The 72,089-nt window shown below is 38.3% G+C and overlaps 2 protein-coding genes across 2 annotated transcripts; both read left to right on the forward strand.

Moving 5' to 3' along the window:
• The first annotated feature begins 35,717 nt into the window (after positions 1 to 35,717).
• LOC129767837 (cytochrome P450 6a2-like) lies at positions 35,718 to 38,171 on the forward strand. Its single transcript, XM_055769075.1, has 2 exons — positions 35,718 to 36,825; positions 36,882 to 38,171. Exons 1-2 carry the CDS (start codon positions 35,766 to 35,768, stop codon positions 37,295 to 37,297), a joined length of 1,476 nt encoding a protein of 491 aa, XP_055625050.1. The 5' UTR covers positions 35,718 to 35,765; the 3' UTR covers positions 37,298 to 38,171.
• Positions 38,172 to 41,742: 3,571 nt separating this feature from the next.
• Positions 41,743 to 44,648, forward strand: LOC129765552 (uncharacterized). Its single transcript, XM_055765957.1, has 3 exons — positions 41,743 to 42,577; positions 42,694 to 43,211; positions 43,410 to 44,648. Exons 1-3 carry the CDS (start codon positions 41,743 to 41,745, stop codon positions 44,646 to 44,648), a joined length of 2,592 nt encoding a protein of 863 aa, XP_055621932.1.
• Positions 44,649 to 72,089: the final 27,441 nt, after the last annotated feature.

Here is a 72,089-nt window from a genome sequence, read left to right on the forward strand (position 1 = left end):
TTTCGTCCTCGAAAAAATGAACAAAATAATAAAATTTCCAAATTTCTTTGAATCGCGTACTCTCGAACTGGCTACTCAGAACACATTCAATCATCTTCTTCATAGAAGGAAATGAAGATATCATGAGAATTGAATAACAGTTTGTCATCATTTGCTAAATGTGTAGTTCAATGGAGTTTGGCATATAAGACTCCTTAAACAGATGTTTGTTCATAAAAATCCAAATAACTTTTTTTTTTTCAGAATATTAGTTTGAAAATAGTCTGTGTAAATTTTTATGTCGAAGCGATAACTCAACTTTGCGGCCTCAATTTGAATATATAAGTGCTTCCCCAGAAAATTTTAGCTTACTGTAAAACATAAACATTCAAATTATAGTTGAACATAGAAATAGCATTCAGAACACAAAATCAATCGACAGGTGTCGTAAATTTTATTGGTATAAGTAAAAGTTTCACAGACCTTGAATTGGTTACATGGTACACAAATTGACCACTGGTTTGATTAAAATCACCCAAACCAAGCAAAGCAACCGAGCAACGGATCAAAACGCCGAAATTTCTGGCCAAACATAACCCAATGTGCTCCCACTAGGGGTGGGAGAGCTAGAATTACCCGAGACGTAATCCATCTAATCTGTTGCCCCCCGTGTAATATTGCTGCTCATCAAAGGGACTAATTAATTAGGGACCGTATGCCTTCGCATATTCCCCAAAACCGGAACGAGTAGGCAGAACATCGTCCATGAACCTCCTCATATCGCTTGCCCCTCCTATCCCCGACGCAGCCTCCCACCGGTCGTGACCATTATCGTTATGAATCCGTATAATCGGAAGCAAAGGCTGGGAATTATTCATGCTTCGGATCCTGTTGAGTAAAAAGTTAAATATTTGACTAAAAATTAATTTCAATTTGGTGCCCCGTTCCTTCGCACGAATCGGATGTTGTTTCCCACATTGAGTAAAACGTTTCGCGAGCCGAAAATATTTCCCTCCGAGCGTGGAGATCTCTCGCTGAAAGCGGCGATGAAGAACGCCGAATTCTAGGGAACCCTTGCGAAGGACAGTCTTCCGGCGTAGGCCTCTAAGTTAATTATAGTTAGCAGTAACTTTCCCGATGCTCCCGAAGTGACGAAGCGCTTGAAATTGAGTTTTAATTTCGTGTGGGTTATCGTCGCTCGCGGGAAACCGCGATGTTTCGGCTTCGAAAGTCGTCATTAAAATGAAATTACTTTAAATTATAGCCACATTTGCTACATTCACGCGCCCTGCTTCCTGTGTGCTGTTGTTGTCCACAAATATGTTTCGCCTGAGGACCCCCTTCCGGTGGTCCTAAGAACTATGTTTTGCCGCGGTATCGTCGCGTCCGGCTCTGCCTAATGATGAGTGGTGTGAAGTAATTTCGTTTTAATGTCGGGTTATTAATTTATTTGGAAGAGTTAATATGCTATTAACAGTGCCCTCCGAACGGGTCTAATGTGTTGGCACGGTCTCTATGAGTTTGAGCTCCGACAGTCAACTTCAACCGGTCTAGGTCCCTATTGTGCTGGTGGCCCATTTGTAGGCTTCCGAGCGAGCTTCTTCCGCTCCATCGGTCTGGGTTATACGATTCTATCCCGTAATGAACTGACCCTAAGCAGAGAACCTCATACTGTTTATAATGAACGGGAAATAGCAGTGGATGGGATAAACGACCATTCATCATACTTTTAGAGGGGATCACCCGAGTATAACATATTTTTCAATAACATGAAGGTGAACGAATGAAGCCGTGATCAGTGGCTCAAGTAAACAAAGACACTCTCACAGTTTCCGTTTCATTCCAAGTGTCAACATTTTGGTGTTCAATAAAAACAACCACAACATGGGCATTAATGTTCACATTGCAACCATTTGTATTAACACCGACCGTCATTTATCACGTCCAAAAATTCCGAAACGCCACTAAATCTGTTTGTCCACATGCCACGCATTTTTCAGCGTGACATCTTAATTGATGCAATCTAATTTTAGCTTTTTCGTCGCCAACATGAAAAAAGAATTCATCTCGGCCTTCCAACATTGGTGCAACATCGGGAGTAGAGAAAAATTCGATGGAAAAGATCAAACCTGTTCATCGAACACATGTAAAATAACTTCCTCCCATTTTTTCCCGACATACTCCAGCATAAATACCGTCATTATGAATAATTATCCACGCCGTACGGTTCAAAGTGAACATCGTCGCTCTCGTCAAACGCTGCTTTTTGGCCTTCGGCGCTGGAAAAACTTCCACCCGGGGCGGGGAGGGAGGAAAAACTTTGATACAACACGACACGTGTTGCCTCGGCTAATGATCCGATCTGAAGTTTTGACAAAAAATAGCACCTTTGAGACAAAGAACGAAACCCGAAAACGAAAAGGGGGAAAAGCCCGGTCTGGGGAAGATTAAACTCCAGATTTTACAAAAACACACACACAGCTTATTGGATCCAGGCGGCGGTTCCACTGGCAGATGAAAGCGTGGCCGCGTGGGTGAATGCTGGAAGATAATGTATGGGAAAACAAATTCTAATGACAGCATTACAAGTTTACCATTTCCGGCCTCGACGATATGGTGAGATCCCTGCCACCAGCTGACAGTAATGAAATTGTGCGCAATGATGTGATCAACCTTTCGTTCCGCTGAACATCAAGTGGCTGTGGAGGGGTACAGAGTGATTATGTTGAACTGTGATAGCTTAGCTGTCAGCGAAGTTGAAGGTGCTCCAGCTCTAGCATGTGTTATCAATCATAGAAACGTGTTATCGTTTATACGGCGGATATTATCGTCAGTTAATTATGTACAGGATACTATTGTAATTTATATGAAGAACGAAGAATATGGATTAATTTATGAAAAATTAAAATGAGACAAATTGATGTTAATGTATTTACAATGTTCGATATGAAAATCACAAAAAAATATCCGCATTTCTATGTTCTTTTCATGAAATTGAAATAAAGTGTAGCACCGATGATTATGGTATATTTTTGAAAACATTTTTATATTATAACTAGCTGACCCGGTGAACTTCGTCCCGCCCAAATTTGAATTTTTATATGAATACTTTCGAACATTCATGTTTTCTTACTAAGCGAACGTTCGTGGGTCCAATCGCAAAACTTTTCATTTATTGATTCTCTTTGGCCCTTTACAATTTCCTTTTTACTATAAATTTCCTAGCACCAAAACAACAAAATTATATTTTTTACACAATTCTCGTTCATGATACTTCAATCCCTTGAAAATAACATGTTTGTACATTACATCGAATACATGCTTGATACAGAAAATATAATAAAATGAAGACAGCTCAAATCGGACGATTCCTTCCTCGAGTTTTGTGCTGACCAAAAATTTTGGCGAATAATAATCCAATTTTAGTTTCATTTACTCTGTTAATTCTCGAGTTATGCAGAGTTACTTGTGTTTTGTTTATACCGCAGTTCGTCATCTCAGAGGAGGGAGGTATATGAAACCATCATAGGAATTTCGTACCCAAAAACCATCACATGCCAAATTTGACTCCATTTGTTTACTTTTTTGTTGATTTGTTTATTTGTTCGCATAATAGCATAAGATAATACAACTTTTAAATTGCTATTCAGGGAGTGTATGTTACTACTAGTCATTTACGTACTATCTAACATCAAAAATGTTCACTATATAAATTAATTCATTTAATTAAAGTACTCTTTGCATTGCTTCTTAAATGTTAAAAATGATTTTTGATTTCTTAGATTGCCTGGTAAAAAATTCCAGAGACAAACACCTCTCACAAATATAATTTTGGCATAAAAAGATGTAGAATGCACCGGTAAAACATTACTTTTAAGAGGTATCAGCTTTTCATGTAGATATGTGGGGCATTTTGTTGTAATTTTATGAAGTATTAAGCAAGAGCGGGATTTTATAAAGTTATGGAAAGAGTAACCTAAACATTTACTCTGTAAATGCGAAACACTGTCCAGACGACCAAGATTGAATACAAACTGAACACAAGCAATAAGTGCGATTTTTAACCTGTCTAAAGTCTGTATGCTCACTGAAAGCAGTAGAAAGTTACACGTCACGAAATATGGTAAAATGAAGCTTTTGAATATCTTCAGCTTAGTTTTCTGGTTCAAGAAATATCCTTTCAACTGGAAACATCGTAGAGTTCCGTATATCTTGCCTATGGCCCAATATGAATTTATCCCACTGGAAGTTATGCTGGATAGTGAAACCTAGACTAGTGGCACTTTCTACAAACTGAATTGTGTCATTTCCGATAGTCAAATTCAAATGGTTAACATTATTACCCTGTGCAATATGAAAAGCTTTTGATTTTTGTGCATTAAGCTTCAAACTATTAGCCTCTGCCTAAGTTTTTTATAGAATTTCAATCATCGTTCACTAATCTACAAATAGTCAAAGCGTTCACTTTATTGTAGTTTGCGTAAAGCAGGACATCATCCGCAAAAATATGCACAGAACAATGTTTTACAATTCCTGATAGATCGTTGATGTAAAGAGTGAACAAAATTGGACCTAGTACTGATCCTTGGGGCACTCCCGATGTGACTGGAAGAAAATCTGAAAGCACGTCATTTATATAAACTGCTTGTTTGCGATCATTTAAATAAGAATCGATGAGGTTTACCGCAGAAGCACTAAAACAAAATTTCGAGTTCAGTTTTCCACATAACTGAGCATGGGAAATAGTATCGAATGCTTTCGAGAAATCCAATAGAATCAAGATTACTTTGTCACCACTATCGATAGCATATCCGACATCATCATACACTTTCATCATTGTTGTTTTGGTACTATGACCTGCTCGATAACCAGACTGGAATGATGTGACCAAATGATTTTCTTGTAAAATAGAGCACATCTGATCTTTAAGTATTCGTTCGAAGCTTTTAGATAGAGCGCATAAAATACTTATGGGTCGTAAATTATCCAGAGTGTCTAGATTGTTCTTCTTTCTGAGTGGTATTACCTTAGAACATTTCCAAGCAAGAGGATATTTACCAGACACAATAACGCAATTGAACATGTAGGTAATTGGATCGATTAGAATTGGTAAAATGAGTTTTAAAAATTTCATGGGAAGTTCGTCTAGGCCCACAGCATTTGATGTGACCATATGAATGGAATTGATTACATCGTAATCTTGAATACATCGAAAACGGAAATGGTGCTCTGAATCGGAAATGGATATATGATGAATGTGATGAGAAGTTCCAGAGGAAATTTTTTTATGAAAGTTACTATTTATTTCATTAGCATCGAAATTAATCTCGTTCTGCGCCGATCGCTTTGAAACCCAAACTCTCGAAATTTTGTCCAAAACTCATTGGGAGCCGTACTAGAAGATAAGTGAGTATTGTAATAATCTCTTTTCACCTGGTTTACTGAACGATTAATCAAATTTCTCAAGTGTTTAAAAGATGAGAAGTCATTTGAATCATGTGTATTTTTCAATCTTTTATATGCAAGATCACGGACAATCATAGCTTTTTGAATTTGTACATTAAACCAAGGGATGTGTCGATTTTTATTCCTAAATTTACTAATAGGGACACAACTATCATACAAAGTTTTGACAAAACAATTGAATAAGTCAACTAATGTTTCAGGATCATCAGATGAGAAGAAAACGTTCCAGTCGAGTCTGTTGAATTGTGTTAAAATCATATCAGAATCAACATGTTTGTAGTCACGGTAATAGACCTCCTTGTTGACTATATTTTTATCGAAATTCAGAAAAGCGAAAATGAGGTCATGTTGTGATATATTTGGAACATCCATTTGTCCAAATCTTAATATTTTGCTTGGCTCGTTGGTTATGATCAAATCAAGCTGCGAGGAATGGAAAAAAAGTCGGTTCTTTTTTTTTATATATCTGTATTATAGTGACTTTCAACACTTTTGGCTGGTTCGTCACTTTTTACTTCCAATTTTGGAAGAATGTTGGGAGTGAGAATTGAACTCGTGATCTTCAGCGAAAGTCGGTTCTTTGCCAACTATGCTCAATGACAGTGAACTAAGGAAATTAATGAAACGCTCAGATTTAGAACTCGTACGAAGAACATTTGTGTTGAAATCACCAAGAAGCAAAACGTTACTATACCGCGTTCTATACTGCGTAACTTTCTCGAAAATAAGCTCTTAACAATCAAGTGATGGGTGATTATAGATTAGTCCAACTAATATCTTTTCAGAATTTACCATAATTTCAACGAAGATAAACTCAATTGGGTGATTGTGTCGTTCAATAAAAGAAGATTCAATAATTTTGAAATTGTAACATTTTTTTATATATATCAATTAACCACCTCCAACGTTTCCAATCCTGTCATTTCTTACAGTATTATAACCGACAATCTCAATTAAACTTGAAGGCTTGCTGTCATTCAGCCAGGTTTCGCATACACAGACTATATCCACACTAGCAATGCTCATTATTTGACGTAGCTCATCCATTTTAACCATATTTCTTGCACATATGCTCCGCATATTCAAACTGCAAACCGACAATTTATTGGGTATTGAGGCTGACTTCATGACTATTCCTGGAATATTCATATTTGAAGAGGTGTTTGAAGAATGTATTTCAGCCATAATCTCGATTATGTACACTTAAGAAGCAATGCTGCACTTTTAGCAAAAATAAACATGAATTCATTGAAAAAATAAAATATGGAATATGTAAATAATAACAAAGACGCAAACTACCCTTAAAAAGTTCATCGTAAAAAAACACAGTGTAAAAGATTATTCTAGAATCATTGAATATGACATATTCTCCAAATTGCTCAAGCCCAGTTTAATATAGGTAATTCTACACCCAGCATCCAACATCCAGGATCCATTCAGCATCCATCATCTTCTCAGCATTAGCATCCAGCAACCATCCAGCATCCAGCAATTGTCGGTATGACAACTATCCAAAAGACGCAGCGTACTCAGCAATGGTAGCAGCAATTTGCTTGATTAGCTATCGAGTTATGGAGACATGTGTGCTTCATTTGTATGATAGCCTTCCCCGGCCCCAAAAATCCCTACATACAAAGCTTAGCGCCAATCGGTTCGGTAATTTCCAAGTCCATAAGCAAAGTACAGACAGACAGACAGACAGAAATCCATTTATATATACAGATGATACAATTACAATAAGCATTCGCTTGGCACAACGTTATGAAATATTGTTAACTTAAGAGAGGACCCCTGCAGGGGGATCGCCAAATCCTTTTTTTTTCATTGTATTTCTCGTAAACTCATCACCTCAGAAACAATGCCCTAGAAGGATTTTTCGATATTTGATTTCGTTGGAAAGTTGCAGCTTGAAATATGAGGTCACTTCAAGGGATATAGTATTGCTGTACGAATTCTCAAACGCGTTTTTTCCATGTTTTTTCAGCTGGTGGCAACGATATCTCAGGATCTGCTCGACCGACTTGGTGAAATTTTATGAATTATCTAAAGCGTTACATAGCCGTTTCGTGATATCTAATTTTTTCTCATTTTTTTAGCTTCTAAACAGATTTTCATGAAAAATTATTCATTTTTAACGACATTTTGGGCATTTTTAGAAGTTCTAGAAACCTCTATTGAACGCTTTAGGTATTGTCCTGAAGTTTCAAAAAAATTATTGGAATCCGTTCTGCGACACTCCGTTGCTTCAGAACCGACACCACCAGCAAGGTACCGATTTTCAGACAGCATCTACGCATCCAGCTGTCAACAGCGTTATACTTATTATACGTGCACTTTAAAAATGGAAAATACATCTTCAAATTTACCTTAAACAATAAGCAAAATACCCAAACACTTCACTTTATTCCTAAAATAAAAAAAATTATAGGAGTTTGTGTCCAAAATACGACCGCCTTGTTGACGTAGATCTACGCTGTTATTTTATATAAGTCGTTTGTTTATACCTTCGGATATTATTCTAAAGGGTGTGTCACATCAAATTGCATCACGGAAAAAACGCTGTAGAAATTCGCCCAGTAGACCGATCCTTTTGAAAATTTTAGACAGTAAAATAAAAACTATTAAACAACTTTTGGCATTTTCTTTTTATTCATACTTCGAGCCCAAGCCCGTATGCTCGCACCTTCCTCTTTATCCCGTCCATAAGGTTCTGTAGAACGTCAGGTTGTAGTTTTTTTTGAACAGAAATCCATTTTCTCTTGAAGTCCGCCTCCGATTTGACAAATTTTGGGTTCTTCCGGAGGGCCTGCTTCATAATCGCCCAATATTTCTCTATTGGGCGAAGCTCCGGCGCGTTGGGCGGGTCCATTTCCTTTGGCACGAAGGTGACCCCGTTGGCTTCGTACCACTCCAACACGTCCTTTGAATAGTGGCACGAAGCGAGATCCGGCCAGAAGATGGTCGGGCCCTCGTGCTGCTTCAATAGTGGTAGTAAGCGCTTCTGTAGGCATTCCTTAAGGTAAACCTGCCCGTTTACCGTGCCGGTCATCACGAAGGGGGCGCTCCGCTTTCCGCAAGAGCAGATCGCTTGCCACACCATGTACTTTTTGGCAAACTTGCATAGTTTCTGCTTGCGAATCTCCTCCGGAACGCTGAATTTGTCCTCTGCGGAGAAGAACAACAGGCCCGACAGCTGACGAAAGTCCGCTTTGATGTAGGTTTCGTCGTCCATTACCAGGCAATGCGGCTTCGTCAGCATTTCGGTGTACAGCTTCCGGGCTCGCGTCTTCCCCACCATGTTTTGCCTTTCGTCGCGGTTAGGAGCCTTCTGAACCTTGTATGTACGCAGGCCCTCCCGCTGCTTGGTCCGCTGGACGAATGAACTTGACAAATTCAGCTTATTGGTGACATCCCGGATCGAACTTCTCGGATCACGTCTAAACTGCTTAACTACGCGCTAGTGATCTTATTCACTGACGGAGCATCCATTTTTGCCGTTCTTCACCTTCCGGTCGATGGTTAGCTTCTCGAAGTATCGATTTAGTACTCTGCTGACCGTGGATTGGACGATTCCCAGCATCTTACCGATGTCCCGATGTGACAACTCCGGATTCTCGAAATGAGTGCACAGGATTAATTCACGACGCTCTTTTTCGTTCAACGACATTTTTCCAAATTTACTAAAAATTTACAGTGAAGCATGGCCAACGTGATCTATACACTCTTATCTGATTATAAGCGAAAGCTGAAGATATAATTCCTAAAAATTAAATTTCTACAGCGTTTTTTCCGTGATGCAATTTGATGTGACACACCCTTTATAATGCTGTGAAATTAGTAGAATAATCTCTGAAATGGTTTTTTCATTGCAGAATCAGTTGACGATAATTGATTGATGATTAATTCTTGCCCTCGCAAAACAATACACTGATCGTATGTCTCAATGTCAATGCATTGAAAATTTACTTCGAACGCTATTCCGCTGGCCTTTTTCGCAATTGATATAGACTCGGCTACAGTCGATTATATACATGTTGCACCAGCACCATTATTCCACATCTCATAACTGCATCAATATATCGTTGGCACCGCATGGAAACAACAACAATGACAACACTTGCAAGTATCAAATATCATGCTACATGTTATTTAGTATTGCCACAGTGGAATCACACCTCTAGGCATCGTTCGTACAACGTAAACAAAGCGCCAAACAAGCGTTCACCATAGCATGCATACAAAGTCATTACATTGGTGGCTTGAAACTACTAGGAATATAAACACTTCTCATCATTTTGAGCTATTCTCAAAAGAAACTGGCCTTGAAAAAAGTTGCATTACTTTCTCATGCTCGAGAGAAGCGCAGCTGTCCCCCTTAGTGGAGGAAGTTTTGCTACTGGTAAGCGAAACCTTATCACATACAAAATTACAGAATGACATTTACATTCTTGGTGACTAAACAAGCAAAATAACTTTTTTTTTTGTTAATAACAACCTCGAAAACATTAGCAATGTTTCATTATGATCAATATTAGCGCAAATGCAATCCTAGTTGAAGGCAGTTTTGCGACTGGCACGCGAACCCAATTATAGCATTCCAGTAAGACATTCAAGATGCTTGGTATTCCCCAAATATTTTTTTTGGCGCACAACCTTAACACGCCTGCTTCGCCATAACTTCACCGACAGCGCTTTATGGACAGTTTAATGCATTGATGCATTCTCAAGGGCACCAACGAAGCCCTTCTGATGACGGAATACAAACAATGTTAACTGCTTGGAAAAGACTGAATTAGCGCACACAGCTTGTACTCTGCTATAACACCCATCGATGCAAATTCGATGATGAGTTTGTCAAGAGCGACCACCTTCACCACGCTTTTCACTGCACCAACTGCGCGTGCATCATTAAATGACGCTTGTCTCGAAATTTTATTGCCCCTGGCAATGCGTTCGTTTTTTGTAGAGCTCGAGAATGCCTTCCTCTTTTTCTTGCTCATCACACACTACGCGAAGCGTCCAATTTATGACGCGAAAGAAAAACACACGATACGAATAACGCGAAAAACGAGCAGAAAAACCAAACGACGATATCCAAGTTGGATTACCACTGGTGGGGTCCAATCTTAGATCGAAGCGCAGCGAAAGCAAAGTGAACTGGATTACTCAACAGTCCGATGCCGAATGAAAGTTTGCCTCAGCGAGATCCACTGTTTATACTCTAGGTAAGTATTCCCCTTCATTCTTCTTTTTTTTTGCTTTGTACACGGAGACTTTAAAACCTACGATTTCCCCTCCTTTGGTCGTCGATAAGTTGCTCGTTATTGACAGCTCTGTTCGGGAAAGCACTCAAATGGATAGAACAAATGTATGGGAAAATGGAAACGCCTAAAGTTTTCATGAATTTTAACCATCTTCAAATTAGAGGATTCTAATGTATAGCATATTACACAAATCTTACGGAATTTCCGAAACGGTTTCACGGCAAAAATAGTTATTAACGTTAACTTTATTTCATAAAAACGTGATCTGTTTTCTGATTTGGCACCCTTAATGAAAGAAGTAGTTCTACGAAAATTCATTATGTTTCAACCTTCTAGATAGGGGTCTCTTCTTCACCACATAATCGGTGAAAAACCCTAACGCCCTTTCAAAAAACCTCTTTCAGACATGGTCGGATAATCGTTAAATTGGATTAGGTGGAGTAAAATCGGAAAACCTACCTATTTTATTCGTTACATTGTTTACTTGTTTTACTATTTCCGTTATACGAGGTATGGCTATTAAACAACGCGACTGGTTACGAAAAAGGGTTATATTTAAAAAATCATGGCACAACGATATACCTCCTTCAGTATACTCCCATTGGCTCTTCACACACCTTTCCATACGTTTTTTCCATTGTTCGAAGCAGTACTGAAACTCTTCTTTTGTGATGGTGTTCAAAAGCCGCGTCGCTTTTCCCTTCGCTTTTTCTACGAACTGAAATCGGGTACCTTTCAACACAGATTTGATCTTGAGGAATATAAAAAAGTCGCATGTGGCTAGATCTGCCGAGTACGGCGCATTTTCGAGCACTGAAATGCCCTTATCGGCTAAAAATTGCTTCACCGACAGCGCTTTATGGACAGGTGCGTTGTTGTTCGTATTTTTCGTCACACATGATTTCCGACGCGCACTACAAACCACGTTCCATTCAAACCATTGCTGCTCGCAAACTACTATGGTGACAAAAACGTGTTTTCTTACGTTTTGCCAAGTGTATGCTATACTTCAAGCTAAGGTGGAAGGAAAAACGCACTATTCGTTTTTCCCTCCACCCCTCTAGGGCGTTTCCAGGCGCGCAGTTTCGTTATTTAATAGCCATACCTCGTATATGTCTGGTCCCCAAGGCCTAGTGGTAAGCGTTGCGCTTGCCAAGATGGGGACTTCGGGTTTGATTCCCGTTCGGGTCAGAAATTCTACCGTCATAGATCGTTTTTCTGGCTTGCACTGGTTCAGGGGAACTGTCTAGGGTGTGGTGGGTTGAGCATTGGGCATCCCCAAGAAAAGCCACAAAAGCCCGGAAACAGCTTCTCTAAGCGAGTTGACGCCGCTATAAGCGTCTTTGCCCAGTCCTGTTGGTACTCGGGACGTAAAGCAACAGTATCACGATGGTCTTCATGCGAGATAGTGGCGTTTATCGCAGGCCTTGCAAGCCGCACCACTAAAACACACCGCAACGAACGATACACAAGATGATTTGAACCGGACTAATCGACACAGACCCAAGCGACGAAAACGGACTAACGATTGTAAACTCGGGACGTGGAATTCTCGATCTCTGAATTTCATCGGAAGTACTCATGTGCTTTCCGAACTATTGAAAAAACGCAAGTTTGACATCGTAGCGCTGCAGGAAGTGTGTAGGAGAGGATCTACAGTACGAACATTTTGCGATGGTCATACCATCTACCAGAGTTGCGGCAACACTAACGAGCTAGGTACAGCTTTCATCGTGATGGGCAATATGCAGAAGTGAGTGATTGGTTGGTGGCCAATCAACCCGAGAATGTGCAGATTGAGGATTGAAGGGCGATTCTTTAACATCAGCATCATTAACGTGCACAGCCCTCACCTTGCAAGTCCCGATGATGACAAAAACGAATTCTACTCGCAGCTGAAACGCGAATACGAACGTTGCCCAAAACATGACATCAAGATCATCATCGGAGATTTCAATGCCCAGATCGGTAAAGAAGGGGAATTCAAACTTGTAATTGGTATACACAGCGCACATCAGTTAACAAAAGAAAACGGCCTAAGACTAATCGATTTCGCCACCTCTAAGAATGTGGCCGTACGCAGTACCTTCTTTCAACACGAATTCCTCCACTTGGAGGTCATCTGGAGGTCATCAAATCAAACAGAAACACAGATCGACCATGTTCTGATAGACGGCCGGCATTTCTCGCACATAACTGAAGTCAGAACCTATCGAGGCGCTAGCATCGATTCGGACCACTACCTAGTGATGGTTAAGATGCGCCCAAAAATCTCCCTTGTGAACAACATTCGGTACCGATGCCCGCGACGGTACAATCTTACGCGATTGATACAAGGAGATGTTTGGAATGGAACATGTTAGCAAATTAACAAATTAACAAATTAACGAGGCTCCTCTTGAGGACTGTTGGAACATGATTAAAACAGCCATAAACAGCGTGGCCGAGAACATCCTAGGACAAGTGGAACGAAGACGACGGTGCGAGTGGTTCGATGATGTTCAGCAAGTGTTACACGAGAAGAACGTTGCGCGGGAGCTCATGCTGTGTCAAGCTTCCCGTCAGAACGTGGAACGATATAGACAGAAGCGGAGACAGCAAACCTAACTCTTCCGGAGAATGAAGCGCCGCCAGGAAGAGTAGAAGTGTGAAAAACTCGAACAGCTGCATCGTTCTCATGAGACACGAAAGTTCTACCAGAAACTCAATGCATCCCGAAAAGGCTTCGTGCCACGAGCAGAAATGTGTCGGAATAAGGATGGGAGTATACTGACGAACGAACGTGATGTGACCGAAAGGAGGAGGCAGCAATTCGATGAACCAGAATGGCGTGCAGGCAGAGGACCAAAATGACGATGGAAGCGATTACGTTGGTGCAGTAAATAATGAACGCCCCAACGATAGGCGAAGTTAGGAATAGTTACCTGCATCGGCTGATTGTCAGAATTTGGGAAACAGAACAACTATCGCAGGAGTGGAAAGATGGGGTTATTCGCTCAATCTTCAAGAAAGGGGACAAACTAGACTGTGAAAACTTTCGTGCAATCACCGTCCTGAATGCCGCCTACAAAGTGCTTTCCCAAATAATCTTCCGTCGTCTATCGCCACTGACAAACAGATTCGTGGGAGGTTATCAGGCCGGCTTCATCGAAGGTCGGTCTACTACAGACCAAATCTTCACCTTGCAGCAGATCCCCCAGAAATGCCGTGAGTACCTACGCATCATCTATTCATCGACTTCAAAGCCGCATACGATTCAATGACACGAAAAGAGCTATGGAGAATCATGGACGAAAACAGCTTCCCCGTGAATATAGTGGTGGATTGCGAATATCGGATGGATTATCTGATTCATTCGAGTCCCACAGGGGGCTTCGACAAGGTGATGGTCTCTCTTGTCTACTGTTCAACATTGCGCTAGAGGGTGTTATGAGACCAGCGGCGTTTAACTTGCGTGGTACTATTTTCAATAGATCCAGTCAATTCATCTGCTTCGCTCATGACGTAGATATTGTCGGCAAAACATTTGGGACTGTAGCTGAACATTACACCAGACTTAAACACGAAGCAGAGAGAATTGGGATGAAAATCAATGCGTCTAAAACCAAATACACGCGGGCTTCCGGATCCAATTATTTTTATTTAGATGACGTTTATAGCTTTGAATTACGAAACAATTACGTTTCTTGAAAATTCAACAGTAGAAGAACGAATATTGAAAATTAAAAAAAAAAGTGAAAGCTGCACAAAGTCATACACAACTATCTATCATTGGACGAGAGAAAATTTCAATTCCTTTCCATCGTCGAATGGCTCGAACGGCGAATGTCTCATTCATCATTCATCAATCTCAAAGAAATACTATTTATTCAAAACTTACTCAATATTGGACCATATTGGATCATTATCGACCAGCTATTCGGAAATATAAAATAAAATGAATTTGAAAATAAAGCAGCATTAGCACATTAACCCCTTAGTCTACGATTTAATTTTGAAAACAGCGAACCAATGCAGTAAGACTCGATGTTGTATTTTCTGGCGCAGTTATTTCAAATCGACTCTATGTTGTGGGTGAAAGAGTTAATGTTCGAGTTCTGAGTTTTGTTCGAAAAAACGAACAGCGACTTTGACAATTTTTCATGTCTTTGAAAAGCAACCATATGGTTATGTTTTCCACCAAATGATAACTTAATTTATTAGCTATAGCTTGCCATCAATTTCATTTTGTATAACTTTATCGGGCACTAAATTCGGTTTAAGGCCATGTGCGGAAGATGACTAACCAAACATAACTTAACAAATAATAAAACCTAATAAAATACAAAAATATGTAAACTTTTTAACAGTATAACTTTTAAATAAAACACACATTATAATTTAGGAAAAAACAAGAAGTGGGATATATCTGTGATATAACCGCAACGTGGACGTAGGACCACCGTTGGCTCGGTAATCATTTATTTGAAATTGCATCTGATTCAATTCTTATTGAATGAGTGAATGAATATTTTGAAAGATTGCTGAAAGTGTTTCTTGTTGGTTGGATGAGTATAAGTATGGAATTGTTATTAACATAAAATTAAACTCTTTCGAACTTGTTGGTGGTCCCGAAACGAACAGATGGAATTTGGGTGGCCTTGTAAAAGCAACTGAAGATGTTTGATATGAATCATTTTTGTTTTCGTGAGAATAACACGAGATTTTTCATGATCACTCCATGCGCAGAATAGAAACTGAGGGCGCCACTTCACGGTGAAAACGAAATAAAGTCTATATAACCTTGCATAAAATTCATTTCGTTTTTATCGTGATTTGGCAATTTTTCGTGATTATTCCATGCGAAAGCAGAATAGAAACTAATGCTATTGAACTGCATCACGGGAACACCAAGTCGAATGCGTAAATGGGTGCGAATATTCCTTCGCTCGAACGCATTCACACGCAAACAATTTTTCACGACTGTTTCATGCGAAAGCAGAACAGAAACTGATGCTATTGACGAATTTACGTTAGATTTACAACCAGATGGTGCAGCGAGTAAAGTGATGATGTTTTGTTTTTTCGATGTGAAATTCGTTTAAATTTGTTAGAAAAATCCAAATTTTCCTTCAAATTTCCCAGATTCAAGTATTCTTTCCACGCTGAAAAGGTTAGAAAATCATCATTTTACAATGTGCGATGTATATTATGAAGAATGGCATGGTATCAGTGGTGTAACTTTATTTTATTTTCAACTAGATAAACGATGAGTAGCATGTGTTGCGCTAAAAATACTGCAAATCCTTCTCGAATGGGCCCCTACATAATCAATGATATTAGCCAACTTTATATGGTATCGATTTCGTCGTCGTTATTCACAGTATTCATAACCAGTATGCATTAACAAAGTTGAAGTTTTCAAAGATTATGTACGACTTTGGTCAAATCGCGTGTTGAAACCATCGTAAATAAAAACAACGGTTTAATTGTGATTAAACATAATAATGTAGTAAAAGCTAGAGAATAATAAGGCAAAAATCAGTGAGCAGTTATCACACCTCTCCTTCATTAGTCTAGGGCATTGATAAGACTAAAATAAAATCGTGGGACATGTGATGAAGTCGCTATCTGTGGATAATGGAAATCCAACGTGCCCCACGATTTTTTTTTAGTCTAATCAATGCCCTAGACTAATGAAGGAGAGGTGTGATAACTGCAGACTGCTACTTGCCTAATTATTTTCTATCTTTTAGTACATTATTATGTTTGATCACAATTAAACCGTTTTACTTAAAAAGTTTTTTTTACTTATTTCATTTTCTAGTTTTTAGTATTTCTCTATAATAGAACCATTGTACTGTATTCTATCAGTCAAAAAATTCCATTTGATGCCGACATTGAGTGGATTGCAGAAAATTCATAATGTGTTCTCCAAGTCAAATTCGTTTGTTTGATACACATATCTCAATAAACCTTTATTTTTGAGATGATATGGAATCAGCTATTTTGTAGCGGCAGCCAAATTTTATTTTTCAAGTTAAACAGTTTTAAAATGACAGCAGAGATAAAGGTATTTTATAAATTTAGTGAGTTCCTATTGGTCAAATTTCTATTAATGTGGGACAACCCTACAGACATACGAACAGTTCAAGCTAAATAAAACCGTTTAATAAAGTAACTTGCTATTTTGTGGTTGCGGCCATCTTGGATTTGGATTTTTCATGATCTACTGTGATCTACTATTCAAGCCCTTTCATTTGATACCCATATTAAAAGGGTTTTGACACAATATGTAGTTCGCCATTTGGTAGGATTTTGATGGATTTGCATTTTTTAAATAAATAACCGTGTTCTACTAGTCAAGCCCTCTCATTTGGTACCCATAATAATGGGTTTTGAGAAAATATGTAGTCCGCCATTTCTTAGTGGCAGCCATCTTTGATTTGTATTTTTCATGAATAACGGTGTTCTACTAGTGAAGCCCTTTCATTTGATACCCATATCGATAGGTTTTTGGAAAAACCCATATTGATAAGGTTTTCAGAAAATATGTAATCCGCCATTTTGTAGCGGCCGCCATCTTGGATTTTCAAGATCATGAAATACGCAGTTTTATAATATCTACAGAGATAAAGGTGTGTTCCAAATTTCTGATCAATCGGCCAACAAGAAGGGTTTCAAATTCCTATTGATGTGGCAAAAGCGTTACAGACAAACATGTTACAAACATTCAAACATACAAACATACAAACATACAAACATACAAACATACAAACATACAAACATACAAACATACAAACATACAAACATACAAACATACAAACATACAAACATACAAACATACAAACATACAAACATACAAACATACAAACATACAAACATACAAACATACAAACATACAAACATACAAACATACAAACATACAAACATACAAACATACAAACATACAAACATACAAACATACAAACATACAAACATACAAACATACAAACATACAAACATACAAACATACAAACATACAAACATACAAACATACAAACATACAAACATACAAACATACAAACATACAAACATACAAACATACAAACATACAAACATACAAACATACAAACATACAAACATACAAACATACAAACATACAAACATACAAACATACAAACATACAAACATACAAACATACAAACATACAAACATACAAACATACAAACATACAAACATACAAACATACAAACATACAAACAGATTACAGGACAAGCTAAATATAACCGTTTAATAAAATGATTAATTACGACCGAATCTTGACTTTCAGTGCGAGGAACAAACAAACATCATCACTTTTGTGGTTCTGAACCCTTATAAAGGTTTCGCATGAGTCGATTCAGCTTTGCGTAAATTCGTCAATTGGGAACACCAAGTCGAATGTGTAAATGAGTGCGAATATTCCTTCGCTCGGACGCATCCACATGCAAACAATTTTTTACGACTGCTCCATGCAAAAGCAGAACAGAAACTAATGCGAGTAAAAGTACTCACGCCTTGCATGTGTCCGCTATGGTTTCCCAAACACTAATGCAAGCGAGCAAAAGAAGTCACAGCTTGCAGGTATTCGCTATGACGGTTTCTCCAGGTACCTAGATTTTGCGTCCGTGTTCGGGAACACATTGCGATCACCAATCATCATCAATGAGCAATGATAATTTCAATAGCTTGCTTTCAAAGCAATTTTTAAGCTATTGAAACGATTTTTTGGACCATTAAGTGACAATCATATAACTCGTTGACATTTTATCATTCGGATGACGGACCACTCCATTCAGCCGGTAAAGTGGTATTAACGTGCAAAACCTTGCACTCCAGCGTTACTCTTTCGTTTTCGAAACTTTGAACTTACACCCTGGTACAGAAATTAAAGACGTAGTCCTACGTCAAAAAAAAACATTCAATTGAACTTTCCAAAAAAAATGCAGATTCGCCAATGTTCGATTTCCGTCATTTTCAGAAAAATGAAAGTTTGTGAAAAAATTGGTGTTTCTTTAGCGCCAATAATCAAAACTGCCAATGACTTTCGCTGAAAGATATGTTTTTTACAACTTGTTTGTTAATGGGCTATTCGAATCGTCCAGAAGTCACGAATTGGAGTATTGTTCTTTTGAACCTATATTTCCATTTAAGCTGAATCTATTTTATGCACAAAATCGCATAGATATGGAAATGATGTTAAAATGTAGATAAGTTGGTAATCGAATAAATTACCAGGTCCACAACACGCGCTCATTCGTCTTTTCACCGATACTCCGCCACGCAAGCTCGTCTGATATTCACAGATATGACCTGACGCGCATTGGAAATAACAAACATGTCCACAAACTTGATTTATGTCCGATTGCTAATGGATTCTGTGCTTCAACACAGAATTGCACATATTGGGATTTGCTGGTTGGTTTTCCGATCCTTTCCGATCGGTGGTCTGCTTTGTGTGTGTTTAGTTACAAATGGACTTTGTCCTCATCATCATTACCGAGGATGCTTTCAGTGCATCAGCCAGCATCCAGAGCATAAATGACCAACATCGCCATCAACAGCATTTGTGATATGGAAGCGTGGACTGTTCGGACGCCTTCCTGAAGTTATTGATAGGCTATTATTCTTGCTGTCGCTTCTGGAGGCATTTGCTGATTTGTGCTGACGTTACTCTCGTTGGTGCACTGGAATTACGTTTTGTCCAATTTAGATGGTGTTTAAGTTTGATAATAACCTCTCGTCGCGTGTTCACGACGATCCGAATTTTTTTTCGGTAGCGTTACGAGCAGTCAAATACTTTGTTTGCCTTTGTCTGACTCCGAGCATCAAAGACGTTTCGGAAGGACCCAAGCTAAACCAACAAAAAAAGATAAATAATGGTCGGCCTTCCATGTAATCCATCTAAAAATCCCTGTACGACCGAATGTCACAACATTCCATTGTTTTTCTTTCCTACTTGGAGGAATTCAATTTAGACCGAATTGTATTCTCAGCAAAAGCCCAATGTCGCCTTTCCATCGACCGTGGGAGACAACCACTATCATCTTGGTGATTCCTTCTTCGCAGCCTCCCACTCAAATGGTTGTGAAAAGGCTTGCCACCGTCGTCTGGGCCAACACGAGCGCCCACAAAAGCGCCGTTTTCTCACTCGTAGGTGTGTTTTCCCATGTCTTTGCTTGTAGGACATGTTCCAAACAGAAAGAATTTTTACTCCGGCATTTTCTACTGTTGTTATTACATTTGCGGGTCCTCTTTCACGATAACGGCAAACTCTTGCCTATTTTATGCAGTGGGAACCACCGCTGGTGGAAATTCTGATCTTCAGTGCTGTATTTGTACCCAACTCTTTAATTTGGTACACATTTAAAAACTTGCCCATTGGGAAATGTTTCTGAATGAGCTAAATTTGGAACATCAACGGTCTGAATTTCACGCCGAATCGGAGATCAGCAATTAAGATCACTTACCTTCTGAGTGTATATCTCCAAAGCCTGGGAATATCTCAATGCTCGCCATGTACGTATAAACGTTTCTAATTCAACCGTTTGAATCCATTTCAACGGCGCGGCACATTGTTTGTGGAACAAAGCGAAGTAAAATAGTAAGTTTATAGAGACAAATTGTTATTGCCGCTTGACGCCTCCGCTCGCCCCAAAATGAAATTTTATGAATTTTATGACAGCGAACGGAGCGCGGGGAGCCCAGCCGGAGTCTGACTAATTTATGATCCGACAAAACGATGACGGGCAATCAAGTGTCTACTCATCGCAAGTAACAATTAGGTGGCATAGATTTAAGGGTCGCCAAATCTTCCATTTCCACTGACTGATCAAAACGAGAGCTGCAATTCTTTTCTTCATCCTGCGTTTGTTTTTGAAGCTTTTCCGATGAAGAAAAAAACATCCACGGCTATAAAATATAATAGTGAATTTGAGTGGTGCAAAAAATCAACTTTTCAAACGGCTATTTGGCACATTGCTTCACCGAATTCTTCCCATGGTCAGAGGAACCGTTCACCGGCGTCCGGCGTGTGAATTTTAGGTACTGGCTAATATTTCATCAAATTAATATCACGCTGAGTGGGTCCAGGTCCGTGCTCATCAAGCGCAGAAGAGTTTAGGAGTTAAGCGTCAGTCAGACACATCACCCCCACTCGGATTTCACGCGAGGTGAACCATGCGATAGCCGCTCATAATTTGCGGAAATTGCTTTGGATTGATGGAGTGTTTGCGTTATAAAATGGTTACAGCATACAAACTGTGCAGCGGGTAGGGTAATGGTACCCTCCGTGGTCAGCTCATTAGAACTGAACCTGCCGTTGTTGGCTGTTGGCCGCTGCTAACGGTTTTCGTGGATTGGAGGAGAGAGAGTTTTCGCCGTGGGTGGTTGGCGATTGTATTTTGGAAGCGAGAACAAGCTTTTTGAATGGTTTCTTGTCCGAGCGGATTTGCTTTTGGGTATTTGAGATGGGGCATCCAGCTCCGTGCTCGAAGATTTGTTTCGGATTTGCTGTAGAGATACATTGTTAAGCTTAAAGTTAAAAAGTGTTGTACTGTGGTTGAATTAAAGGGTGTGTCACATCAAATTGCATCACGGAAAAAACGCTGTAGAAATTCGCCCAGTAGACCGATCCTTTTGAAAATTTTAGACAGTAAAATACAAACTATTAAACAACTTTTGGCATTTTCCATTTTTCATACTTCGAGCCCAAGCCCGTATGCTCGTACCTTCCTCTTTACCCCGTCCATAAGGTTCTGTACAACGTCAGGTTATAGTTTTTTTTAACAGAAATCCATTTTCTCTTGAAGTCTGCCTCCGATTTGACAACTTTTGAGTTCTTCCGGAGGGCCTGCTTCATAATCGCCCAATATTTCTCTATTGGGCCAAGCTCCGACGCGTTGGGTGGGTTCATTTCCTTTGGCACGAAGGTGACCCCGTTGGCTTTGTACCACTCCAACACGTCCTTTGAATAGTGGCACGAAGCGAGATCTGGCCAGAAGATGGTCGGGCCCTCGTGCTGCTTCAATAGTGGTAGTAAGCGCTTCTGTAGGCACTCCTTAAGTTAACCTGCCCGTTTACCGTGCCGGTCATCACGAAGGGGGCGCTCCGCTTTCCGCAAGAGCAGATCGCTTACCACACCATGTACTTTTTGGCAAACTTGGATAGTTTCTGCTTGCGAATCTCCTCCGGAACGCTGAATTTGTCCTCCGCGGAGAAGAACAACAGGCCCGGCAGCTGACGAAAGTCCGCTTTGACGTAGGTTTCGTCGTCCATTACCAGGCAATGCGGCTTCGTCAGCATTTCGGTGTACAGCTTCCGGGCTCGCGTCTTGCCCACCATTTTTTGCCTTTCGTCGCGGTTAGGAGCCTTCTGAACCTTGTATGTACGCAGGCCCTCCCGCTGCTTGGTCCGCTGGACGAATGAACTTGACAAATTCAGCTTATTGGCGACATCCCGGACCGAACTTCTCGGATCACGTCTAAATTGCTTAACTACGCTCTTGTGATCTTTTTCACTGACGGAGCATCCATTTTTGCCGTTCTTCACCTTCCGGTCGATGGTTAGGTTCTCGAAGTATCGTTTTAGTACTCTGCTGACCGTGGATTGGACGATTCCCAGCATCTTACCGATGTCCCGATGTGACAACTCCGGATTCTCGAAATGAGTGCACAGGATTAATTCACGACGCTCTTTTTCGTTCGACGACATTTTTCCAAATTTACGAAAAATTGACAGTGAAGCATGGCCAACTAGATCTATACACTCTTATCTGATTTTAAAGCGAAAGCTGAAGATATAATTCCTAAAAATTAAATTTCTACAGCATTTTTTCCGTGATGCAATTTGATGTGACACACCCTTTATAGGGGAATCAAGAGGGTGATATGAGACATATCAGTTCATTATGACGAAATGAACAGATTTTTTTAGGTCGAGATACATGAGTTTGTTTGTTCTTTATCATTTAAAATCTTTGCAATTCATTTATCTTGTATTTGTAAGTATCTTTCCTCCTCTCTCTTAGAGTGTCCCCATAGTATGTGGACAGCCCTTTACTGATTTGATACTATTGTGAGTTTTCATCTTTTTTTCGCAAAATGGACTGGTTTTACCCATGTTTCCATTCAATTCACCTATAACACCCATTTTTATATTCTAACGAAGAAATGTAGGAGTTCTTGGAAATATATTAAAAAATTTAGGATATCGGTTATATCCTGAATTCCCCCATAAACATTTTATATTTATTACTAGCTGTACCCTGCCACGCTTTGCTGTGGCACATTGTTGTTGCATGGTTAAGTTGAATTTTTCAATTTTGTATGCTGTAACAGCAATCCTAGATGTGTTTGGTAGTTTAGTATTTTGTATCATAGTTTGAGCTCAACCGATTTCGTACTTGTAGAGTTTTTGACGCGTACACAAACGAACAGAATATATATATATATATATATATATATATATATATAAACATTTCAAAAATCTCTACATGGACATTATTTTTGCGTTAACACTTCCTCTGAATTCGACAAGATATGGGGACAGTCCCGTGTCCCGTGTGTGCAAAGCAAATATTAGATCGTACAGCATATAAATTAAAATCGTATAAAACAACAATTGAAGAATGCATCATGTGTGTCAAAAATCGTATGAAATGGAAAATCATTATAGTAAAACCTGTTCTTTTGCGAATTTTTTTTGTGCGATTTTCTGTTCTTGTGCGATCTTTTTGTGCAATTTTTTTTTACGATTTTTTTGTGCGATTTTTTCTGTGCGATTTTTTTTGTGCGGTGTATGAAAAGAAGCATATTTGACGAAGTTATCGTCCATTTAGTTTTTTTTCGTTGGTTTATATACATTTCAGTGCGAAAAAAGCACATTTGCGTCCCAATCATCCATTTCTGAAATCATTCCCTCCTCTCATCAAATGCTCTAAGTTTTTCCAAGTTTTTGCATGACATGATTTCTAACAGCAACACGTTTCGACATGCAACTAAAAGCACAAAACAGCCACGCGAAACCGAAAAGGCAAAGCGTCCCTTCGCAAAGCAGGGAAACAAAAGGAAATTGCACTTGCCAGGAACGGCTCAAACTCACCATTCACTGGTCCAGTACCATTCTGTGGACTCTCCGACTGTGTGTTGAAAAGCGAGCTGAAAAAATGGGAAGACCGGGAAGTGACAGCCAATTGGATGGCTGCAAAACTTAAACAGGCGAAAAAAATTATTACGCCGAGTATTAAAATTACTCAACAGCAGCTAAGCCTTAATAAGAAAGACTGAAGCACATTCACTGCCCAGGTAACCAATAAGCATTAAGAGCTGCATTTGAATAGCAATACATGCGCTTCAAATGCAGGTACAGTAATGCTAATAAGCATTTAATGCGCCCCCAGTGCTATTTAAAAACATCTTTTGGCAAAATATACGGCCGCTTTACTGCTAGGTGACCTTAACGAGACGCTGCCAATGTCAATAAGGTGGCGAGAATTGGTAGCAAAGATTGGTAACGTTAGCATTGAAACGGTTGTATCATTGCTGATTTAACGCTTTTTTTAATTGAATAAAAAAAAGATTTTGGTTTTGTTTATTTTTTTAACTCATCTCACCAGGTATCAGAGAGGTTATTATTATGTGCATATCTTATCCCCATTAGCTGATATATTTCCGATTTGTTGCTATATGATATGTATAATTTGAATATCATTTTTATCTGTTTGCCCCATTCCCAATGTTGAACGCCATTATTTCTTAGCAATTTTATATATTACCTGAACGGGATTCGAACCTTGAACTACTCTGATTAGTCGATAAAACCACTCTCCTATGCGTTGCCCCTATCCAATGACCTGTGGATGACATGAAGGAAGGAGTGATATTTACCCTTCATAAACTCCATCTCCTTGCGGCATTATATTTCTCTCATTTCCTCTCTGAGCGAGCGACACTTCGTTACCACATATACCACTTTGGCTAGAGCGATTTGTGATGAGATGTATCGTTTTCTTCTATTCTCCCACACGCCGACACAAAAACGATTTTGATGTCTATGTAGCGATGTAGCGCGTTAGTGAAGGACACTATAATGTTATTTCCATATCCCTGTCTTAATCACAGTACACGGGATGTCAAACATATTTCTGCTAACAGTGAATCGATGTGGTGGATCATTTAATTTCTGCGTGTTTATTTTGCAGTGCAAATAACTTTCAGCCGGTAAGTTTCTATTATATTTTTCTTGCATGTAAATATAAATAAATAATATGTCTGCAGGCGCAATGGCGAAACGAAATGCCACAAAGAAGCTCTCAGCAGCAGCGTTGTTCGAGGCTCTACAAAATGAAAACGAGAAAATGTTCTCTGATGCAACTACACAGACTATCCAGGAAATGCTCATTTCGGAATCAAAACTGAATAAATCTTTGGAATTATTGGCACATGCAAATGCTATATGAGAAGCTTTGGGTACCACCGCATCTTTACAGTGCAACCACGTAGCACAACCAGTGGTTATTAGTAAGATTAACCTGGAGCAAGTGAAGAATGTTAAAGATATGAAAGATTTGGAGGAAAATGCAAGGGCGACATATTTGTGGAATCGGTTTTTGCTTCAATCGGTCAGTTTTGCGGCCGTATACGATATACAGGAAAAGGTGTCAGTGTTTGTCTCCAAATCGTGGATAATTCTTTTGATCGTAATTTTCTCCTTCAATGCTATTGGACTGGAACAGGACGCAAATCTGATGACCATGAGCAAATTCCGCGGAAGATCCCGTTTTGCAAATTTGAGAAAGCGATCGATTTGTTCTTTCCATGTTCCATGTTTGTTCTCCATTTGGATTCTGATTTTTCATTTGCTGAATGTAAGGAGTATTTGCACCGAGGATTGAGAAATCGGTGGTACAAGGAAGCCAACAGCAGCTTAGCGCAAACCTCAGGATTCAGGATCAAGAAATACAAAATCTAATATTGAGGAAAAAGAAACTAAAAAGAATCGAAATTCAATTATTATTGAATGATTCTCAGCTTTGATTCAGTTTATTGTTTGAATGAATGTAATAAAAGATTGACATGAATCGATCTAATAATAGATCTCGAAATGTTATATTCATATGAATTAAAAAAGACGGGTGGGTAATGTCGGGGACATAACCGGAGTGACGTAGGACTATGCAAAGGGGACAGCTTTTGTTAAATATATATTTTAAATATATTGTTTTATTTTCTTCACCTACGTGAATATCTACCTATCTACCTGAAAAATGGATTAGTTTACTGTTTACTCTTTAAGAATATGTTGATGGTTCTGAAAAGAACCTTTGGTGTTGTGTTTTTGTTATCACTCGATATTCCCATCTTGTTCGGCTAAACCTTCCTGTTTAGCGATTTGTTGTCACTCGCCACAGCTTTCACAGTTGGAAAATTTCTTCCCATCCAGCTTGTGACATATTTTACAGTAAATTACATTCAATGGCACGTCGCATTACCACTACTCAGTGCCGGATTGGAGGTAATTTTAACCTGTAATTGAACATTTGCGATGACAGTGGTACAGTGTCGACTTTCAATGTGGGGTCATAATTTGGACCCCGAACTCTATGTTTACAAAAATGTCCAACTAAATAAGTCGCATTACATGTCCGTCCAATTAGCTAAATGTCGAACTAATTGTAGATTACTGTACTTTAAATCTGGAAACAATTTAAGAATTGGTGAAAATTGAATAATCAGGAAAGTCCCCAACTATCAATAAGCTCAGAACAACTGCCAAATTCACATACTCATCAAATCCTGGCAAACAAATTATGAAAACATCAATTTGTGTTTTATTATTATTTTGGATAATGTTTTAGAAAGCATTGAACTTTATTTCCTAAACTCTTTTTTGGAAGGTTTAATGGCCCTGAAAAGCGCCTTGTTTTATGGAATGGTTCCAATTTAGAAAACTTAGTACTCGTGGTTTTGAAAAAAACCATTTCGAACGCCCTCGAAGCCGGCTTGTTCTGGATTTGCCACCAAAGCAGTTTGTATAAAGAACAAACTTTTTTCTTCTGCTACCTGATGCCGTTTTGCGATTGCGTTTGCCACTCGCCACTCGCTGCAACTGCCTGTTGTCTTGATGTCCACCGAACCGAATGTGTTCTGTTCCGAATGCAGGTTTTCTTATCGTCGCGAGCAGCTTTGCCAGCTAACTCGATCACTTCGGCGGCCGAAGCTATATAACGCCGGCTAGGTGGACTGGTACACTGGTACTAACGCGCTCGGCCTAGCTACCCTTGCGGGGAACTCCAGATCAACACGAGCGGGAACTCCAGATCAAGGTTCGAGCGGGATTTTGCCTTTCCCTTCACTTTTCCTCCTTTGCCATATCCAACCATGGCTGCTTGTGTTGGTTTGTTGATGTGAAGTGATGCGAAACGATGTGGTGTACGGTTCGGATGAGAATGATCGTTACGGCAGCGGAGAGGGGATTTTTAAGCTGACTGGCTGGCTCGAGAATTACGCATGTGTGAGACTGCGACCAATGTTTCCCTCATTTTTTTCTTTTTCCTTTCCAATCGTGCTTCATTCTATTTCGCTGCTGCTCTGGTTGCCCGTTTTGGTCGGTACGATTTGAGGAGCACAAAATGGACCAATCAAAAATGGGCACATAGTGTATTTGGACAATGCTTGATATTTCACAATTATTCAATTATTTATCTCAAGAAAAATGAAATGTTATTCGTTATGATAGATGCGTAGATATATTTCCTATCAATTGATGCAAAAACCTTTGCGATCTATTGAGAAATGCTCGAGTTATAAGCGTTCCAAATCTTGCATTTTTTCCTACTAGTTCAGTGCCTTGATTTCCATTTCACCCCCTATATATTCCGGTTAGACGTAGTCCTACGTCAAAAAAATGTAATGTGTTTATGTATGCTTATTTATTTATTTATTATTATCTCAGTTATTTGTTGTTGGGAGCGTGTGATGAAGGGGTATAAATACAGTTTTTTTTTCATTAACAGGGATGGCTATCAGTATCAGAAAGATTTCCAATAGTGCATATATTTTCGAACTTGGTTTACAGATATTTTAAAGTATGTTGTTTTAGGTATGGAGTTTAAACTAATTTCTAATGAAAATGAAACGTCGATCTATAGGTGTAATTTGACAAAGGTGATATATCTACCTTATCATTGCTTATGTGCTATTAGTGATGTAACTACTAGTGGAGGCGATCTGGCGTAGTGGTGACATCCATGCCTCTCACGCTAAAGGTCGCGAGTTCAATTCTCACTCCCGACATTCTTCCAAAAATGGAAGTAAAAGTGACGAACCAGCCAAATGAGTTGAAAGTCACTATAATACAGATAATAAAATAAATATAGTAACTACTAATGCATATACACTAGTAGCGCGTTGGTTTTCGAACATAGAAAGATATATATAATGGATGGTGGAGACCATTTCAGTTTCCATTTTCCCCACACTTGATTTTGAACACTCAAAATTTTTAAGTCATACAATAGCATTTCCGTGGCATTTAAGAAGCACTATTCTCGGAATACTTGAGAGCATTCACAATGCTTATTCACGGCCATTGTGCAGTCAGAATGCTGTTTAATCACAAGGGGTATTAAAACAGTATTGTATATGCTGATTTGCAACAGCTATGCTTAAAAAATGTTCATTTACAGCAGCAAGCAGTTCGAATGCTTATAAAGAATTGATTTACTGCTAATACTAATGCTTGGTAGACCACCCAGAGTCTTGTTACAGGACACTGCCCGAGTAAATACCACCTTAAGAACATAGATTTAGCACATGATGATATATGTCGCTTTTGTAATGCCGAAAGCGAAACCTCGGAACATTTGCTCTGTAACTGCGGAGCTCTAACTAGACGCAGACTTCAATACCTTGATAAAGCTATTCTGGAGCCCAAGGAAATTTGGTCTGCGTGGCCGATCAGGATTATAAATTTTATCAAACAGATTATTCCTGATTGGCACCTATCACGCTATAGCTTTCAGTCTACTCCTTCATCAATAAGTAGTAGATAAGCTTAAAGTGTAATATAAAAAAGGGTATACCACAATAGTTCAAAATAATGGACGCAGTGGTTCACACCCAATAGGGGAAAAAAAGGTGTAACGAACACGATTTTTTAAGCTGCTGGTGAAGTTTTGCACGATTTTCTTATGCAACTTTTTTTGTGCGGTCCCTATCCCCCGCACAAAAAAAAGGTTTGCCTGTATACCATTATTGTTTTAGGTCGTATATCGGTTTCAAGAGCATCGTAATACCTAATATGCGGCATTATATACTTAATTTGTATAAATACTTTGAAGCCACATTGCATAATGGTCCAGGAGATGCAATTAAGTGGAAATTAGCATTTAGAGCTCGACAGTTATTCTCTAGACAAAAACTGCCTTCGACAAAGTTGTTATATATGATAGAGCACGCATTTTAATGTTGTCAAAAATAGGGTGACCAAAATTTTCGATGAAATAAAAAATCTAATTTTATTATCTCTATAGATAGATGTAAACACAGTTCGACAATGTTGTAGTCCCAGTTGATTGAAACATCTTTGTACAACAAAGTTTTTTCTAACTCTTGAAATAACCGATATAATGCTTTTTTCTAAGTTGCGTTAGGGTCACCATTAAAAAAAAACTGTGTTTTTGCTCTAACTTTTATATTCAAAATTCTACATACAAACTGTCTTCGAAAACATTTAGAACATACTGATACAAACATTTCGCAATGCAGAAATTGTCAATATCACTACTTCACTCAAAGTTATTCATATTTTTTCCAAAAAAATACGCTCTCTGCAATTGTTTGTAATTTTTTCTGGGGCAAACATAATCAAAGTTTATTGACGACATTTGAAAGAACCGAGTTCACTCTACATAATGTGTGATTTTCAAAACTATGTTATTTTTCGTGTTTTAGTAAATTTAAATTGAAATCATGAGTTTTAGGTGAATAACCATCAACAACTTTAAGTAGGATTCAGATATTGACAAGTTCTGCACCTTAAAAATGTTGGTCTTGATAAGCTCTAAAAGTCATACGAAGACTGCTTTGATGTAGAATTTGAAATATAAATGTTAGAGAAAAAAAACCGCTATTACATGGTCACCCTAATGCAACATAGGAAAAAGCGCTAAATCGATTATATTAAATGAGAGAAAAAAAAACTTTGTTCTACAAAGTTGATTAAAATAATTGGGGCTACAATATTGTTGAACTATGTTCATATCTATCTATGAAGATAAGAAAGTTATAAGAAAGATAAGAATTGTCGAACTATGTTTACCTTTGTCTATAGAGATAAGAAAGTTAGATTTTTTATTTCATCGAAAATGTTGGTCACCGTATTCTTGATAACATGAAAATGAGCGCTCTATCATATGTAACAACTTTGTCGAAGACATTTTTTGTCTAGAGAATAACTGTCGAGCTCTAAATGCTAATTTCCACTTAAATGCATCTCCTGGACCATTGTGCATTGGTAACGCGTCCACTCACTAAGCGAACTCAGGACTCTCAATTGACCATTTTCGTGTGTTATAGCTACACCAACGCAACACTAATCAACCGACGAATATCCTGCCTCCCTCGGTTTACACACGCTCTGATGAATGTGTGGAGGAAACTCATTGAATACACAACTGATGTTTCAGTATCTCTTAGCAGTGAAACAATTTATCACCTTTATATTTTAACCGAAGAACACAGCTCTCACGACAGTAAAATAGCTTCTGCAAATCCTGCTAGTCATCAATAAACCCGAAAGCACTCCTATATTCAGAGACGTTCTCCTCCGAAAATAAATCAAAATAAGGCTATATAAACAAAAATGGAGTTCCGAATGTGTTGCTAAGCGTAAAACCCGAAGAAGGAATGGTCCGATTTGAGCCATCTTTATTTTGTCGTTCCCGTCTCTACCCATAGATCAATATTGTGGAGAGAAAAATCGGAAAATTTTGGGAAAACTCAGAAGGAAGGTCGAACAATTCGGAAAATTGAATTCTCATATGTTCGAAAATTACATCATCATAAGCGTTGTTAGTCTGTTCGATGTTAGCACTAACGAAATTTATTTTTGTGCAGAAATGGAATTTCAGGCTGAACAACGCACTCCTATATCTTGTATGGTTATAAATAAAAAAGGAAGGCCAAATATGTTGGTAAGCACAAAACCCGAGGAATGAATGGTCCGATTTGAGCAGTCTATATTTTGTTGTGTTCGTCTCTTCCCGTAGATCAATATAGCGGAGAAAAAAAATAAATCGGAAAATATTCTGAAATTCAGAAGAAAGGTCGGAAGAATCGGAGAATTGAATTCCCATATGTTTTACAATTACATCATGATAAGGGTGCTTGGTCCAGTTTGCGACAACGAGCTTTGAGAAATGCCGTTATAAGACAACTTATCTTAAACTCTCGGACTTGAGAAAGCCCACTTTGAACATCAGCGCCACCATCGCCAACTGAATGCTAGCTGAATGACTTACAAGTTGCAATTGCTGCTAAAAATTGAAACCACAAAACAAAAAAAAATGCCTCTCGTTTGATGCAGCGGGACATGTGCGGAATCGACTCTCGAATCTGCAGAGAGAAATAGCAACCATATTCCATAGTACATTCCATTATTTTCAACAAACGCATACTCACGTAGAACTATGTCTAACCGGAATATATGGGGGGTAAAATAAAAATTTAACCCCTGAACATGTAGAAACAAATAAAAACAAATTGGAACTTGAGCATTTATTAATAGTTCGGAAAAAACCTTACCTTACTGAATAGTTTTGAAATGTAACAAACTTCAAAACGAAGGGGAAGTCGACATTGCAAATACATGTCGGTGGCTCTTCTGTTCCCTATGCGTATAGGGGAAGGGAAGTCGACATTGCAAATACATGTCGGTGGCTCTTCTGTTCCCTATGCGTATATACATACCGAAATGAATGTATTTGATGTACAGTGGAACCTCGATTATCCGCGAAAGCGAGTTCAACAGTATTTGCATAGAGCTTCCCGAAATTTGTCAGTGAGAGGTGGCCACTTGCTATTTTGTTTTGGTCATGGTTTTCATATTATCTGACCACTGGTGTACACGACCTTACAGATGGAGAGTTGAATGATTTCTGTATTGATAAAACATAGTTTTCATGCTGAAATATCTTTATTTTGTATTTGCACCTCATTTTTAGTCCTTTATCGCATTATCCGCGATTTTCGTTATGCGCGGTGGCCTAGCCAGACTATTTCGCGGATAATCGGGGTTCTACTGTATTTCCCTAACATGGACTATTCAAATACATGCAAGTTGCGGGTACGCTTGTTTTCGTACCACAAAACTAAGGAGCTCAGGAAAACCGTTATTACAGATGTTAAAGAATTTTCATTTTCAACTAAAAATTACATTAATCACATTTGTCTCAAATTCCGAACACCATTTATGTCACTAATTCATATTCCGAACACTTTTGTCTCAAATTCCGAACAGCCAAAATGCATTTGTTTAAAAAATTCATAACTTTTGAACTACTGGACCGATTCAGATGATCGATGTATCAAATTAAAGCGAATAAGCTAGTCTTTTGTGGAAAAATATTTTACTCGCAAGAAAACTTGATTTAGTTTTCGTAATTATCGATTATGTTCGTTTTTTCTAGTTTACATGGTTTCGGGACCAAGGGCGCTATATATTTTTATATTTTTTCTTGAAAGCTGAGGAGTTTTTACATAACATATCCAATAATCAGAGGTGTGTTTTTTTATCGTTTTTGAGTTATTATATTTCAAAGTTAACATGATTTAGTCTTCGTTCGATATTCCTATGCGACTAGACGATCTATGCGAAAAGGATTTTTTTTTTTTGCAAAATTGAATATTTTTTTCAAAGAAGACTAGCTCATTGACTTAAATTTAAAATGTCGATTATCCAGATCTGTTAGGTAGTTCAAAAGTTATACATTTTTGAAAAACGTCATTTTTGGAAAAACAGGGACACATGAGTTTTGGATCAACGATTAACTTTGAAAAATTATAATTCAAAAACAAAAAACAACACATTTATGATTTTTGGATATGTTATATAAAAATGTAATTCACCCCGTTACTTCAGGACCCCGGATTTGTTATTGTGGTTTTAGCTGAAGACTTGGCTAAGAAAATAAATTTTACTCTCGTTGGTTTGCACCTGCGACCTGCGTTTTGCAAGGAAAGAGTTTGTATGAGTTTGTTAATAAATGTTATTTTTATACTGTTGCACCAGAATTGGATTGTCCTTGTACCCTAATTTGTGTACCACCGCTGTATTTGCCGGAAAATACTGTTCAAACATTTTCTTTCGGAATTCGAATCATGCGTCGAAACTTGATTCAAATAACGAACACTATTTTAACGTTGATTTTAATAAAGATTTCTTCATAAAAGATTTTTTTAACAATTTAAAGTAGATTCGTAACGAGATTTTCACCAAACGAACATATAAACAGGAATTAAAATACAAAAATCGAAAAATTCACAATGCCTGTTTTCGACGGTATTTCCTAATGCAAACATTTTATCATTGGTTTTCGATAGTCACTTTTTTAGTAAATGTTTAATATTATAAATTATAGGCAGTGTCTATACCTGTAAAGGATTTTTAAAATGAACCCTACAAACCAAAGAATGTTAGGGTTTTCATTATGGAATTATTTATAACATTAAAGTTCAGAAAATTCTCATTTGAAAATTATGTGTTCGGGATTTGAATCATACGTCGAAACACGATTCAAATTTCGAACACTACTTCAATACTAATTTTAATGAATATTTTTGCATAAAATATAATTTTTTCATCCATTTATTGTAAATTCTTACCTTTTCTAGCACTTAACATGAAAAAAGCAAATAAAGAAATTGAGAGAACTACAAAAACTAAAAAATTAACGATGCTTGTTTTTTACGCAATTTGCTAACGCAATCACGCAATAACGCAATTTTTCTTCAGAGTTTTCGGAAAATTTTCAATTGTCATGTTTGGAGGGGTGTCATACCATCATAGAAACATTTCTCATACCCAAAAACCCTCCCATCCTAAATTGTGCTTGTTTAGTTCTCGAGTTATGTAGAAGTTTGTGTTTCGTTTGTATGGCTGCCCCCCTTAGAGAGGGGGGATGAGTGTATTTACCATAAAAACGTTTTGTGCCCCGTAAAACCTTCACATGCCAAATTGTTTTGATTAGTTTTCGAGTTATGAAGAAATTTGTATTTCATTTGTATGACAGCCCACCCTTAGAGAGCGGGGGGAGTGTCTCACCACCGTAAAAACATTTATTGCACCCTAAAACCTTCACATGCCAGATTTGATTTCATTAATGGACAGCTGTTAATTCTCGAGTAATGCAGAAATTTGAGTTTCATTTGCATGGGATTCAAAGATAAACAAAACAAAATACGACTAACGTTTCCCTTAGAAACGGCATTGGAAACTCCACTTTCTACATGGAGTTCACTTCACGATTGGTAGAAACGGGAATAAGTTGTATTTATGAGATGTATGAAAAAAAATTATATGAAACTAGCTGACCCGGAGAACTTTGTCTCGCTCAAAATTAATCAAAATATGAACTCTTCGAACATTCACGTTTTCTTACTAAACGAATGTTCATGGATTCAATCGCAGAACTCGTCATTATAATATAAATTTATTTATAGACACAATTTTTGCTCAATATTCTTGATTCATTTGCAAATGACAGGTTTCTCAAATTTCGAACACCACTTCAATACTAATTTTAATGAATATTTTTGCATAAAATATAATTTTTTCATCCGATGCATGGAATACATGTTCTACGAGAAGAGACGAATACACAAAATAAAGACGTCAAATCGTACCATTCCTCCTTCGGGTTTTGCGCTTAGCAACACATTTGGCCTTTCATTTTCATTCATATAGATAGAATAGGTAGAAAATATAGGAAAATCCATTTCCACCTTCGAACAAAGATCAATTTCGAAAGCGCAAACATCGAATGCACTAACAACGCTCCTCATGATGTAGTTTTTGAACACATAGGAATTCAATTTTCCGACATTCCTTTAGAATTTTCCGAAAAAAACGAACACAATAAAAATAAAAACGGCTCAAATCAGACTATTCCTTCTTCGGGGTTTGCGCTTAGTAAAATTTGGTCTTCCATTTTTATTTATATAAATTCAGATCTTTCGGTTCCAATTAACTACAATGTCTCGAAATGTAACATAAACGATAAACGATAAAGTTCTCTGTCAGTATCCGATGGTCAATTTGTGTTTATTGGTCTACATGTCTTCCTCTAATTAAAGGAATTTTGTGTGTTGTGGAAATGGCTAATACTAAACCTATGTCAAATTGTTACAAATTCATAGATGTTCTGTATGAATAGGATTTGGGCAATTAGAACATAAAGCCATTAAACTAAACTCTAAATCTTTCGATCTGAGAAGCATATTTTGGAAGAAAAATGTACGTGAAGTGTTGACTATTCACAAGTTCGCAAAAAAAAAATTAAAACCATTAGGTGCATGCTCTGAGGAACACGGAGGGTGGTGTATGAATCTATATCTCATACTATAATGTTAGACCGTCTATATTCCATTATAACTCTATTGAACTCTAAAAGGAAAATAATATCTATTGGGTGCATTACAATTGCCAATTACCAATCAAACCATCAAAAAATTAAATTCATTATGTATTAACATAAATTTCTTAATGCGTCTGAACAACATTTATGCCAAATAATATTAGTTTATATTTTTATTTTGATGATTCAATTGAACAAATGATCACCAACTTCAAATTTCTGTATGCTTCTGCTTAATAATTCCACAATTAAACAATTCTTTGAGCTCCCAAATACTGATAACAGATTTACGCTTTTCAGATAATGACACTATTCAGTAAATCCGCCGTTATCATATGCATGAATTTACACAAAATGGACCAGTTTCAGCTTATCTCAAGCAGTTTGTGGTGAGACTTCGTTCGGTCTAGACGATTGTCACCATGGCCATAATTCATCTGGTGATTCTTCTCGTCACCCCGCTTATTTTGCTGATAGTGTACGTGAAACAGCGCTATTCGTATTGGGCCCGACAGAAAGTGCCTTTCATCGAGCCACGATTTCCGTACGGATCGTTTTATGATGGACGCAACAAAGCTCAAGCCGATATCTCCAGGACACAATATATCCAGATGAAGGACAAGGGACCGTTTCACGGATTGTATTTTCTCGTGCAACCTCTCATCACGGTCACCGATCTGGATTTGATCAAAACAGTAATGATTAGGGACTTCAACTATTTCCCCGATCGTGGTGTCTATCACAACGAGAAGCATGATCCACTCAGCGCCCATCTCTTTGCGATCGAGGGTAACAACTGGCGATCGATGCGGGCGCGTCTAACACCCACCTTTACATCAGGCAAGATGAAAATGATGTTTCCAACATTGGCAGCCGCTGGGAATGTCCTGTCTGCGTTCATGGTTCAGACAGTAGGCGAGGGCCGAGAGTTGGAGGTTAAGGAATACATGTCGCGCTTCACAATAGACGTGATCGGTAGCTGCGCATTTGGCATCGAATGCAACAGCTTCGAGGATCCGGACAGTGAGTTCCGGAAGTGTGGTAAGCTATTTTTCGACACACCAAGACACTCTCAGATGATTCGTCTCTTCCTGAGACTATTTCCGGAGGTGTGTCAGCGGTTAGGAATCAAATCGTTGAGAGACGAGGTGAGTCAGTTCTTTTCTGAGCTGGTGAGAGATACCGTGAACTACAGGGAGAAAAATTCCATCACACGGAAGGATTTCATGAGCCTGCTGATTGAGCTGATAAATAGTGATGGGAAGATGACTATCGATGAGGTTGCGGCACAAGCGTTCATATTTTTTGCTGCCGGATTCGAGACGTCTTCGTCCAATCAAACATACTGTCTGTACGAGTTGGCCCTCAACGAGGAATGTCAGGAGAAGGCCAGAAAATGTGTCCAGGGTGCGATTGAAAAACACGGTGGACTGACGTACGATGCGGCGTGCGATATGCAGTATCTCGATCAGTGCATCAAAGGTATTTGTAATATTATTTAAATTCAACCTTTGTTAATTATGGAAACAATTTTCCAGAAACACTTCGATTGTATCCATCCTTACCGGTGCTAGAACGGAAAACGTTCCGTAATTATCAAATCCCGAACAGTAATGTCATAATTCCGAAAGGGATGAAGGTCCACATACCCGCGTTCGCAATTCATCGTGACGAACAATATTATCCCAATCCAGATTTGTTCGATCCGGACCGTTTTAGTTCGGAGGAAGTGGCCAAACGACATCTGTGTGCATTTCTACCATTCGGCGAAGGTCCCCGTGTCTGCATTGGGCTGCGTTTCGGAATGATGCAATCAAGGGTTGGGCTAGCGACCATTTTGAATAAATTTAAATTCAGCGTTTGTCCGAAAACCACCATCCCACTGGAGTACGCAGTAGATTCGGTTGTGTTACAACCGAAGGATGGTTTATGGTTGCAGGTGGATCCATTGTAATGATAGGTTTATTTAAAAACATGTTGATTGTACCTTAATGATGAACATTAAAATATATCTCAATTTACAATAGAATGTTTTTATTCGCTCAAAATAATGCCTGCTGCGGCAAGACTGCTAAACCTTTATAAAAATTCTTTTGTACGCATATGAAATAAAAATAACGTCGTGAAATGATCAAGCCTAGCTGAAATTTTATAATGTTGACAAGACATTTATGAAACCATTTTAAATCGTTTACACAGAGTGAGCAAACAAAACAAAATTACATATATGGGTCCCGCGTGACCTGAACGCAGAAAAAATAATGGATCATATTTATGATAAGCGGAAAGAACATCATATTTACTCTAGGCTTTGATGAAAAGCCTAACGAAAATATAGTCACGGTTAAAAATGAAGACTCTAACATGAAAAAACACTACGTTTGAACATTATTTGCAATACTTCTGGTAGACCGCTCATTTGTTACAATTGCCAAATATAATCCACAATTTCCACAGTTTACATTTAATTATTATTTTTCTAGAATACAGTCGACAAAAAAACTAGAGGAACAGAGTGCGAAGTCGTAAATTTTAAGTGATTTTGTGATTTGAATCAATAATAACCATACCAAACAATAGTTATAGAGCTAGAAACTGAACTTATAAATTCCATACAGATATAGCTAGAATTTTTGGAAAAAAAAACTTACAATTTATGATGTTCGCAAAGGTAGAGAACGAATTACTGCGATTCCTACGACGGAATCAACAAAAGTGGCGTGAGAAAAATACATTTACTTGCGAGACGCTATCATGAATAAAACCGACACAGCCTTTGCTATTACCAGACAATGCATCGCCATGTGTAACGGCATGAGAATGCATTGCGCTTGTGTGTCAGATTCAGTCCCACATATTGCTGGCTGTATTCGGTTGAATGGAAGTAGCGAGCCAAGTAGTAGCGATTTTCTGCTAGGGGGGCAAATCTTGAACATAAATTGTGATAAAGTTTTGGTGGAAATGCAGGAAAATTTATAGAAAAAGAAATTAGGTTAGGGTCAGTAGTCTTATAAGTCTTATAAGTTTTCAAATAACATCGAGTAATATTTTTCATTATGATTTTAACAATTTAATTTTTCTTTCGGGTTTGCCAATCTGCTAGGGAGTTAATCTTACTATAAATAAAATCGCTAAAAAATAAAGCGCGGTCGTCGTGAACAGTCGTAAACGGTCGTAAATGGTCGTATTCTTGACGTAAACACAAACAGAGTGAGAGAGTGAGCAGCTGCGATGTGTTTTTTGTGTGAGAACGAGCCAGCACCCGCAGTACGCAGTGTGTATAACACTGCCCCGTCGGCAATAACACCAAGTCCCAGAAAGCGTCCAAGTCCCCCCAGCATACAGCACACAACAGTTTGTTCATTTTATCACTGCGCGAAGTGTGCGCGTCTGCGTGTGTGCATGTGTTCGTTTTCTCACTATAAATAAAAGCGCTTAAAAAATTCGTGTCCAAAAGCGCGGTGTAAATAAACAGAGAGCATGTTTTGTTAACACACAAAGAGAAAGAGAATTAGCAGTGAACAGCTTGCTTTGTTGCATGTCAATGAAATGTTGAAGAAAATCAGCTGAAAATCTGCAAATGCAAAAACACGTAAATCGATTAAAGTGAACAGTGACAAAATTCAACTTATGTCACAAATCTAATCGACAAAAATTTTCTCCTCGGAGGTATAAGAGTAAATATGTGAACTTGCGGTTTGTGAGTTCCTCGAGGCGGTCATATTCCGCCCATTAGGTATGTACCAGGAAGATCGCTCCGCGACATGCCATTGTGGTCCAAGCGCACCGACAAACAGCAATACTGTTCGAATGTTGCCCGGACAGCCAGACCAAATCTATCAGACTGTTGGTCTACGCCGGTACAAGTTGTCGGAAATGATCGATTGGTTCCACCAGGTGATGTGCAAGAATGAAAGCTGGTAGAGCTATTGGCGTTTACGGGACGATCCTACTTTCATGATGAAGGTGAGATTTACAGAATTCGTTTGCATCTCGTTCCCGTTGGGAGACTTGCACACCAAACCCGTCGAGCGCGATTATGTGACCGATGATGTCAAAAATGGTGTCCCAACGTTGAAGGATTTGGGCGTGAATTTGACACTGATCAGTATACAATAATTAAGTTTTATTTGGTGACTTATCGTGTCTTCTATCACATTGGTTCCACTATAGTATCTGAAACTTTAATTCATTAACTAGGGCTCGCATAGAAGTATACAAATAACACCTGGTACATTTTTTTGCTCTTTATTATAGAGACTTTAAGCCGTAGGTTGGTTCGTCTCTCACCTGGTATATGTGTGCTCCCTTCTGGTACGAAAAAGACATAAAATTATCACGGTGAAACCTTCGTCACTTTACAAAATTAGAAAGTTCTGACGGTAGGTCACATGGGTTCTGAATATTCGTTGCAGGTATTATAAAACGTTAAATCAATGAAACAAAAGTTGAAAATCGAAGTTACTAATTTTCTACTGTTTTGTTCGCTGGATTAGATTAATTCGCTAAAGTACCGTCGATGGGGATGAGAATGGGTCTAAGCTTGATGTGTAAATACATCAAATTTTGATAAATTACTAAACAATAACTATTTGTATTACAGTAAAGTATTATGCACTGGAAGTAGTGAAAATATATCTCCTCCTAAACGGTTCACAGCTTTCAAAAATATTTGTAATACTTGTCTAGATATCACTAACTGCAATTTCTCTCGATTTGATCCAATCTCACCCGGTGCTACAAAGAACACGGTACCGTCATCCGGGGGCAAATTGATCAAACGTATTGATGAAAACAAACATAAATTTTCAGAGCAATTTAGTTTAATTCAATTTTAAATTTTTTTGATCTGACCGGAATGGTCTCCGGATGACCTACAGATCAGTGTTCAAATCTCATTCAAATGACCGTAGGTGAAGAAATAATAGATTTTGTATACATTTTTGTGCGTATGACACTAGAAAATCCTGAAAAATATAGATTTATCAATTTCACCCCGAAGCAAAATTTTGAAATTTTCTGCTAAAAATTTTCCAAATTAACGCTCAAGGATTTTTTTCAACAAATTCCATAACGTTTTGTGGCCTTAGCACCAGTACTGATTTCAAAAATAATTAGGTTTAAATCTAACAAAAAAAATCGGAAATATTTACATTTTTCTGATAATCGTGATCAATTTGCCCCCGGTTTACGGTACTACAAATAACACAACACAAATTAACAAATAATTAGATGCTTTCCAGGCATGGCAATATTATATACACTTCTATGATCGGGTATTTTGGTTATTGTTTAAGGTTTATATGAAGTTGTATTTTCCATTTTTTTAATGCACGAATAATAATTATAACACTGTTGACAGCTGGATCCGTAGTACAGAAGCAACGGGGTGTCGTAGAACAAATTCCAATGAATATTTTGAAGCTTTAAGGCAGTACCTGAGGCGTTGCATAGTTTTTGAAAATTCGAAAAAAATGCCAAAATGGCAGTCTTTTTTAAAATTAAGTTATTTTACATGAAAAATCGTTGTTTAGAAGCTCAAAAAAATGGAATAAAGGAATATGAAAAACGGTTATGTAACGCTTCAGATAATCCATTTTCACGAAAAATACTTTTGGGATAACATTTCCTAGGGCATAAGTACTCAAAAATGCAAAAATCAAAAATTCGATTTTTTCGATTTTCCAGATCGGGGTCCCCCCTTGATGGAGAAATGGCTGATATGTTTCTCACAATGCTACTTAAATAGGTTGTCCTACAAATAATAATAAAAATGCAAAACTGTAGAATGAATATGCCATTAAATAACTTTAAAAATCGTTCTTTCAAAGGTTACGAGAGAGTTAGTTTTGCCTCCTCATTGGACTTTTCAAGGTAAGAGGAAAATGAACTTTGGTGTTTCAAACCTCTATAATAGTAAGAAGAAAATTTAAATTCTATTCTCGCTCTAGCCAGTCAGTCAACAGGCTTCCTCGAGGCTAAAAGGTAATTTTAAAATTTTCTGAGAGAGAAAAGAGAGACAGAGAGACAGAGAGATAGAAGACATACATACACACTACATACATACAACTCCCTTTTCCAGCGCGTTTAAGTGGAAAGATTGAATAATCAATTTGAACAAACCAAACAACACCAGGGCTCATTTGTTTAAATGAGTATGCGGGAAACTTGGGAAAACATGGGACGGGCCGCTAGTAAGTTGTAAATAAAATTTAGTAGATAGTTGACCATCAATCGCGACGGTATTATTATTTCCTTGACCTATCCGATACTTGGGGGATTCTCCGAAATTCAACCCCGAATCTCCCAAACTTGGTGACCCCGACCGAACAATTTTCGAATAGTTCAATCCGCGGCTTAGCGAAAACTACTAAAAACTCTCGCAAGTGATTCTATAAGATGGCAGGCGAAGACGATGTGAAGCCCAGCACAAGCCAAACGGTCATCGCTAAAATCGATTATCCGCCATTTGATGCGGAGGATATTGAGACATGGTTTCTTTGTATCGAAGCCGCTTTCACTGTGAATCAAGTGAAACACGATAAAACCAAATACAACGCCGTTATAGTTGCACTAGGTCCACGCGCGAAATTTGTACACTCGACCCTAATGAAGTGTAATGCATCCACCGAAAATAACCGTTATGAAACGCTGAAAGTAGCCGTTCTCGCTCATTTCCAGCCGTCGGAAATGCAACGCCTAACCAGCCTGTTGTCCGGCATGGAGCTTGGCGAAAAAAAACCAAGTGTTCTTCTAAGTGAAATGCGTCGTTTAGGTGGCCAAGGCTGTACCGATAGTGTATTATCCAACCTGTGGCTCCGCGCGTTACCGAACACAGTGCGTTCAATAATAGCCGCCATGCCAAAGTCAAACCTCGATAAACAAGCTATTGTAGCGGACAAAATAATGGAAGCCCCTCGTGGTGAAGTGTCCGTAGTGAATTGCTCTGAAACTTCGCTCACGTCATCTCTCGAGCAGAGGATTGATGCCCTGACTCGTCGTCTGGACGAAGCGCTATCCGGGAATTTTAGAGGTCGTGATCCAAAACGCGGTCGTTCCCGTACTCGTTTTCCTCATCCACGACAAAGAACCCCGTCGCAACCGAGAGCTAGCAATAGGTGGATCTGCTGGTTCCACTACCGGCATGGCATCAAAGCACAAAAGTGCGAAAATGAGAATATTCCGTGCATTTTTTTCGACGGAAAAATACCCGTGTACACCCATCCACGGAACAGTTAGTGAAGTGTATTCCACAACCCAAATCATTCCCCAGTTTCAATATCAAATAGTCCGCGAACATACAGCGAATCCACGTTCATGATCAGAAAACCTCAAGGCAATTTCTGATAGACACCGGTGCTGACATTTCAGTGCTACCTCCCTCGCCACGAGAACAGCTCCGGTCAACTAACACCAATCAGTTATTTGCCGCCAACGGCAGCCCCATAAAAACCTACGATACGAAGCGTTTAACCATCGACATCGGCCTTCGCCGATCTTTCGTTTGGGTGTTCACAATCGCCGAAGTAAAATCCCCGATCATTGGTGCTGACTTTCTGAAGCACTACGACCTACTCGTGGACCTTCGGCGAAACAAATTAATCGATAACACCACTCGCTTGGAAGTCGATAATGTCAATGCCGTTATTGAACCAATGATTTCAACATACGACATTAATATGCCATTCGCCGATCTATTAAAAGAGTTCCACGATATCACCGTACTCAATATGAACCATCGCCCAAGCCAATGTAGAACAGTGCATCAAATCATCACCACTGGACCACCCGTTTTCTGCAAACCCCGGCGACTTCACATCGACAAGCTCAACGAAGCAAAAGGCGAGTTCAGATTTATCGTAGAACAAGTAATTTGTCAGCCGTCGAAAAGTTGTTGGGCCAGTCCCCTCCACATGGTGAAAAAATAGAACGGCAAGTGGAGACCGTGTGGTGACTATCGCAATTTGAACGCAATTACCGTTCCCGATCGCTACCCAGTCCCACACATACAATATTTTTCTAATATCTTGTAAGGCAAGAACATCTTTTCGTGTATCGACCTCCAGCGCGCATACCATCAAATACCAATCGCGCCAGAAGACATTCCCAAAACGACGATTACAACCCCGTTCGGTCGGTACGAATTTAAGTACATGACGTTTGGACTTCGCAACGCCGGCCAGACTCTACAAAGACATCTATACGAGATTCTGGGTGACTTGGATTTCGTTTACCCGTATGTAGACGATCTTTGTATCGCGTCAAAAGATATTGCCGAGCACAAACAGCATTTGAGGATGGTGTTCGAGCGACTTCGTGAAAACGGACTTATCATCAACCCAGGGAAATGTCAGATCGGCCTTCCCGAGGTCGAGTTTCTCGGTCACCAGATCACACCCCAAGGGATCAAACCGAAGCCGAGCAAAGTAGCAGCAATTTTGGAATTCCCGAAGCCGACAACCGCGATGCAATTAAAAAGGTTCCTGGGCGCAATCAACTTTTATCGTCGCTTTATACCTCGTGCCGCCGAAGTTCAGCAAACTTTACAAGCGATGATACATGGCAACGTTAAAAACGACCGAACCACACTTGTCTGGGATTCAACTACAACCAGTGCATTTGAGAAGTGTAAGCAAAACCTTTCAGATGCCGCACTACTAGCACACCCATCGACTGATGCCACACTCGCTCTCGAAGTCGATGCCTCTGGTACGGCAATCGGTGCTGTTCTGCACCAAGTAAACGAGGACCGCCGTCAACCACTCGGATTTTTTTCCCGAAAACTCACCGGTACCCTTCTCAAAGCAAGCATCTACGACCGTGAGCTGTATGGTATGTACGCAGCAGTGAAGCATTTTCGAGATGTATTGGATGCCCGAGTCTTCTGTGTATATACGGACCATAAACCCCTCGTCTCCGCTTTCATTCAACGACTTGAAAAAGCAAATCCCACTCAGCTGCGGAGACTCGCTTTCATTAGCGAATATACCACAGACATACGACATGTACCCGGAGAACAAAACAAGGTCGCAGACATGCTCAGTCGGGTTGAATCGATCACGGCCACGAACGAAGCCATCGATTTTACCGCCTTAGCCGATCAGCAAAAAAACGATCCCGAATTACAAGTTTATTTAGAAAACCCTCCTGCGAACACCACTTTAAGATTAAAAGCGTTCACCTTACCGCTTTCCAAAACCCCAATTCCATTCGTCCATTTGTTCCCGAAAGGTTCCGAAAGCAGATCATCAAAAACCTACACAGCGCATCCCATCCCGGTGCGCGTGCTACGACTCGCCTGGTAATCGACCGATATGTGTGGCCTTCTGTTCGACGAGATTGCAGAGATTTCGTGAAATGCTGTATACCTTGCCAGAAATCCAAGACACACAGACACAACAAATCACCGATCACTCCGATTACCGTTCCAAGTAGCAGATTTGCACATGTGCACATAGACATTATCGGACCGCTACCGCCATCAGATGGAAACGCATATTGTCTAACCATGGTAGACAAATTCACCCGATGGCCCGAAGCCATCCCGATTCCGAATATCACGGGGCTTACGGTAGCGAAAGCATTCGTGAGTGGTTAGATATCCCGATTTGGCGTTCCTGAGAAGGTTACCACTGATTTAGGTCGACAATTCGAGTCGGACCTATTTCGAACACTGGCAAAAACCTTCGGCATCAACCACTTGCGAACGACGCCCTATCACCCACAAGCCAACGGGCAGATCGAGCGCACACACCGTCAGCTCAAAGGCAGCGATAAAATGTCATGACAATATTAAGTGGTCAGATTCCCTTCCACTCGTTCTCCTTGGTATGCGTTCTTCAATCAAGGAAGACATCCAATCGTCAACAGCAGAGTTAGTGTATGGAACGACCCTTCGGCTCCCTGGAGAATTCTTCGTGGAGTCCAAAAATACGAAGCCTTCACACGAGTTCATCACCGATCTGCGAAAGGTGATGGCACACATCCGTCCCGTACCAACGAGTGACCATTCCAAACCATCTAAGTTCGTGCAGAAAGAGCTAGCTACCTGCAGCCACGTCTTTGTACGAATCGACGCAGTTAGACCACCACTCACACACCCGTTCGATGGCCCGTATCGTGTACTGCGCCGTCGGAAAAAAGTCTTTGTAGTTGACATCAACGGCAAATCGTCACCCATATCCATCGATCGTCTCAAGGCTGCCTTCATACATCGTGACAATGTCGACGGTACAGCGCCAGCTACCAATACCAGAGGAACAACATCATCCATCGCCGATCGTCCAGTATATCAAACACGATCAGGTCGTCGTGTTCATATTCCCCGCCAATACTGGAAAGTTGAAGGGGGAAGTACTGTGGCGGACACGACCATTATATCGTGCTGGTGATCTACCACTCGCGCATTATGTATATACGCGTGTATACACACCAATTCACCACCCGATGATGACGGTCATCGGCTTACTCGGCCAGCCGGACACATGTTGAGTTGTAATAATAAGTTGTAAATAAAATTTAGTAGATAGTTGACCATCAATCGCGACGGTATTATTATTTCCTTGACCTATCCGATACTTGGGGGATTCTCCGAAATTCAACCCCGAATCTCCCAAAATTTTTTCTCCGTTCAATTTTTGTTTTATTGTTAAAATAAAGATATAATGGATAGTAAAAATATTCTTTGTTTTATTTTACGGAGCTCGAAAAATAAATTACGATCTACTAAAATAAATCTTTTGAGATTATTCATCTACTATACATCCTAAAGATGTGCTTCCGTGGCCGAGTGGTTGGCGTCACACCTAACATGCCGGGGGTTCGGGTTCGATTCCCGTTCAGGTCGGAGGAATTTTTCGTCAAAGAAATTTCCTCCGACTTGCACTGTGGTCACATGTATTCTAGAACTTGCCACTTAGAATGCATTCAAGGCGTGTTATTTGACATAGAAATCTCAACTAAGCACAAAAGTACAAAAATGACACAAATAATACTACGTTGAGACGGTGAAGATCCTCTAGGAACCTAAGTGCCATTTAAGAAGAAGAAGAAAAAGCATCCTGAAGATGGAATGAAAAATACGTTTCCGCAATTTTTCGAAACGAAATTAAAAACACGAGATTAGATTAAAATCCGATCATTTTCCTGGAATTGCTGCTGGATGCATGGAATTGTTGCTTTTCTATTTCAATTACAAGGTGATATTTTTTACAATTTTTATATTTTTTATTCATGTTATTCAAACCATGAATGAATTTTAAAAGTTCTTTCATTCTCTAGTTTACTCAAAAATACATTATAATTAAGCATCATTTTATTTTTCTAAAAATCAATACGAAAGGCATGTTTCAAAGACTTGAGGCGTTTGGACTCAAATATGAAAAGTGGTTCTCAACGATGACACATACGGTTTCTGAGCTATTCCAGTTATTTAGCATAAACCAAACTGGAACTTTGATTAAACCATTGTTAAATTCAACAAAAAACCAATAATGATAATCAATAACCCTTGTACGAGAGTCAATTTTAAATTTTCTTTCGGTGAAAATTAAGAAGTACTCTAAACTTATATTTTGAGCAGGCGCACTTTTGTTGCATGATTTTTGAAGCAAAATTTGGATTTATTATTGAACGTCGAATCTGAATGTGACATCTGACATCTCTCTTGTTTACTGAATGTCATTCCGGGTTGATCCGACATATATTCTATGTCTAGCGCAAGATCATGTGATTTTGAAAAATAGCAAATTAAAGCCAATGTTGGCTACAAAATGAAATCTAGTCATTTCATCCAATAGAACAGACACTGGAAATGATTCTGAAAACATATTCTCCCCTCCGTGAAAGCAACCTCGATAAAGGCCTTGTTGTTTAATCTGCTCGGTGGGCCATATTTCTGTGTCCGCTGGTACCGAAACGGAACGGTTCATTAAATTTTAGATCAGCTATTTTGTGTTTACGTTCCTGCGCTATTTGGAAAACCGTAGGAACGTGGCCATCCACACTGTGCAACCAGTTAAACATAATTGGCATATTTGTACCGCTCCGTCGCCAGCCACCAGAGGGTAGGAGAATGTACGGAGGGGTTATGTGCAATGTGCGAAATTTTGGAGCTATGCTATTCCATGAAAGAACAAATGGCTCGTGATTGACTGCGTCATTTGTTTAATTAAACACGATACACTTGAAGGCTTTTGCAAATTAGATTATGGAGAGTTGCCGGCGAATCGACGTGAGAATACTTTGTAAGGTGATTACGCCGTGCGAAGAAATGCGTGTTATAGTTAATGGTCATTTTGGTTGAAGAGACTTTATAGCAGTCCACAGCTGAGGGGTCCACTCCCCGTTTTGTACATGACCTGCAGCCACAACTGCTGTTTGATGCACCGAGAAGCCGACATGCTGCTTACCACACATCCAACTTCCACCTAAGCCGATCCGTCAAAGGATTAGCGGAACTACTCGACAGGGCCTCTAGGATGCCGCATCCGTACCCTATAATTTCAGCTGACGTATTTTCCCTTCGGAAACGGTTGAGGGCGAAAGATGAAAGGGCTCTATCATCAGTGATCATCGCTGGGATCGCATCATGGGAAGAGTTTGGAGGAGCGTCATCTGTTCGGTTTTTTTTTCCACTCTCGTCTGTCTCGTTTTCCGCTGATTTCCCAATTGAAGAGACCCAACCTTAATCGTCTAATTATTCCCAGATCCTTGCCTCTTGAGTCCCGGGCCCGATGATTGATCCTCCTGATAGTGATCGTGAGGCTTATTATCCCTTCTGTCGTTTATTTCAATCTCTCTCTCGCAAGTGGTTTTGTAGATAGGTATCCTCCTGCGAAGGGTATGATTTGCTGTTTGGAAGGGATTGTGTCACCGAAAGGCGAGCGCGAAGTCTTTCCATCTCTCGTTTGTCGGTTCAAAAATTTCAATTAGCTAATAATAGAGTTCGTTTCGAGGATTTTTTTTTCTATGCTCGGTTTGTTTACGCTGGAACTGTGGGATGTTGTTCTCGAGCGAGCAGCCAAGCGTTCATTCGGAATGACAGTAATAACAGAGCGAAAGGACAAACGCTGCTAAAAAGCGGGCCTAAGTGAATCACAAAGGACAGACAAAATAAACGCAGACAAAAGGATGCACAATGCATCTGGTATTGCCCAAACAAAGCGAACGTTGTATCGCAGGGTCTGTGGAATACATGAAAACAATCAATTTCGAGGGGTTGCAATGATTGGTGTCATTGTCAGCTCGAGAATGGTGCCAAATTGTATCTCACTTTTCTTCAAATTAATATCTAGTTGGTCAATCCGAGCAGGGAACGCCATCTGATTTCTACTATTCTAGCTATGATTTATGGCTCTGCTGCTGGACGAGAAGTTTCGTACGCCTTAATCTTATCAATGCACAGCGGGACTCAAATGGGCGAACAAAAAAGACCAGACCTCGCACAAGATGTAATATATTGTGCAAGCGCCTAAGGAACGGAAAGTGCCACTTGAAATTACAATAATAGCGAAAGTTTTCTCTTCTCTTCGGGTCGTAATTCATTGCCAGGTAGAAAAAAAAGCATCGCCATCCGTCGCAAATATGTTTTCTTATTAAAACTTACCCCGGGCCCACAGGACGAAGATGAAAGAATAATAAAAGATGCTTGATTGTTAAGGTTTGGCGAGAAAGGCTGACGATTGTTGTTACTGAATTTTCGAGGGAGAAGAAAATGTCAACCTGGTTGAATTGCTTTTGTTATTTCAGCAAACCATGAAAACGGGACAATCGCTTTGGTGACATCTTACTTTCAACCCGATCCCATTTTCCCATGGCGGAATATGTACCAAAACGCACCTTTTGTTTGGTTTGAAGATTTGAAATCGTTCGCCGAATTGAGTGACGTGAATCGAAACACATTTTTTTTTCTCTCAGTTTGAATCGTGAGTGGAAAACTAAACAACAAATGTAAGTTACTATAGATGCGACACGACACGCATTATGCATAAAATGATTTTGTTTTTTTTATCAAATATGGTCGTTTATTATCCCTTATGAAAGCCTACTACCAAACCCACAGCAGAAAACCTATGAACTGATCTATTCAATATATATTCATCAAACTTGCTTTTCGGTCAGACCTCATCAGGCACAACTGGTAACTATCGTATTTCTATCACTACCCTCACCGCAAAATATCAAATTAATTTCCGCAGTAACTCAAAACTCCTACAGAAAAAGATAGTTTTTGATTGCAATTCCATTATTGCAAAATTACAATACAAAAAGTCGAATGTATAGTAGAACTCTGGAAGCGAATACGTTAGCAAAAAGCTTGACCTGTTCAGAAAATTGTGCAAATAAAGGTCGGACTCGATTATATACAGACTCTATTATATATAATTTTGGACTGGATTATATACAGTTTGAATTTTATTTCTGTTTTTCAAAATGACTTATTTCCAGAAAAAATATGATATTTCAACGTTAATGTGAAATTTAATTGACTGTTATAGATACATTGGAGTAATATCGTGATTTTTCAAGATTTTGATTGAATTCTTACCAGGAATTGTTTATAGTGATATTGCAGCGATGTTGGGTGTCAAAGAAAACACTGTAGAACGGGTTGAGGGCATTAAGGGCCCCTGTCTGGAAGGTCGAAAAATAATGAATTTTCGTTATTTTTTTTCGGATGTTAGGAATAAAGTGAAGTGTTCAGGTATTTTGGTAATTGTTTAAGGTATGTTTGATACTGTATTTACATTTTTTAAGTGCACAAATAATGATTATTACGTTGTTGACAGCTGGATGTGTAAACACTGTCTGAAAATCGGTACCTTGCTGGTGGTATCGGTTCTGAAGCAACGGGGTTTCACAACGAATTCCAATGAATATTTTGAAACTTTAGGACAACACCTAAAGCGTTACATAGGGGCTGAAATTCGACCATACGTCATCGTCATCAAATATGATCGTTCATCAATATGATCGTTCATCACCTCCTGAGAGATCCTGGATGAATCGAGTCCGCCCATTTCGTTTTGATTTGTTACACTAATAATAGAAGACGGCATACTGCTGCTGCTCATAAGATGAATGTTTCGAAATTGTATAAAAAAATTCACAATCTTAAAACTGGTTACATATCAAAAATGAATAAAATGTTTTAAATAACTTACTATGCAGGATTGTATGTATATTTAGTTTTGAAAATCCATTTGTTTTAATAGTTACGATTTTTCAAAGCATTGAAAGCTCATAATTGGACAATATAATGAAATTCTCATGAGTCTGCCGTATCGGACTCATGGCTAACCTTGCATTCTAACTTTAGTAAATTGAAACATTATTTCAATAAAAATGTATAAACAAAATATCCGGGATTTGAAATAAAGAAATTTATAATATTGAATTAAAACTTTGACAAAGTTTTCAAACAGTTCTTCTTCTTCTTAAATGGCACTTATGTTCCCAGTGGAACTTTTGCCTTCTCAACGTTAGTATTACTTGCGTCATTTTTATTAGTATTACTTAGTTCAGATTTCTATACCAAATAACACGCCTTGAATGCATTCTGAGTGGCAAGTTCTAGAATACGCGTGACCACAGTGCAAGACGGAGGATATTTAAACAGTGTAATTAACATAGTAGTTTTCATAGGAAGCTCAATCGGACATGATTTAGGGGTGCCTCAAAGCGCTCAAAATTTTGATTTTTTTATCCTCGAAAATCTTCCAAGGGGGAGGAGGGACGGTTTGTTAGGTAAAGGAAAATTAGAACATCGAATTTTTTTTTCTATGCCAAATGACTTAAAAATGCATAAAAGGTCGAGATCTGGTGTCATCTCGAAAAAAAAATTTTTGGCCGAAAATCGACCTATTGGGACTTGGGTCTGAGGTCTGAGAGGCAATGAAGGTATGGAAAAAAAATTATCGAATTTAAAGAACCGACCATGTACATTTGGTTTATTGGCCCCAAAAAATTACCTATACAAAATTTCAGCTTAATCGGACATGATTTAGGGGTGCCTCAAAGCACTCAAAGTTTTAATTTTTTGGCTACTCAGGCTAAGTCCCAAAAAATCGATTTTTGGCCAATATTTTGTTTCGAGATAACACCAGATGTCGACGTTTTATGCATTTTTAAATCATTTGGCATTGAGAAAAAAATTTCAATTTTCCAAATTTCCGTTACTCTTGGAAGATTTTCGAGGATCAAAAAAATAAATTTTGAGCGCTTTGGGGCACCTCTAAATCATGTCCGATTGAACTGAAACTTTGCATAGATCATTTTTTTGGGCTAATGAACAAAATGTACATGGTCGATTTTTGAAATTTGACATGACCATTTTCGCTGCCACCCTAATGTACAGCCATTCCATGCCAAACCGATATAGTGATTCTCAGATTTTCGCGAAAAGTGGTAGTTTTGTTCTTTATCACAAAATATTAGACTCGATTTTTTATTATTTCATCGGGGAATTTCCATTTTAGGGTGGTCCGGAAAAACAACTTTTTTCCAAAAATGACTTTTTTCAAAAATTTATAAATTTTGAACTATTCGACCGATTCAGCTGATCTGATAAGTCGATTAAAGCCAATTAGCCAATTTTTTTTTAAATACTTTACTTGCGAAAAAAATGGATATTGTTTTGCCCATTACTGATTGTATTTGGTTTTTGCTGTTTACATACCTTTGGCCTAGAGGGTGCCATTGAGGCTTTTCTACATAATATATCCCAAAATCAGGGAGGCGTTTTCTTTCGTTTTGAGTTGTGATTTTTTTAACTGACCCGATGATCTGAAAATGATTTTTTTTAACTTTGAAAAATTGTAACTGAAAAACGAAAGGACTTCTGTCTTCTGGATATGTTATTTAAAAAAAATAATTTAGTTTTCAAGGAAAAATGTTAAAAACATTGCACCCTCTATCTGTAACCGAGTGAACCATAAAACAACAAATACAATTAATGATTACTAAAACAAAATTCATTTTTGTCGTAAGTTCAATATTTTTTCAAAGAAAACTCTCATTAGCGTCAATTTGATATGCCAATCATCTGAGTCGGTTCAGTAGTTCAAAACTTATGAATTTTTGAAAAAAGTCGTTTTTGGAAAAAAAAAACGGGAAAAAGTAAATGTTTCAAACCACTCTAAAATGGACATGGCCACCCTTAAAAAAAATAAAAAAAAAATACGGGTCTAATATTTTGCAACAAGGACCAAAACTACCACTTTTCATGAAAATCTGAGAACCTGTCTTTCTGTCTTTCTGTCTTTCTGTCTTTCTGTCTTTCTGTCTTTCTGTCTTTCTGTCTTTCTGTCTTTCTGTCTTTCTGTCTTTCTGTCTTTCTGTCTTTCTGTCTTTCTGTCTTTCTGTCTTTCTGTCTTTCTGTCTTTCTGTCTTTCTGTCTTTCTGTCTTTCTGTCTTTCTGTCTTTCTGTCTTTCTGTCTTTCTGTCTTTCTGTCTTTCTGTCTTTCTGTCTTTCTGTCTTTCTGTCTTTCTGTCTTTCTGTCTTTCTGTCTTTCTGTCTTTCTGTCTTTCTGTCTTTCTGTCTTTCTGTCTCTCTGTCTTTCTGTCTTTCTGTCTCTCTGTCTCTCTGTATTTCTGTCTCTCTGTCTTTCTGTCTCTCTGTCTTTCTGTCTTTTTGTCTTTCTGTCTTTCTGTCTTTTTGTCTTTCTGTCTTTCTGTCTTTCTGTCTTTCTGTCTTTCTGTCTTTCTGTCTTTCTGTCTTTCTGTCTTTCTGTCTTTCTGTCTTTCTGTCTTTCTGTCTTTCTGTCTTTCTGTCTTTCTGTCTTTCTGTCTTTCTGTCTTTCTGTCTTTCTGTCTTTCTGTCTTTCTGTCTTTCTGTCTTTCTGTCTTTCTGTCTTTCTGTCTTTCTGTCTTTCTGTCTTTCTGTCTTTCTGTCTTTCTGTCTTTCTGTCTTTCTGTCTTTCTGTCTTTCTGTCTTTCTGTCTTTCTGTCTTTCTGTCTTTCTGTCTTTCTGTCTTTCTGTCTTTCTGTCTTTCTGTCTTTCTGTCTTTCTGTCTTTCTGTCTTTCTGTCTTTCTGTCTTTCTGTCTTTCTGTCTTTCTGTCTTTCTGTCTTTCTGTCTTTCTGTCTTTCTGTCTTTCTGTCTTTCTGTCTTTCTGTCTTTCTGTCTTTCTGTCTTTCTGTCTTTCTGTCTTTCTGTCTTTCTGTCTTTCTGTCTTTCTGTCTTTCTGTCTTTCTGTCTTTCTGTCTTTCTGTCTTTCTGTCTTTCTGTCTTTCTGTCTTTCTGTCTTTCTGTCTTTCTGTCTTTCTGTCTTTCTGTCTTTCTGTCTTTCTGTCTTTCTGTCTTTCTGTCTTTCTGTCTTTCTGTCTTTCTGTCTTTCTGTCTTTCTGTCTTTCTGTCTTTCTGTCTTTCTGTCTTTCTGTCTTTCTGTCTTTCTGTCTTTCTGTCTTTCTGTCTTTCTGTCTTTCTGTCTTTCTGTCTTTCTGTCTTTCTGTCTTTCTGTCTTTCTGTCTTTCTGTCTTTCTGTCTTTCTGTCTTTCTGTCTTTCTGTCTTTCTGTCTTTCTGTCTTTCTGTCTTTCTGCTTTTTTGTCTTTCTGTCTTTCTGTCTTTCTGTCTTTCTGTCTTTCTGTCTTTCTGTCTTTCTGTCTTTCTGTCTTTCTGTCTTTCTGTCTTTCTGTCTTTCTGTCTTTCTGTCTTTCTGTCTTTCTGTCTTTCTGTCTTTCTGTCTTTCTGTCTTTCTGTCTTTCTGTCTTTCTGTCTTTCTGTCTTTCTGTCTTTCTGTCTTTCTGTCTTTCTGTCTTTCTGTCTTTCTGTCTTTCTGTCTTTCTGTCTTTCTGTCTTTCTGTCTTTCTGTCTTTCTGTCTTTCTGTCTTTCTGTCTTTCTGTCTTTCTGTCTTTCTGTCTTTCTGTCTTTCTGTTTTTCTGTCTTTCTGTCAATTACAGCAATTACAGAACCGATCGGCATGAACATTTGGGTTTTTGGGGCTGGGGAAGGTTCTTATGATGGTTCGAAACCCTTCGCCTCTCTCTAAAGTCGGTTGCCATACAAATGAAACTCAAATTTCTGCTTAACTGGAGAACTAATCAAGCAAATGGAACCAAATTTGGCATGTGGAGATTTTAGGGAACAAGTAATATTTTTATGATGGTTCGACACTCCTCCAATCTATCTAAGGAATGGGGGAGAGGTGCAGGTGGGACACTTAGCATGCGAGGGTTTTTGGGTACGAGAAATGTTTCTTTGATGATTCGACATACCTCCCTCCTCTGGAAGGGATAACTGCATAACTCGTGAATTAATAGAACAAATGGAACCAAAATTGGAATGTGCGGATTTAAGAGTACAAGAAATGTAATGTAAATAGTCTGGAAGTAGAAGATGGGCTCACAAAAATATTACACATATATCAACCAACCATTCTAACAACTAAACATGACAACTGAAATTTTTGGGAAAACTCTGAAGGACAATAGGAAAGTAGAACAAAATTATTCCCATATGTTCTTCAATTACATCTAGATATGTGTTAATGTTTGCGCTAACGAAATTGATTTTTGTTCGAAAGTGGAAGTGAATTTTCAGGTGAAAAAACGCGTTCCTATATCTTCTAACTAAATAAATAAAAATGAATCCCAAATGTGTTGGAAAACGCAAAACTCGAGTAAAGGAATATTCCGATTTGAGCTGTTTAATATTTTATTGAAGTAATTGAAGAATCATGAACGAGAATTGTGTCTGAAAATAATTTCATATTATGATGAGTGATGGAAGTACTAGGAAATTTATAGTGAAAGTAAATTGTGAAGGATCAATTAGAAGATTAATCAATGAATAGTTCTGCGATTGGATCCAAGAACGTTCGCTTAGTAAGAAAACGTGAATGATTGAAAATAATGATGACAAAACATCCATTTTGGGCGGGACGAAGTTTGCCGGGTCAGCTAGTTGAATATAAATATGTCTGAAAAACTTATCTTCTTGAATTTCAGATATGTCATGGAAAAAAGTTTGAGTTTTGCAAATAATATGGCTAGCCATATTTTTCTGCTTTCGTCACCCCAAAATCCATAAAAACGGTTTAAAAAACACCCAATTTTTTCAACTTTGTTACAACTTTTGAAAAGGGTATGTTTGGCGAAAAACGTCGAAAAATCGGAAAAAAGTACACCAAAATGAAAAAATACCTTTCAACATACTATATTATACTTTGTGCTTTAAGGTTTAAGCATCTCACTAATGCTAAGGACAGCTACATCTTTGGATTCGATATCTCAACAAGTATGAACAGCGGAAAATTGAGAATGTTCGTCCAAAATAAGGTATTTAATATTTAATATTTTTATGTAGTACTGTGTCTAGTTTTGTAGATGTCAAACTGAATAAAAAACATGTCAACTGTAAATGAATGCTATTTTTCATATATTTGTCCTGTGCTTTCATATGCTTCCTAAACCAAGGCGTCCAAGCCGCAAAGCACAATTAAAGTATACCAATTCCATTGCGAAACCATTGTGATAGCTCAAAATGATGCATCATCATACCCATGCCAAACAATTACCATCTCTCACATGTTTTCACTGGTGGAGCATATTCACTAGAAGTTTCCACAAGCAAACGATTTACTTCGACCGCTTTTTCCTACAAATGGAAAGACAAAAGTAGCGGATGTCGCAAATGGTCTTATTTATTTATTATTCTTATTATTCTTATTAAAAACGAAACGTCATTTTTAAAATGCTGAACAACCAAGTAACTTTGTTTTTCTTCTACAAAATGATACTAATGAATAAAAATTACACAAATGTCAAAATGAAGAAATGCATGCAATCTGGAACATTAATCGGACAATTTCAATTTGCACACACTAAATTATTCATTATTCGTATCCAGATGTTTTCAATTGCGTTTGTTTTAGTCGTTTTACATAAAACTTAATGATTTTGCAACATAGTCATCCCATTTTTCAGTTTTTTCAGTCAGAGGCATGCGTGCATGCAACCTCCCGGAGTCAACCACTAAATGAATTTATTTTCACATATTTTCAAACATTACACGGGAAATAATTACGGAATGTAGGCAAAAAAAACAAGAAAAAATAAATAAAATGAAAATATTAACTTTGAGGTTATTTTTCGCAAAATAAAAAAAAGCATTTTACCCGTTAGGACTAAATGCCTATCAAATGTACACACGCCAGCATTGAATTGCCAATCTGTAGGAATAGTAACTTGCAGGAAGGACGATGCTACGCACCCAACATCCAACCTTTTTTCGAAACTTCTGACTCATATAAGAAACAAGGATTTTTTTCCCACGAAAACGCCACCCTCTACATTTCTGATTCATTCACCTTCCTCGAATGACCATTAGCGGAAAATTTGGCATTCTTGAGGTCGGATTTCAAACATGAGCGGAATTGCTTTCGGTGAGATTTCGCCATCCCAGAATGTTTAATGGCTTTTGTTTAATTAGTTTGCAGCCACACTATAGCGAGGAGAAGAAACGGAATTTGGACGGCTTCCTGCAAGTTCTTCCACCACTAAATGAATCGCTAATCTGCTATTCGAATAAATCATTCCTGCCTGCTGCTCTCTGCCTAATGGTCACGGGAGGGATTTATCACCTTCCAAAAACTGTATCTGTAATAACTCTCGCCGTGTTCACATTAATCTTCGACGTTCGGATGGTCGCGTCTTGCTGGTTGTTCCAGGAATCTGGAATGACTTAATTCCTCCGCTGGCGACGTGAGCGATTTGATCCCGCTGCCAAACAGTGACAAAGATGTGGCCGACTTCGCATAAAAATTTAGTGTTTCCATTGTAGAAACGGCCGAAATTGCTTTAATGCTTACTCGGCGGTGGCCCTGAGGAATGATTTATAGCGAGCCGAAAGCCGAAATGGATTAGAATGAATAACGAATGCGCGAATAAAAACTAACCGAAAACACTAGTCGATTTAATTTCCTAGTTCTGTGGCAAAGCAAGCTTAAATCACGCTCCGCCACAAAGCCGTCCGAAAGTCTGCTCTCGATCTGCGCCAGACGATTGCGAGAAAGAGTTATGAAATTGTAATAAAAGCTGCTATCAATTGGAATGGAAATTGGCTTCGAACACATGTTACCACAATCCACATATGCCACTCAGTCTAAATGCTGTTTAAAATTGGCTGAAATCATCATTCCGGGCGCTCGAACTCATTTCGTCGGTTTATGGCGATGGAGGAATTTTATTGCGAAAGTTTTGTGCCGGAAGCGAAGCCAAGATAATTGATTCGCCTCTTTCTCCCCGTCCATGGTCATCATTCTTCCACGAGACATATTTAATATCGGCATCTCCCTGCAGCGATCGAACGACACTGGTTGCCATTCTGCCAACGCAGACTAATTTGTCAACCAAATCAAACCATGATTTTGTTGTTTTTCCCCACACTTTTAATTTATGACGTACATAAAATCATCCACCAGAAACCGACCGGAAGTTATTTCCACTCGTACTTCCGCATAGTTTGACGTCCGTGTGACATAAAGCAACGAATCGAATCCACATAAAACACTCTTATTGACTTCCAGCTTCCGGTCGACAGATTGAGCAGCGAGGATAACAAAAAAAAAGATCATTTCCACACAATTCCGTTACCGCGAAATTGCCTACATATCATCGACACAATGTTACACTTCCCTACATGAGAAATGCTCCTTCGAATGCTACATAAAAAAAATAAGGAAGAGACTGAGGACGCTGTGCGAACCCTTGTTGGAACCAGTGCACCCCGGAATGCCTTGCAGCTTCCGGTTCAATTTCGTTCGCCTCACCATCTCCGGGAAGCACTAAACATCGGGGCGTAGGAAGCACCAAACATCAGTGCTTGAGCAAACACACACAAACGCGGGCGGACAGGCAGAAGGGCAAGTGATTTCCGCCATATTTTCAATTCGTTGCAAGCCATCCGAAAAGCCCGGCCCAGTGCTCACCGGAAGTGATTCGTCTTCCCGTTCTGGACCGCATGGAAATTGGGTTGAGCGCATACTATCGGCAGTTTCTTTTGGTGGTGCAAGTTTCCTCTCACACCCGCCCCCAGGGACATGATTGCGAATATTTCGAACTCCCTTATGGAGGAGAAAATGTTCTCCGGCTGTGAGTAAACAAGCAGAAATTCGGGTTTCTCGGGATCGTACAAACTGCTAACTAATCAAAAGGCGATGAAACACTCTCTCTCATGACGGTGCCAGTGGTTGTGTGGTTAGCGTAACAGCCTCACAATCCGATCGGCCTGGGTTCAATCCCAGCTGGCGTCGTTGGGATTTTCTGAGGCGAAAAATCTCTGGTTACGTCTTCCTTCGGAGGGGAAGTAAAAGAAGTTGGCCCGGCTTATGAGTTGTTGAGTCTGATAGGTAGGAACAGGTGGAGTCGCCTCCCTGATGTCGGTGATTGGCACTGAAGTGGCGGAAATAGGCCGACGAAAAATAAGCGAAGATAAAAAAAAAAAAAAAAAAAAAACACTCTCTCTCCGGCACGATGATGTGATGATGTTTATCTTTTCCAGTTAGTCGTATCGTCAGGGAATAAGTTGATTGCGATAAGGCTTTCCAGCAGACATGGAAAATACTCAAATTGCCATTTATTTACTACAAAATATTATATTTTCTAACTAACTTTATATCTACAGTTACTTGCTAAGAGCACTACATTTATTGTAAATGTACATTTCCATTGCAAGCCTCGAATAACTCGTGCGTTGATGCTTATACTTATTCTTTCCAAATTTAGTTTGGATACTATCATTCAATGAAATTTTTACACTGTCGATGTTTAATCAAATCTAACATGATCTTACAATTGAGTGTATCGTGCCGTTTCTGAGCCGATTCCGATTATAATCGAATATTCATGTTTTGGTTATAATCAGAAAAAAAAATCGCTTGACGTTTGCCGAGGAGTGAGTCATGGTGAGCACGTTAGAAACAAGGCATCGAAGCGCAGAAAATACCAGCGAATCGTCAATTCTTTTTAGGCATCCAATTTTTGTCCACAAATCTTAAATGTTCGTTTCCTGAAAACGTTATTTTTTTCGTAGTAATTTTACTTTTAGGGTTCGGTTCGTTCTCCAGATCTTGTAAATTCCCATAGTATAACCCCGGAAACGCTTCTAATTCAACGCTTGAAAAGAGAGAACAGGACAACAACAGAAGTATGCATGAAACACAATTCTGTTCTTCACATTGAGCTCTCTAGTGATAACACTGAGCAAAAAAGGAAGAAATTTCACACATGAAAAAAAATTGTACCAATCTGTGGCCATGACGAAAATCTGTAATCTGTACCGAAAATAACAAAAAAAAAATCTGTACCTATCAAGATAAATCTGTACATGTGGAAACATTGGTTAACAGTGGTTTCAACGATTCAGGAACAATAGTTTTCATTTGGATGTTCAAGAACATGGAAAGCCACCGAAGTAAATGAAGAAAAATTGGTAGCACCTACCGTCTGAAACTATCACTGGTGATCGACTACAATTAATACGTTTGAGGAGAGCTCTGCAGGAAAAACGATCGGAATGGGAAAATAGACACGACAAGATCATTTTGCTGCATGACAACATCGGACCACATTGATCTGTCAAGGATCATCTAAATAGAGTGAACAGGGTAGTTCTTCCTCACTGACTTTGCTCCTTCAGATTATTATTTGTTCCAGTTCCACGATGTCTGCCTTTTCTGTAGAACGGTTCCGAACTTATAACGAAATCAAAAAATTGCTTCATACCTAGAAACAATCCAAATTCTACCAGCGGTGAATCCGTATATTGCCTTAAAGACAGTTCAAGGTCATGACTTCCGATGGATCACACTTTGAACAAAGTTGCAGTATATGTTGGTTTCAAACGAAAACAGTTGGCAAAAAGAAAATCCGTAAAATCATACTTGAACACCAAACAATGGGAGCCAGGGTTGCCAGTAGCGTAGTGAGGATAGACAGCGCCCCTGGCAAACTATGAAAATGGCGCCCTAAAAATACTACTTTTTTCAAATTTATCACTATAGTTACACTTAGGTGGCTACTCTACCAAATTCCTTTTAAAAATCTTATTCAAATTGAACAAGGGAAGTGTCACCTATATCTAGGTGATGGGACGACGAACGTGTTATTGCTTAAATAATTGTAAAACATAGCATAGCACGGGGGAGGCGCCGAGGCATGCGTAGCGAAAAAATCGAAAGGGTATTGGTGTAATATGATGTTGGGTGTTTCAATTTTTCGAAAATCAAAGAGAGATTATTGGTTTCATGTACGGAAAGAAGCGACTACTCTTGATGGATGTCTTTTTACTCAATTGAAAGATAAAAACTAATTCGGAGATAAAAATTAGTATTGAAAATTCTTGGATTTTGACGCCCCCGGCAAATGTCGGGTTTGCCAGCCGCACACTACGCCGCTGAGGGTTGCCAACTATAATTTTCGAAAATCAGGGAAAATGAAAATAAAAATCAGGGTAAATCAGAATAGCTCATTTCGGGATGTCTGAAGGAAAATGGGAAAATTCGAAAAATTCAATTCGCGTGTGTTCTACAATGACATATTGACAAGCGTTGTTAGTCCATTCGATGTTTGCGGCAACGACCTTCGTTCGAAAGTGGAAATGGATTTTAATGTGATGAAACGCACTCCTATATCTTCTTCTATCTATACCAAAGAAAGGATCGCCGGATGTGTTGTTGCGAGCAGAACTCGAGGAAGGAATTGGCCGATTAAGGGCTGTCTTTATTCTATCATATTTTCTGTATAAAACATTTATTCCATGTAACGGAGAAACATGTTATTTGCAAATGGATTAAAAATTTTGCACGAGAATTGTATCTGAAAATAATCTGGTATTAAAATGTCGAGTTTTGGTAGAAGTACTGTAAAACATAATTTTAAGGGGTAGATTAGAAGATCAATCAATGAACAGTTCTGCGATTGGATCCATAAACGTGGGCTTAGTAAGCAAACGTGGAAGTGATAACGAAAAATAAATCTTGGGCGGGACGAAGTCAGCCGGGTCAGCTAGTAATTCATAATGTCCAAATGTCTATAATTCTGTTATCCTTGACATAAGATTCTGGAGAGAGAGAGAGAGAGAGAGAGAGAGAGAGAAAGAAAATCTTGCAAAATTATCCTCAATGTTCATTCATTCAAATGGCGTTAACGGTTTCATTTTCTGTCATTGTGAAGCGAAAAACATAAAACCGTTTAATAATGGATTTTCCAGTGGAATGTAGACACTACGTGTTTTAAGCATTCGAATTAATATTAATACGTAATAATAAATAATAAATGAAAGAAACAACAATCACTATATAGGAGAGCGGAGAGCTTTTTATGTAGGCTATTCTGACAGTTCTTATTTCCAACCAGGATCCTTTTTATTGTGATATAATAAAAGACTAAAAAATCAGCAAAAATAAGGATCACTTTAGAAAAATCAGGCAAAATCGAGTGTTTGACAGGATGTCAGGATACGAGCCAAAAAGTCTGGGATATCCTGGAAAAATAAGGAAGGTTGGCATCTCTGATAGGACCATAAACTTTCTATCTGGCAATTTTTCGCTTTTTTACAATCTATTAATAACAGCACAATTGCGATGTTCTGCGTTTTTCCTTTTGTTTTCTTAATAAAATCTGAGACGAAAACAGTTGATACTTAGAAAAATACTTAGAAAATAGAAAACTATCAGTCAACTGCAATGCTCTGTTTGGCAATTCGCTTCTACCATTTTTAAACTGTTTTATTCAGCTTGCCATGTAACATGTTTGTAAAGTGTCTGTCTGTAGCGCCCCACATTAACACATTAAGGACCGAACGTTTTGAGGCAAACTTGAACGCTTCATTTGATCGGATTCCACGAATGAGATCATTCCTTCGATGTGGATGAGACGAAGGCGAGCCATCGGTAGGCCTTGTTAGATTCTTGGCAAACCAAGGATTTAATCTTCAAGTGTGGAAAACACGGGTTATTTCGTAATCCATCCGTAACAGACGGAACGTGAAACACGACAAATCTCGTGAGTAGTCCGCAATGTGTTAATCCAACATTAATAGAAAGTTGACCCCCTTCCTGTTGGCCGATTGATCTGAAATTTGGAACACACACCACATCTCTGCAGTCACTATAAAACTGCGTATTTCATGATCCTAAAAATCCAAGATGGCGGCCGCTACAAAATGGCGGATCACATATTTTCCTAGAACTCCATCAATATGGATATCAAAGAAAGGTCTTGACTAGTGGAACACAGTTATTTATGAAAAATGCAAGATGGCTGCCACTACAAAATGGCAAAACAAATATATTGTTTTACAAAACACTATCAACATGAGTATAGAATGAAGGGGATTGACCAGTAGAACACAGTTATTTATGAAAAAATGCAAATTTGAAATGACCACCACCACAAAATGGCGATCTATATTTTTCTCAAGGCCCAGTTAGGCGTAGCATTTAAGGCTTTTACCTCTCCGAGAAATATTATATTAAAACAAATAATGTACTGAAAACTAGAAAATAAAATAAGTAAAAGAAACTTCTTAAGTTAAACGGTAAGTTATTTTATTTATTTTCTATTCAGTCTTTTTACAAGTTCTTTTATTTCCCATAAAAAAAAAGGCGAAACCCGCGATACAGTGAAGAGGAAACACCTTCGGCAATACAAAAGCCCCTGACTCTGTCTGAATGATACTTTTCCGCTCGACCAAACCGCCGATCGGCAATCTCGGCCAGGAATCCCGCAGCATAAGTTCAAATACCAGTTTCCGCTTATCGGAAATCCCACACATAATGGGCACTATATAATATCTGATTTATAGATGTCCCATAAATTTCAATAAATAGCAGCCGAACTAAATGGGGTGCCCGGTTAGTTGTGAATGTGCATCGACGAGGGGCAATAAAAAACAGCCAAATGGAGAAGACCGATCAGCAGATGAAACCACTTCTCTGAATGGTGTGTATACAAAATTAATTATGAAATGTCCTACCTACGTGTGGACCACAATTCATCTCCGCGGACACTCTAACCCCTACCTACCTTCCTCCGCCTCACCAGTATTGTCCCTTCGGGTTAAGGCGGTCGATCTGGGTTCCACATCGGCGCTGATTTCTGTTCCTGGAAACCCGATTAATAACCAATATAGCCGAGTGGCCGACAGATTGACACTATAAATTTTCCCGAAGGTTTCCAAAAAAATAAGAGCGATTATATTCGATACGGAAAATAAGAGCAAACGATGAGCCGTAGATGACTTAGTAGCGTCATTTCGAATCGCGGTTGGAGATTTATAATGTGCTCCGTCCTGAATGTTCTGCAATAAAATTTTAGTGAAATAAAACACGTTGAATCTCGAGCACTTGGGACAAACTTTCACACTGCGACTGCAACAGTATCGAGTGAATCCCGATTTGATATATTCACGATTCATTAGAAGCAATGACAAACGATCGGAACATATGTTTAGCTTTGGGCTGGAGCAAAAAAAAAGCGACACAAAACACAAAACTGGTTCGCGTGTAAAAATTTGACCGCAATCAAAACATATAAATCAACTTTGTCCACTCAGGGGGGACCCGGGTGTGTGCGCTCGGGTTTTGCCTAGAGAAGCGGCCAGTGTCATCCATCCGAGAGTCGCAATGTTCCGCCAAATGTCCTCCGATCTGATGGTTTTATTTGTGGGAGCCGACTGGCCGCTGCGATAGATGATTTATTGTTTAATTTAGCTGGTCACTCGGGACGGCAGTGAATCACGTATCGTTTCGGCTTGAAAATATGTCCACTGTGGTTCAGTCCACCATCCCGGTTGGGAGAGGATGTTTTGATTGGCCTTGAGTTGGCCTGTGTTTAGGCAGGACACTGATGTGTTTTGATGCTACCATTGATTCCATATTAATATATTCGCTGGATGCGTTCTGACTGGTGGAAGATTTATTTGAAATGTTGGAATTTATGAACATACATCAACGGGCAGAAATATATACATTCTGTCAAAAAATATCTGGAATGGGTAATAGGACCAAAAATATTATTTTTTACTTGAATTAATTGTATCGCGTTAAAGGTAGATGGGTATTTGGAATAGTACACCTATGTCAAGAAATAATTCAATAATCAAAACGTTCGTGGAATGCATTTCCGTAGGCGACTTCAGATCTCACCGCCAAGACTTGTTTACATCTTTCATTCGCTGAGAACGTCTTAAAGTTGAAAAAAGCTGAATATAAACTAAGAGATAAGTGCACAAACTAAGTAATATTTCTCGATCGAACTCTGTGTTGGTAAAAATGACATTGGTACCATCTTGATAGCAAAAATAATGCATTTAAGCCGTCGAGCAGATTTTCAAAACGATCATTTAACAGTTCTTTTTCGACAGATCAGTGAGCTAATCAAATGTATAAATAATGTGTCTCTCCGTAAATTAACTTCAATGTATTTCTGGGACAACAGAGCGCATTTTTCAACATAATCCGAACCCTCTGGCAGCGTTCAACACTGAAAAAAAGGACCGTTTAAAACACAAACAACAATGAAAAATAGCTGTTCATTGAATTATTGAATTATCTCTGTTTCCCGGAATGATTATCTCTTCATATCTCCATTCTCTCTACTCGCTGCTGCTCGGCTGAATCTCTCCCAGGCTCACCCTTCAGTTGGAAAACGCAGAAACGGAAAGGACGAAACCCACAGCCCCGGTGACATTATCGTGGCCATAAAGTCCGCTCATCAATATTAAACAACTGCGCCTCGCCTCGCTGCTGAGGGAAATTCAGTTCCCCGATCGGGCCCTCAGTATTTATTGTACGACACGAAATAAGGACGATAATTTATCGGTTCGGAGAGTCTTTAATCGTCCTCGCTGACAATCCTTTTTCGCTGAACGTGTGTGTGAGCAATAAGACCTTTTTGTTTTCTATCCCAACCGTGCGCAGCATTTCAACAATTTTTCGGGAATAGTCAAGGTAGGAATCCTTAATATTATCTGGCTACTTTGCCCCATTGTTCATGGTTGGAGAGCGAGAGGAGGAAGGCGAGGACCCTTACCCGTTTCTCCAAGAACATATTTCACCGACAAGAAAGACAATCGCTGTTCAACTCAACTTATGATTCGAGTTCCGTCCCCGGAATTCCTTCGACGGCGCACAGTCGAAGCAGATGTAAATTGAAAGGGGACCGCAAGGATTTGTAGCTGCTGAATTGGCGATAAATTTCTTGACTGCTCTCTTTCTCCTGCCGGCTTCTGTCGAAGATAAGGATCCATCCACTACAGTTTTGCGTTTTTGTGCAATGATAAAACCATCCGTCTGGAAGCGAAACTCTATCAGGACGAAAAGGGGTTTCGTAGGGCGGTTTTGCTAAAGATTGTGGCTTTGTCATGCTGTGAGCCAGCTTATATCGCAAGATGTGCTCAACACGTGTTGTTCGGATTTAATTTGAAGGGGAGGAATGAAGTCATTAAATTTTAATTCGTTCATGCAAATTTAAGTTATCCCAACTAAGTGGATCAGATTTTATCTAGGAAGTGAAATGTCTTGGCGGGCGGAAAAAATGTGTATACACATGAACAATGAAAAAGCTGTTCTCTTTATGCTATATTTATAATTGAATTGACAATTCTACATCTGTTGTATAAAGTAAGGTTTTTTTTCAGAAAATGCCAACCAGAAATAGGTGTGTTCAATTTTGCTATAAGAAGTGATGTTTGAGCTTATTTTGAACCCTCCCATTTATGGTCTGTACTGTTAACTTGGGAAAATGAACCATCGCTTAGTTGTATAATGTTCGCATTTGAAAAAAAAAGTTATGAACCCACCAAACTGGGATTAAATTTGTATCTTGGATAAGGATTATCTTTTATTAGGCTATCTATCGGTATATCAGGACTCGATATCTGAGAAAATTATTCTAATATTTGGAATTCTTTATTTTCTATTTATCAATAAATCTAGCAGAAGAAATAAATTGGGATGAAAGCGTTGGAAGCAAGAAAGTTTTCGGAGAATTTTTGAATTTGTTCACGTTTTCAGAGAAAAACTAAGTGAATTTTATAAAAAAATGGCATTGCAATTAATTCAATTATAGATTCAGACCACATTCCAACAACAGAATTGGACGATTTTGATCAAATTTCGATCAAAGTACTCATTCCTGGAGAGAAACATATGTTGGCATCCGTTCATTTTTCCCTGGTAATACTCAAATTAGTGTCTTTGGAGTTGCTGGCGCTATACTGTCTATTTAAAACAAAAATCCACAAATACCACATATATATATATATATACAGTCATTCCATGCCAAACCGATATTGTGGTTCTCAGATTTTCGTGAAAATTGGTAGTTTTGTTCTTTATCGCAAATCATGAGAACCGTATTTTTTTTATTTCCTTCGTTAGGGTAACCATTTCCGTTTTAGGGTGGTCCGAAATTTGTTTTTCACTTTTTTCCTAAAACTACTTTAAAAAAATTATAACTTTTGTTTTGTTAGAGACTATTTCCATTTTAGGGCATCCATATTTTTCGCATTTTTGCCAAAAATGACTTTTTTTTACAAATTCACTTTTGAACCACTGGACCAATTCAGATGTTCGACATATAAAATTAAAACCAATTAACCGGTCTTTTTTTTAGAAAAATACTACAGTTGCAGAAAATTTGAATTATGTTTTCCTTATAATTAATTGTATTTTTTTTATAGTTTTCATGGTCTCGGGACCATGGGCGCTATATATTTTAATATTTTTTTCTGGAAAGCTGAGGATTTTTCACATAACATATCTAGAAACCAGTAAGGCGTTTTTTTTCGTTTTTGAGTTATGATTTTCCAAAGTTAACCGATGGTCCGAAAAATCATTTTTTCCCATTCTTTCCACTACAAAAAAATCATAACTTTTGATCTACTGGACCGATTCAGATGATCGACATATCAAATTGAAGCCAATGAGCTAGCCTTGTTCGAAAAAATATTACATTCTGAATACAAATGGATTTTGTTTTCGTAATTATTGATTATATTTGTTTTTATACATTGTTTCGGGACCAAGGGCGCCAGATTTTAAACGGTTTTATTTAGCTTGCCCTGTAATCTGTGAGTATGTTTGTATGTGTTGGCGCTTACCCAATTAGTCCTACGTTGTGTTTTTTCTTTTACAGCTCACTCCGTAGCAGCAGACGACACAGGTAAGTTCCAGGTTTTTCCTTTCCAGGTCCTTCAGCAGCAGCAGCGACGGCGAACAGCAAGGGAGACAAACAGCAGCACACGAATGTCGAATTCCAGCAACTTCCAGGTGAGTATGTACAAACAGGTAAGTATTTTATTTCTCTACATATAACCTTTTCACAGGATACAACATTCCCTATCGAGCTTTATCACTGCTCTGATCTGCTTACAAAGTGGAACTGAGTCGGCTTAGCTGACTCGGTACTGAATCTCATGATCATTATCGGCTGCCGGGTTGCCAGAAAACAGAAATCAAATCTCGTCTAAAAACGCGATCGCTAGCACAAGCTATGGCGTGTTCTCAAAATTTCCCTATAGTAATTATCAGAATCAACAGTATGTTTGTATGTTTGTAACGTGTTTGTCTGTAGCGCTGACACACAATTAAAGAAATTTGACCCCCTTTCTGTTGACCGATTGATCTGAAATTTGGAACACACCTTTATCTCTGTAGTCATTATAAAACTGCGTATTTCATGATCTTCAAAATTCAAGATGGCGGCCGCTACAAAATGGCGGATCATATATTTTCTCAAAACCTCATCGATATGGGTTTTCCAAAACTCCATCAATATGGGTATCAAATGAAAGTGCTTGACTAGTAGAACACAGTTATTTATGAAAAATGCAAATCCAAGATGGCTGTTATTTATGAAAAATACAAATCCAATATGGCTGCCACTGTAAAATGGCGGACTATATATTTTCTCAAAATCTCATTAATATGGGTATCAAATGAAAGAGCTTGACTAGTAGAATACGATTATTCATGAAAAATGCAAATTCAATATGGCTGCCACTACCGAATGGCGGACTACATATTTTCTCAAAACCCTATTATTATGGGTATCAAATGAAAGGGCTTGACTAGTAGAACACAGTTTTGTATGAAAATACAAATCCAAGATGGCTGTCACTACCAAATGGCGAACTACATATTTTCTCAAATCTCGATTAATATGGGTATCAAATGAATGGGCTTGAATAGTAGATCACAGTAGATCATGAAAAATCCAAATCCAAGATGGCCGCAATCTCAAAATAGCAAATTACTTTATTAAACGGTTTTATTTAGTTTGAACTGTGTGTATGTATGTTTGTATGTCTGTAAGGTTGTTCCAAATTAATAGAAATTTGACCAATAGGAACTGACAGAATTTATAAAATACCTTTATCTCTGCTGTAATTTTAAATTTTCCGCCGCTATAAAATAGCTGGTTCCATATCATCTCAAAAAAAAAAGATGATTGAGATATGTGTATCAAACGAACGAATTTGACTTGGAGAACACATTATGTATTTTCTGCAATCAACTCAATATCGGTATCAAACGAAATTATTTGACTGATAGAATACAGTACAATGGTTTTATTGTAGAGAAATATTCTAATGAAACAGTAATGAACTAAAAACTAGAAAATAAAATAAGTAAAAAAAAACTGTAAGTTAAACGGTTTAATTGTGATTAAACATAATAATGTACTAAAAGCTAGAACAAAATTAGACAAGTAGCAGTTAGCAATTATCACACCTCTCCTTCATTAGTAGAGCATTTATAAGACTAAAATAAAATCGTTTAACTTAAAAAGTTTTCTTTACTTATTTTATTTTATATTTTTTCTGAAAGCTTGTTTTCACATAATATACCCGAATACCAGAGAGGTGCAATTTTTTGTTTTTAAGTTATGATTTTTCAAAGTTAACATGTTTTCAATTTTCGGGCAATATTTCTCTGCAATTAGAAATACAGTCTGTGACTATAATCCAATTAATTGGCAAGTTTGTTTTTTTTTTTCAAAAAAGGCTAGCTAGTAGGCTTTAATTTGATATGTCGATCATCCGAATCGGTTCAGTAGTTCAAAAGTAATTAATTTTTAAAAAAAGTAATTTTTGGGAAAAAAGGGAAAATGATTTTTTGGACCATAACTTAAAAACAAAAATTCTCAGCTTTCCAAAAAATATGAAAAAATGGACCACCCTAAGATGGAAATGGTCACCCTAACAAAAAAAAATAAAAAAAAAACGAGTCTAATGATTTGCGACAAAGAAAAATATTTCCACGAGAATCTGAGAACCACTATATCGGTTTGGCATGGAATGGCTGTATCATCAGCCGAACTGTTGAGACGCGTCCACATTACGCCAATCGACCTTGGCCGCCCGGTAAAGCCGACTAAATGTGGACGTACCGCCCGGGTTTGCCGACGTGCCGAAAACCGACTCGAATCAAACCGAACCCAACCCGAAACAAGTGGATCCGGTTCGAGAAAGTCGAACCAAAACAAAACGAAGCAAATTAGCGTTGACGACATTGTGCTTCGTGTGTTCGTGACGGCTTCGTGCATCCGATGGCGCTTCGGCTTCGTGAACCCGATGGGGCGTCCACACTACATAACGAACCGAATATGCCGCCTGGTACAGGCCGATCGGCATCATTCGGCATAATGTGGACGCACCTTTATATCCACATGGATAATTTATCTTATTTATCTCGCTTCCAGTTGTTGGTGAGAATAGAACTCGGAAGTTTATTTTTACAAAATAGCAGTGCTTGGATTTTTTTTTGGGTTTTAAAAAGTTTTGTACATTAGAACGCATTATTTCAATTACATTCGATAAAACTAAAATTATAATCTGCTCATATCAATGTTTACTGCTTGCTATTGAAGACATAATAAATTTTTTTATTTGACGATTGATTACTTCTGCTCAGTTTTTAAATACTGTGATTGAAATTGAAAGGAATTAACATATGTTTAGGCACTTACCAAATTCTTTTGAAAAATACATCTGTGTCATCTCCAATAACTGTTTTTAAACATGAACCAGGATACATACTCTTACAGGAAACCGATTCGTGTTCGAATGACCCTTTCGACATATTTTCAGTCTATGGTTTATACTATCGATCACCCCACGTTTTGCACATCTTTCGAAAAAATTTAAATGTCGAATCTTGTGTTTCTGCATAGTTATTTTAAAATTAACGATTAATGAATCATAGTTTGATACAACAGTGAGATATCAACTTTTACTGAATTTTACGCCCAATTTTTTTCAGACAATCTTCTTATTGAATCAATTGTGGTCCAACATTTTTTTGAATCATACGTACAAAACCAGAATTTTGATAATTCATTTTTATTCTGCCATATCTAGAGTAGCATTCAAAAATAGTTAACAATACGTCAAACTCTTCTTGACTTCTTATTATAATGACTTGACTCCCAACGCAAAAACAATAACTTCAATGAATTTATCATACATTCAGAAACCTTGAAGACTATTGGATAAGAATCTAATGAGAGGTTCTATAGTACAAATAATAAAATGAAATAAATAATTAAAATAAATTATTTGCGTACCGATCGACTAAATTGAAAAGTATTTGTTACGAATCCGTTAACCAGAACGCGAGATAAGGATACAGCATGAAGTTATCTAATACAATTTATTAATAACGCAGAAAATCTTTTTTTTTTCCAAAATTTTTGATAAATAATTATGGTCTACCCTGTCAATAGTTTTATTTAAGTCTCTACTTACTAAGCAATCTTCCAACCTTTTGCTTTCACAAGATCTTTTAAGTATCCTTCTAATGTATTTTTAATTATTAACACAAGATTTTTTTCTGTGGACACGCTGTTTGACCAGCTCCAATTAACTTATCGAGAAATGACATTGAAAATATCCAAAATATCATATTTGAAAGAATCAAAGTTTCGCAAATAAAATTCATCAGGTTCTAGCGACTTTTTTTTTCTTTTTGACAGCCGTTAACACATTTTTCTACTCTTTTTACGTAGAGGGCACGAGTAAATGTTTTCTATCGTCATCATTCAATGTAACAGGGATGTGATTAAGCGAATCATCATCCGTTGTTCATGTTATTTTGAATGATATGTCTTTTGAAATGATTTGATTAAATTTCAAAAACATAAGTCTACAGCATGTTCGAATTGGTAATTATATCGCCATCGCTCTCTTATTTTAAACCACTGTTTCCACTATTTTACGATTCCACAAAGTATTGAATATTCATTCATTTTTAAATATTTATATCTTCATTTCAATGAGTTCAACACGCACCATCATACGTCAAACTTTGATTAAATGAAAGGCTTTTCCAATAAAAATATACCAAAAAACAAACAAAAACAAACAAAGTTTTTAATATTGAATTGAATTTAATATTAATTCAAGTTTTAAGTAAGAGTTTTTAACGGTGTATTACAATTGTTATTTTTGCACAATAGTTCATTAATTTTTCAACATCTTTGTCAAACATTGTATTTTTATCAAGAATCTGAATTCCGAGGTAGGTTTTTCGAAAGAAACATAAATGTTTCGGACGCGGTTTTTCTTACACGGATTTTTTAAATAAGTTTCCCAATCGAAGCGAGGTACCCATCTCCCGCGAATAAAAACCGGGGTACATATCAATTGATAGGATTTTTTGTGTGGAAAACATTGGAGTAGCAGTGACCGCTTTTCACTCAAAAATCAATGAAGTTATAGAGGAAGAAATCCCAACGGGAT

This window comes from Toxorhynchites rutilus, chromosome 2 (assembly GCF_029784135.1).
Source record: "Toxorhynchites rutilus septentrionalis strain SRP chromosome 2, ASM2978413v1, whole genome shotgun sequence".
NCBI lineage: Eukaryota > Metazoa > Arthropoda > Insecta > Diptera > Culicidae > Toxorhynchites > Toxorhynchites rutilus.

Bases quoted from the DNA above. Each gene is read 5' to 3' on its own strand.
- LOC129765552 (XM_055765957.1), top strand. From the start codon at position 41,743: ATGGCAGGCGAAGACGATGTGAAGCCCAGCACAAGCCAAACGGTCATC. The intron at 42,578-42,693 runs GTTAGTGAAGTG...AATTTCTGATAG, and splicing joins GTACACCCATCCACGGAACA to ACACCGGTGCTGACATTTCA. The intron at 43,212-43,409 runs GTAATTTGTCAG...ATCGACCTCCAG, and splicing joins TCAGATTTATCGTAGAACAA to CGCGCATACCATCAAATACC.
- LOC129767837 (XM_055769075.1), top strand. From the start codon at position 35,766: ATGGCCATAATTCATCTGGTGATTCTTCTCGTCACCCCGCTTATTTTG. The intron at 36,826-36,881 runs GTATTTGTAATA...ACAATTTTCCAG, and splicing joins TCTCGATCAGTGCATCAAAG to AAACACTTCGATTGTATCCA.